General features: G+C 35.2%; 5 protein-coding genes across 6 annotated transcripts; 2 read left to right on the forward strand and 3 right to left on the reverse strand.

The window, feature by feature from the left end:
* The first annotated feature begins 13842 nt into the window (after window positions 1–13842).
* Window positions 13843–24114, forward strand: LOC113702096 (conserved oligomeric Golgi complex subunit 2-like). Of its 2 annotated transcripts, XM_027223082.2 has the most exons (12): window positions 13855–14419; window positions 18226–18432; window positions 19594–19924; window positions 20547–20708; window positions 20788–20887; window positions 21071–21286; window positions 21378–21486; window positions 22045–22245; window positions 22442–22546; window positions 23156–23281; window positions 23397–23531; window positions 23664–24114. In XM_027223082.2, exons 1-12 carry the CDS (start codon window positions 13934–13936, stop codon window positions 23775–23777), a joined length of 2292 nt encoding a protein of 763 aa, XP_027078883.2. In that variant the 5' UTR covers window positions 13855–13933; the 3' UTR covers window positions 23778–24114. The 2 variants fall into 2 exon arrangements, with proteins under 2 accessions (XP_027078884.2, XP_027078883.2); XM_027223083.2 differs by lacking the exons at window positions 23397–23531; window positions 23664–24114 and having other exon boundaries at window positions 13843–14419; window positions 23071–23270.
* Window positions 24115–28079: 3965 nt separating this feature from the next.
* LOC113702330 (probable receptor-like protein kinase At5g24010) lies at window positions 28080–30978 on the reverse strand. Its single transcript, XM_027223483.2, has one exon. The coding sequence runs from the start codon at window positions 30944–30946 to the stop codon at window positions 28259–28261; it is 2688 nt and encodes an 895-aa protein (XP_027079284.2). The 5' UTR covers window positions 30947–30978; the 3' UTR covers window positions 28080–28258.
* A 5825-nt stretch (window positions 30979–36803) lies between these two features.
* On the reverse strand, window positions 36804–38120 carry LOC113701441 (receptor-like protein kinase THESEUS 1). Its single transcript, XM_027222100.2, has one exon. The coding sequence runs from the start codon at window positions 37848–37850 to the stop codon at window positions 36930–36932; it is 921 nt and encodes a 306-aa protein (XP_027077901.2). The 5' UTR covers window positions 37851–38120; the 3' UTR covers window positions 36804–36929.
* Window positions 38121–44028: 5908 nt separating this feature from the next.
* On the forward strand, window positions 44029–44811 carry LOC113700668 (uncharacterized). Its single transcript, XM_027221132.2, has one exon. It carries the CDS (start codon window positions 44029–44031, stop codon window positions 44809–44811), a length of 783 nt encoding a protein of 260 aa, XP_027076933.2.
* An 8635-nt stretch (window positions 44812–53446) lies between these two features.
* On the reverse strand, window positions 53447–54781 carry LOC113700669 (probable receptor-like protein kinase At5g24010). Its single transcript, XM_027221133.1, has 2 exons — window positions 54515–54781; window positions 53447–54466 (listed from the first exon to the last, which is right to left on the reverse strand). Exons 1-2 carry the CDS (start codon window positions 54779–54781, stop codon window positions 53447–53449), a joined length of 1287 nt encoding a protein of 428 aa, XP_027076934.1.
* Window positions 54782–70037: the final 15256 nt, after the last annotated feature.

Here is a 70037-nt window from a genome sequence, read left to right on the forward strand (position 1 = left end):
AATGTTAGCTATTTTTGAGACATATACATGTGCTTATTTCATAGAAGCATAGTAGAAATTTAAAATTTTTAGCAGCTATATATTCTACTATTGACTAGTTAACTTGTGAAGAATGGCTAGACTATCACATCATCTTAAAAAATAGCATTAAATATTTGATTGTGAAGTTTGTAGAAGTGGTCAAATTTTGCCAATATAATTAAACACATTTCTTTTTTTTTTTTACTAAAAATCAAATGGAATTTAATGACTTTTGTTGTATACTTGTTCTCTTTCAAGTTTTCTTAAATTAATGATACATTTAGTTGTAAATCCTCATGATTTTTCACTCTGCCTTCTAAGCATTTGTGTTTTTTGCACAAGCTATTGCTTTTGGTTAGATACTATGATTGTAGTAAGTAAGAAGACTGTTGTGCCTATAAAATTTGGCATTGGATGATTGTGGCGATCAAGAAACTAAATCCTAAGGATAAGTAAGATTTTGAAAAAAAATCTAGGTATTACACCCTAAATTATGTGCTGCTATTTTGGCATTGTTTTTAATTGCCTTTTTGGGAATTCCAAAATAGATATGGTTGTATAAGTCATATAAAAAATATTAAATTCTCATGAAACATGATGCATGAATTAGTACATTAGAATCTAAAGTATTTTTTAATTGTGGCTTAAAATTTAGAGATGGTGGTTTAATTTGTTTTTCAGCTAAAGAAAATAAAGATTAGTTCATATGGAAGTTGCCTTAAATATCATCTAATTTGAATGGTTGAATATTTTGTCTTGTGAAATATGAAGTTAATTTCTTCTTTTTATTGGTTGGTCACCTAAGGGCCCTTGCACTATTGAAAAATAATTATCCCTATTTTAGATTCATTCAACTTTGGGAATAGTAATACTTATCTTAATTAAATCAATGAATGCTTACGTATATCTACCATGAAGTCAATTTGTATGTGCATTATTTTCTTGGATATCTATTTTGTCTAATGTTTATATTTCTTGGACAAATTGATCTTTCTTACATATTATAACAATAAATATTTGCTTTGCATCTATTTCTCATGTAATAGTTTAAAGATCATTAACTAAAACTTGATTTTATAAATTATATACATGTTTTACAAACCAAATTATAGTCACTATGGGAACATGTTCACTTAATATTGATGAACCTCACATTTAGGAAATCAATTTATAAGTTTATACTTCTATTACTATATAATATAATAATGTTTCTTCCCTTTTATATAATGCCTAATATACCCTTACTTATTTAATTCATCGATCTAATCTATTCCACAAACTCTTACATGATCTGATTTCAATGTGACACATCTCCTACTTCAATTGGTTGCCTTTTTATTAGTTCTTTTGTTAAATTGGTTGCAAATTAGATGTCTAAATGCTGCATAATATATATGACTGTCTAGTAATCAATTTTATATTTTCTTAAATGCTTTAAAGCTGAAAATTTTTAATTAGACCTTGCACCCAAAGTAGAAAACGAAGCAATTAGCGAGAAAAAAAAAGAGAAAATTTCAAAAAAATTTTAAGAACACAACTTTCTTCACTTTTAGATGAATGCTAGAAAACAAAACTTCTATAAGTTGGGAGGAAGCAAAAGGAAATAGAAAAAAATCAGTTGGAGATGGAGCAAGTCAATAGATGCATTAATAGCAATGTAAAGAGTTATAAACATTTTTTTATTAAGTGAAGAGTAACAAACATTTTTTTCAGTAAATTTTGATTCTTTATGGTAAGTCTATTTTATTATTTACGTTCTTCATTATTTTCTCATAATAATGGATTGTAAAGATTGTATGAATTACAAATATTTTAACAATGTTAGCAAAACAGATTCTAAACAATCGAATAGAATACCAAATATTGAGGATCCTAACTTGTATGTAGAGTTGTTACTTTTATATCCCACATTCTAACTTCAGAGAATATGGTAACGCAGCATATAGTTGGACAAGAAGTGCATGCTTATTATGTTGAAGCTAGAATGCCTCTTTTCTTTGTAGAAAGTATACACAATGATAATTAGTTTTCTTTCCTAATTAGTATTGCTATAACTTTCTAAGGAAAAAAAGACTTCTAACCAGATGTCAAACTCAAAAAAGCTTTACTATAATATCATTGTATTTGTGTGTATACTGCACTGCTTTTTAGTGGCATTAAATGCTGTCACTTCCTTATTTGCATCCCCATATTCGCTTTTTTCAATCTTTTTACCCAATTCTTTGGCCATTTTTATTAAGGAAATTCTTAAATTAACGACACCAACTACAAAAATTATGTATTGTCAATCTTGCCAACCAAAGCTACGAGTAAGCAAGTATTGACTATGGAAATCTCTTGCAATGATGATCTCTGGTATATGGAAATCACAAAAAATAAAATAAGGTACCTTTAGTTCTTTTACACAGTCAACCGGTCACATAGCACCACTTTTAGAAATTGTAGTTTATACAAATTTTTAATCTCCTCTTACATATACACACATACACACAAAACGTACTACTTCAAATGCTACTTTGGAGTTGCACAAATTTCTATTTTCCTCATACCAAATTGAAACAAAGAATAAAATCTATCCTTCCAATTGGAAAATCAACTCTATATGGATCCAAAGATGTCTTTTTCTAATTGGGGTATGTTTGACAATACAAATAATATATGGTTATGATTTACCTTTGTTTTTATAGAATGGTGCCAACTAATTTGGAAAAAAAAAGAAGTGATTTCATAAATTTTATGAGTTTGGCATAAATTGCTTCTATTGTTTTGGTGAATAATTGTGCCACAAATTACATTCACTTATTTGTCCAATTTTTCAGTATAAATTGGTCCTATTGCAATTCAATTATTGCTCATATACAATTCTACCTTTATATATATATATAAAATTCTACCTTTTGTCTTGATTACTTCCAAATTTATTTCAAATTTCGAATTTACGTAACTTGTCATCTAACTTCCAATGTGTTTGTATTCTTATGGCTTTTGATTCACTCCCTAACTTGTCATTTAACTCTAAGGAAAAAAATGAGTTGGTTAATTTACAGAGCAATATTTGCAAATTTTTTCACAATAGTAGCAGGTTGCAGTGCTAGTTCCATTAAACTTGGTACTTCTCAGAATAATTTATACCAATCCACTTTTAGGAATCTGCTTGCCTTATTTTGAACTTTTGTGAAAGTGATTCTAAGGGGTTCAAAGAGTCAAGAGTGGTGCACATCCACAACCGTTACCCCAACTGTTGTACAGATGTGACAATGTGGGAGTAAAGATAAATTGCAAATATTATGAAATTTTATAAATGAGAAATATTACCAATAAAAATGCATGAGGAGTATCAGTATTAGTAGCTCTTGCATTAGAACTTTCTACATTCCATAATGATGATCAAGCTCCAAATGTGCTAACTCAATTAAGTTGTCATGTTACCCATATGTAACAATGAATGCATAATGAATTTGAAATTTGTGATTAGTATGTGAAACAAAGTGAGACTGAAGATGAAGAAATAGTGAATTATTTTACTTACAATCTAAGTAACATTGCTTGGTCAATAAAATGGTTCGATCTTGATTATTAAATATGGTTTATATTAAGAAAGATGAATCATTAAAAGATATTAGTTATAAGTTCATATTTAGTGTTCATTGACAATAAGTCATTTTGTTGGATTTACATTTCTTTGTTGTCACTTCGCCTTGAATTGCAAGAATTGTTAAAGCTATATTGATTCTGTTTGTAGTGATTGCACCTTCTATTTCTTGGAACTAATCTAACAGAGTTATTAGCACTGATTTTTTCTAAACATGGTCAAATTTATATTTCAAAAAAATGAAAAATTATCACAATCAAATTACAAGAAAGCATCTAAAAAGAAAATTATTCTCTTTTTTCTTGTCGATGTTTTAGGAGCATCCCTCTATTTTGCTACCTCTTTTTCTTCCTTTATTTCATCATCAAGCGATTAAAGTCAACTGTCAAGCCTATCCCTAATATTGTAATAGACTAAATAGTTACTATTTGAAATAATTAAAAATTTAGTTAAAATCAGAACAAACTAAAAAATACTAAAATATACAGAACCCCTTCATGAATGCCACTTATAATACCAAATTACTTAAAACGTGTAACACATGAAAAAGACTTTTACTAATGGCAAATATTTTTTTATTTTTGCTTTACTTTTATGGTATGCATTCATTATGTATCAAAGGATATACGTTTGAACTTTTTAAAAAGTATAAAAAATTCCATAAAAAACTTTAAGATAAATTGTGAAGCAGCATAAACTTCTTTTCAGTAGTAATTGTCTATAGATTATTAATGAGCTAGCAAATAGATTCTCAAAGATGGATATAAGTCAAAACCAATATAGGTAAAGTTACAAACAATAAGCAAAATCAAACACTCTATGAAAGGAAAAATAATTCATGAAAACTTTAATATATTGTCTGTGTATAAAACAAATAGATAATAACCTGAAAGTAAAGGAGAAATATAAAACATCCAAACATGCAAAAAGTAAGTATCTACCAAGTAATATAGAAAAGTTAATGATTTCATAGCACTGATATTATAAAATATATATATAGCCTAATAAAACATGATTTTTTTCTAAAGTAGTCAAATAATAAAAATTAGAAGCAATCCATTTTAAATAAATGAACCCAAATTGTAGTTATAACAAAAAATTAAACATTTAGAATACAAAAAATATAATTTTACTTGCAATTACAGGAGTAGAGATGGGAGAAAAAAGGAATTTTAACATATTGATCGTAAGATTTTAGAACCCTGTCCTCCGAAGAAATGAAAAAATTGATCTTTAATCTCTTGTTGTCACCTCTAACTGTCACAAGAACAACTTGCATTAGAGGAAATAGAACAAGATAGATAAAATTAGAATTGTAGAGTCTAATTTTAAAATTTCAAAACAAAACAAACTACTGACATAAGATACAAATGAAAAAATGTTTATTGATATATAAAAAAAGTTCTTTTTACCTTCAAAAAACTATCTGCAAGGTCAAAATTTTATGGAAGTAAAATCAAATACAAAAAACAAGAAACAACAAGAAGATTAACAAATGATAGAACTTTTAAATGATGTCATAAAAGAGAAATCATAGTTACTTTCCACAAAAACAATCACAAATAACTTTTAATTTCATGGATATAGAATAAATTGCATAAATGATTAAAAAAGAACTTTAAATATGCAGAAGAGATCATAATTTCAAGTCCTTTCGTTCCAAAGACCAAAATAACAAGTGAATTATGAGATTGAGGCATAAAGAAAAGAATCTCTCCTTCTGAAGGTCATGATCAACAATAAAGGCATTCCAGATTTGGCAAAAATTTTTTTGTTATTCCAATGTTATATATCCTGTTTCCACTCGTGAGGTCTATAGATGATGTCTTGGATTCATGTAATTTCGAATCATCAAACTACATAAGTTTCTACCAAACAAATAACTTATAATACTGACAAATACAGAACAAATAGAAGTCGAATATTGAAAAATATTTAAGCATACATCTACATACCATGCTATAGTTGAAGTTGGAGAAAATTTTTGATAGAAAGTATCTAATGCCATCAGATCATGCGAGAAAAATCGATTGATTGATGATGTGATTAAATGCAAATCTAACTGGTTATTATCATACCCTGCAATATAAAAATAGTACATGAGAGCATGTATATTTTTGAAAGGCAAAGGTGAAGTAGGGGACAAAATAAGCTTCCTTATGAAATAGATGATCTATAAGGGATCATTGGAAGGTGAAATGTCCAGCACGTTCTAACAAGCTTTTAATCAAATCTAAAAGTAATTATGTCATATACGAAACTTCCTCTATTTCTTAAAAATATCATATCATTTCTATCAATATAGTTATCTGAGCAAAAAGTCTTCCATTCTACTTCGAAACAATGATCCCTGATTTTTAAATTCCACCAAACTAAGTCATGTTAAACAAAAATAGTCTGCCAATGGTTAAAATAGTTGGAATTAAATCTATCAGCAGGTATTTCTTGAAAATAAAGTGGACAGATTAAATAAAGTTTAAAGTAAAAGAAAAATTGATCAATAGTTTAACAAGTTACCTGTTTTTTAGTGTTTGTGTAGAATAATACATAACACCATTATTGTCCACTTGATATTCTATAGCTTTTGGTTGGTTCTATGAGCAAAATGTAAAGATTGAGGATATTGGATTAAATAAAAGCGCAGATATTATCTGATAATGCTATTAGGTAAAAGGAAAAAATTATCTGCTTTGGCAAAAGCTGACGAAGAGATGCGCGTGATACTTTGTAACAATTGCTGAATCGATTCAAGTGAATATAAAGACGGCTCTGTAGACACCAAATTTTTAAATCTTTTTATCCTAATTTTTATTTTGTTTTAGTAATAATTCTTATCTATTTTTATTTATTTTTATTTCATGATTTTAGTTCTTAAACTTTTAACATTTTGTATAGCATTTCAGTATTTGTAGATTATCATTATCTATTATCTATTATTTTAGTTTTATTTTGCATTCATTTTCGTCCTTTAAGACTTTTTAGCATAAAATTTGGCAAAAAGAGAGTTATCCATGAAAATAAGTTTCATTTCTTTTTATTGTTTATTAATCGAAAAAAAAGGGGAAAAATCATTAATCAAGCACGAGAAAAATCTTGGTTTTTGTTTTATCTTTCGTTACTGGTTTTTGTGCATTTTTATTTAAGTTTAAATTGTCTTTTTATTGTTGTTTAATTTTTTTTGTTAAAAAAAAAAAGGAAAAAGAGCCGCACATGCATGCGGCATGAAAATACTTTCACGGGGGAGCTTGTTTCTGGTTGGCTTGGCTCCCAATGGATCGGAGGGCTCTAGGATGCCCAGAAAACCTCCACTCTCATCCTCACCTTTGAGGTGAGGGTTTGAGAGTGGGGTGTTTGATATAAATAGAAAAGGAAACACAGCTTTTGAAGGGAGAGGAAGAATTGACGGCGAAAAAGAAAAACAAGAGGGAGACTGAAAGGAAAAAGGGCAAGAAAGCTACGGAGAGGTTTGGGAGAGCAAGGAGTGACGGCTAAAAGACTGGGTTTTTCGGGCAGAAAGAACAAGGAAACCGAGAACAAAAACTGGGAAAAAGAAAGGAGGCAGCCGAGAGAAGAAAAGAGGAATTGAGAGCTGGGCAGAGGGGGTGATGGCTAGGAAAACAAGGAAACGGAGAATTCCAGTGGCGGCGAAAAAAAAGAAACCTACGGGCAAGGAAAAAGGGAGGAGGAGCTCGAGGAAAAGGCTAGGTGGAAGAATCTCACCGTCACCTGCGGCTGTTCTCCGAGCGAGATCACTGCTCAACGGTATCAGAAAGCTCACTGGTAAATAAGTAATTTCACTCCATTAGAGCCCCGACTCGAGAGAGGTACACCCTACCCTTTATTTTTGACTTTATTTGGCCTATGTGCGTATATGTGTCTTATGTGTGCAATTGCATGACTTTAAGTGTTTCATTTTATTTTCACTTTATTTATCTCTTTAGTTCTTTAATTTCGCTTTAATTTTAGTTCAATTTTTGATCATTTTAAAAGGCTCTTGAATGCCAAATTGTAATAGTTAGGTATTTCTTGCAACTATTTATTTTTCATTTCCCCCGTTAGATTGTAGTAGGCTTCCCCCTGAAAATGTAATAGTTAGGGACTTAATTGCCTTATGTGTTTTGCATGCTTAAGTGCTATGTGTTTAATCGCTTTCCCTAGGTTTTGGCATCTAGATAAGCATGCTTATGTGCTATGTGTTATGTGAAAATACGTGCCTTGCATGTCTACTTGCTTTTATTTATATTTGCTTATATAGATGAATGTACGTCACCGTGGCTAGTCCAATGCTAGTCATGGTCTTCCCCCTCGAACTCTCGCAAGTCCAATGCTTGTGAAAAAGCGTTAGTGAAGGGCTAGTCCAATGCTAGACCCATTAGGGCCGTCCCCGCGCTAGCAGATACTTGCATGCCTTCATTACATCTTCATTCATTCTTTCCTTTTAGTTTTACATTTTGCATGACCCTTCACTCCCTTTCCCTTACATATTTAGGATTACATTTTCATTTAGATTAGCTCATTTGCTTGTATAGGTTAGGGAGTCACTCTTTTGGTAAGCGGGATGGACGAGTTTGGCTATACATAGCCTTAGCACGCTCATTCTTTTTCTAACCAAAAGGAAAATTAAGTCACGAACATTAGTCCCCCGTACCCGTCTTGCTTGCATTCCTCTAGGGTTCATGCATTTCATTTATCCACTATCACATGCATTTTTACTTCATATTCTATCCCTTTTTCCACATTTTCACTTCACACAACTTTTATTTTGCACGTTTTCACTCCGCCACTTACACTTTATATACTATCACGTGCACACATGCACTTTCATACTATCACTTTACTCACCTTACTTTTGCACACTTCCATTTACACACTATTATTTTTTTATTATTATTACTACTTTTTCACTTCACGCAAACTCACATTTTCACATTGCGTACATTCATTTCACTCATTTTTCGTCATTAGCATTATTCGTGACCTCTCCAAAGAGTCATTATTGGGCATCACTATTAATGTGATTGGCACCACTCAAGTTTTGAAGAGAAATTTTGCCCCCCGATGTCCCCCTAGGTCTAGGTTTTGCATTCATATAGTGCATCCAAATGCGATAAATTCTTTGGTTAAAAAATAAGAAAATCCTTGACTAAATCACGCAACTAGCCTTGGCTAGGTTGAAGGGGTGCTTTAGATTTTTATCCTTGCCTTCCCCTTCGTCAAATGTGACTCCCGAACCTTTCCTTTGATTTTCGTGGACTAGGAGTCGTTTAAAAGGGGTTTTTCTACTTTTTTCCTTTGAAAACTCATTTTAGGTGACTTGGTACACCTTAACTCAATATCAAGTGGCGACTTCGATTTTTGTTCAAAAAATCATTTTTAAACTATTATTTTGGGTCAAATCGTCGCATTTTCAAGTCCCATTTAGACCCATATTTTTCTTCATTTTCTTTGTAAATCAAGAATTCACTTTTTAAACCATTTATTTTTCTTGTAAAAAATGGGGCGCGACAGGCTCATCCATGGATTGAAGAACCATAGGATAAGCTTCAAGGAAGCTCCTCTTTGGATAGTATACCATCTTCCTTGTGCTATCTTTTACAGTAGTGGCCACATGAATTCTACCATGATTAAATGTGCAAAAATAAAATCATATCTTGGTGTTTAGTTAAACTGATTCCCGTTTTTTGAAAGGATATTTTTTTTGGTCTATTCATTTCTGTCTTCAAATATTTATGAAAGAAAGAGACATGGTATTAGATAAAATAACAAGCAAAAAAGAAGAAAAACTATTGCTGTACATTGATGGGTAAAACTATTTCTACCGTCAGTGACATCAGATATGTGAACGAGCTCAGATGCAATAGCAATGGTTGAACCAGTAGTAGCAACAATTGATACCAAATAAAAGACCAAAAGAAATACACAAACATAAAAGATCAGCCACAAAATCACAAGATAATAAGAAAAAAGGCACAGCTAGAAAGAGAAAGAATAAGAAGACCAAAGTTACAAACTACAATCAAAAGCGAAGAAGCTAACAATAATTACACCCATCCAAATAAGTACTATGAGATAAAAGATAAGGCAAAACAATGATGGTAGATACAGCCCAAAACAAGATCCGAGAATCAATTTTTAATTAACACCTCTTCACAAATTCAAGAGACCAATATAAGAAATGAAACATTAAAATAATGACATTAGATGATCAACATAAGAAAGCTCGAAATTAATCACTTAAAAAATGAAAATGAGACACCAAAACTTTCTCAAGTATGAAAAAAATTGAAATGATGACTGCCATAGCTCACATAAAACTCAATAAACAAAATAATAAAACTGATGCTATTAGATATCTAACCTTAATGTAGCAAAGTGCAGATGATGACAAACAGTAAAATAAAATAATAGTAAGAAAAGAAAAGGCAGCATCTATTTTATAAATATAGACAAAATATCTATAAACACAACATATAGAATGAAAAACATCTAAAGATATGCTAACAAGCTCCGATAATAGCAACACCTAGAGTAGTAGCAGTAGTCATTCCTACCAAATAAAAAAATAGAGATTCAATTGTTGGAAACTAGCAATCAAGGTGATCTTTTCAAAGAAAAAAACAAGACATAGACAGGCTACTGCTAAGAAAGATGGAAAAGACAGTTCAAATAAAAACTCTCCAGTATAAAAGCTTAAAACTAAGCACATCAATAAAAATATGAAAATCAGCCTACAAAACTTCCCAAGATGATTGCAAAAGAGGGAAAAAAGCGCACCCCTATTGTAGATTCCGAAAGTGAATACACAAGTTGAGTATGAAAAATTGATAAAAAAAAGCCTACACTATAAATGATAAAAAACAACATCGACAGAGATCAATATGTAAGAGAGCATATAAAAGAAGAAAAGAAAGGAAAAGTCACAGGAAAAAATCCGACCAAAGTTAATATCTGCAAGAAGGTGAACAACTGGGAGGAAAACCCTAAAAAAGAAACCACAATCATGAAGTGGAAAACCAAAAAAAAAAAAAGAAATAGGAATGACCAATAAAAAAGGAGGGCACCAAAAGTCAAGAAAAGAGGTGAAAAAGTCTAAATAGGTCAAAAGAAATTTTATCTCTAATATAAATATCAAAACACCAACAGGCCGAACTAAGCATGGAGGCCATAAATCCAGCAAACAAAATCAACCAGGTAATATGCCTTACTCCAATGGAGAAAGATTCTTGAGAACCCTTTAGACGAAAAACAAGTAATACGTCTTACCTCTGATTGTTAGGCAGAGAAAAAATATTAGGCAAAGCATGGAGGCCATAAATTCAGAGATCAAAATCCATTGGGTAATATGTCTTACTCCAATGAGGTAAGATTCTTGTCACCCTTTCGGATAAAGAACCACAGAGACAGCAAATGAAGAAGGAAAAAAAGAAAAAGCATATAGTGTCTTGGTAAAAATGAATAGGCGGTAGGTGGAGAAGGGAGGAGGGAATTTTCGTGTGAGGAGAACAAAAGAAAGTTCGAATATCATGCAAGAGTCACGTGACGACGACAAAAACTTATGAACAGTACCCTCTTTGATGCTTAGTCTTATACTAGGTTTTGGGTCTCGCACCCAGTGCAGGGTGGCCTGTGTTAGAGCCCGTGGTCAATGTTGGGTGCAATTTTCATGGTTGGATGCTGCATTGCAAATTTGTAACGGATTGTTTAAGATATATATGATTATTTGATTTATTTAAATGTAATGTGAACAAAACCATGGGTAAATTCTTTCTACATTGGAGTTTTTAAATATGGTGACTGTGTATCTAGCTTTTGTTTTTGGTAAAAAAACGATGGTATGTCCGGTTCTCAAGTCGTGCTCTTTGACAAATATGTCATAGTTGGTTGTGATGTATTTTCCTGTTATTGTTGTTGCGATCATTTTGTAGCCAGATGTGAGTTGCAGAATGAGTGTTCATTTTTCGTTTATTCCTTCTTTGAGATGTTTGGGTATCTTCTGTACAATTGTATTGATGGAGTTAATAGGATAAATATGTATGTATGAAATTATTTATGGAGGTGGATGTGCAAGAATTAGATAGGTAATATAAAATTTACCAGTTGGTATTTGTCTGCGTCTGAATAGATATGATAGAAAGCAATATTTTTTGTAAGAGTTTGCCTGAACCTTGGATCTAGTGAGGTGAAGTAGGTTTGTTGGGATGTTGCATTATGGATATGGGTTGCAAGTGGATAGAGAGACATATACTATTAGTAAATGTCTGATATGTTTAATGGATGAATGAATGTTCGAAAATATAGTATGTGTACCTAGGTTTTGTGGTGTTTCATTTGTAAAGGATGTTGTCAATGGTAGTGTCCATGCAAACGATATTGGAATTGATGGTTATTGAATATTATTGTTTCAAAAACATTGAAATCATTGTATTTGAAAAAAAATTAAATGTTTATTTTGGATCTGATTGTCGTTGATATATGCATTCCAGTCAAGTGTAGAGATTGTCCTTCCATGCATATTTTTCATTGTTGTGAGCCATGGTTTAAACAAATTATGTTGTGTAGGTTATCTTTAATTATACTAAATAATGATATTGGAATTTTCTGTAAATGTGAACAGAAAAGCACAATACTAAACATATATAGTAAATAGCTGAAAGCCCAGGAAAATCACATATATCCACTCAAATTACAGGCGAAACCGGACCACCAGCGGACTGTAGCAAAATAGCAGAAAAGCACAACACCAAACATATACAGTAAATAGCTGAAAACCCAAGAAAACCACAAATACCCACGCAAATTACAGGCAAAAACGGACCACCAGTAGACTGTAGCAAAGCCCCCTTCTCTCTTTTGTATAGTTATAGATGTTGAAACCTATAAATGGCATGACGAATACTAACATATAGATTGAAAAGGCTTACATATAATGAGAATTAAAACCTAAGATCTTTTATTTTTAGGACTTCAATTTTAACTATTAGACTAAAATTTAATCGTTTGAATATATATTACATGCATGAAATTATTCCCAATAGAAAAAATAGGTCACTAGAAAATGGCATAAGCTATATGCTTTTTGCATGAAGAAGTAACAAATATTTTATGACAATTAACAATGTTGAGGAGTCTACAAGGATATATCTACATATAAAATAGTAGTACCATGATAACAAAATCTTTATATACATAAAATGTCCTATTATAAAAAGATTTGAGTGATTAACCACTCATATAATATTAATTACCTTTTTTTTTCATAAAAAAGAATAAGTACAAGGAATTGTAAAGGTCTTAAGTCTCAACTTTCACCTAAACTAATTCAACTTAATTTTATATGAGATGAAGTTAAAATTAATATTTGGATGTTTCTTAGCTTCTTGCATGATGAGGATTTGGTTCCTCTAATTATAATTGGAGAAAATAGAAGGTACTAATCTTTTAATCAAAGCATGTTTTAAAAAATGTACAAAGGAGTGCTTTACCGTGCATTTTAAATTTTCAAATAAAAAAAATTATGCATTACTTTCCACGTGTCATTAATCATTGAATAGGAGATGCTTAGTCTTTCAAAGGAATGCATGCTTTCAAATTCTACAAGAAAATGTTTACATTGCAACAAATAATGCATGACATATTTTTTGTTGAAATCTATGTTTCGTATGTACTCCTACTCTTTTGTTAGTAACTTTGGTAATCAGATTAATTTAGAATTGCAAAATACAATTTACATAGCTTTCAGGATGAAGAATGGAGGGATTTTAACCCATTGTGATCTACACAGATTATATAGATCTATTTGGGCAGTTGCTTTTCTGTATAATGCAAGTTAACGTTTATGACCCAAAAGAAAAAAGAAGCATGCTTTCAAATAGTTTGATGAGATTGTCACGAATAATATTTATTATTCTATTGAGATATACTAAAAATGGAAAATTTATGCCTAACTTTTAAATTTTAAATTTGCTCCCCTACTCCAAATTCTTTTTAAATATTAGTTTAGAGACTAAATTAGCTAAGATAAAAGTTTAGACCCTAGATTTATTCTGGTAAAAACTTGAAACTCAAGATACTCCTTCACAAAAAAAAAAAAAAAAAAAAAAAACTCGAGATGCTAGTATTGGGACAAGATTAACTAAAATAAAAGTTGAGAGACCAAATTTGCTCTAGCAAAAAGGTTGAAGGACTAAATTAGTGATTTTCTCATTTTTCGTCCAACCTTCAATCTTCACTCCTGTGTGTTTATAACGATAACGAAAACTCCCCCGGGTCACAAGAAGGAAAATACAGGGAAGAAAAAAAGAAGGAAGAAAACGAATTGCAATGCCAGATCTACGATCTCCGCAAGCGCCACCAGCGCCGCCACCTCTTCCACCGCCGCGATCCGCCGCAGACTTGTTCGGAGATCCAGTGGATTCCTATCCGCCATGGCTAAACCCAACGGCATTCGTAGACCAAGAGTTCGACCCGGAATCCTACATCTCCGACCTCCGAACCTTCGTCCCCTTCGAGACCTTGCGATCGGAGCTCCAATCGCACTTGAGTTCCCTGCAGCGAGAGCTCGTCGACTTAATTAACCGCGATTACTCGGATTTCGTCAGTCTCAGTACCAAGTTGATCGACATCGATGCCAGTGTTGTTCGTATGCGAGCCCCACTGCTCGATATTAAAGAGAAGATCTTGGCTTTCCGAGGTGCCGTTGATGCTTCTCTCAGCGCTCTTAAAAGCCGGCTCAAGCAGCGTGCTGATGCCAATCTGACTAGAGAAGTTCTCGAGCTCTTGCTTGATACCTTCCATGTGGTTTCCAAGGTAAAATGCGTATCATTATTTCTTTTGGTTTCTTTCTTCCTACTCCTTGGAGTGAATTATGATGCATCTGATGTTACTCTTGCTTTTTATTCTACATGCTGATTTTGTAGAAATTGTGAACTTTCTGGATATTGTTTTGATTTTATTTTCTTTTGTTTGATATTTTTTTAGGATATTTGCATATTGGTTAAATCGGATTCAATGGCAACTGGGATAACGCTAAGCTATTTCTGAACTATATCTGGAGATAATTGTAGGTGTGCTTATTATTATTGGTTAGTAATGGTGTTTGGGCAGTGAGATGAAGTTGAAATGTTCATTTGGAGAATTTAGAAAGATCTAGTAATTTGAGGAGAGCAAAGAAGAAAAGCCTTCAGGGAAATTCTTCAATAGTCAAAATTGATAGAACGTGACGTAATACTAGAATTTGATGTTAAGCTATGTTGTGATCCAAAGACAGCAGGTATATATCCTGAAAGTTCTTTACCGTATGAAGTACTTCATACTTCCTTAGGTTAGCTTTGATATTTGGTGACAAGATTAATATGCTGAGCATATGGGGGAAATTGACGTAGCAATGACATTAACATGTAGGAAGAATGTTTGAAATTAGAGGTTCATTCAGTGGAAATTTTTCTTTGATATTTGGTGACAAGATTAATATGCTGAGCATATGGGGGAAATTGACGTAGCAATGACATTAACATGTAGGAAGAATGTTTGAAATTAGAGGTTCATTCAGTGGAAATTTTTCTTTGTTTGCTTTCAGGTGTCGTGCGTAGTAGATTAGTCAAATTCATGGAGACAGAGAAAGTGAGTAGAATTCTCTTTAGAATAGGCAGGAACTGATTAAAACTATTCTCATTCTTGGTAATATTGAATAGAGTTGATTGAGCTTCAAATTGAGAGGTCCTGAGAGAAATGCATGCTGCTGGTATCTAAGAATTGAAGTTGGAAGCAGGATAGTTGGTAGAATGTGTGTAAAACATTGCTTAGTGTAGGATAGGCTGGGATAAAGCATGTAAACTTATCCAAAAGTTTATACCCTTTGCTCGTGTATAGAAGTATAAGGCAATAAGATTAGAATTCAAGTCCTCTTTGATTGGTAATACTTGCATACTTATATGGCAGCATGTATATTAGTTGCTTTATTGTATGGCTCCTTTATCTTTTATAATCTGCTTGGTTTTTACTTATTTGGTTTCCCTTTGAGGCAGTTACTATTTATCTGCTATCTGAACTTAATGTTTTTGAGACAACGATATACTTACTCCACTCTGTAAATATATATAAGATAGAAGCTCAAGGTTAGACTTAATTCCTGCTTCATGCTATGTAGCAAAATGTTTTGAAGAATAAATTACAAGGAACATTTTTCGTCTATTATCTTCAATTCTCCAATCTTTGTGTTCAGGGAATTTAAAACCGTGTTTTATTGTTTCTTGAAAAGAATCTGCAGAGAACAGAAATTCTACCAGTTAACTGTTCTTTATTTTAAACAGAAGGCACATTACTCTGATATGGTTTGTTTGTGAAGTTGGAATTAGGATCCCTTTGACAAATATTATGAATTAAAGGACGACTTTGGGTTCGATAGACTTAATGAAACTGTTGACATTTTGGCATTGTGGATTGTTATTTGCAGCTTACCTGTTGAATGTGGCCTAGTGTTTTTTCTATGAAACAATCTGTTACAGTTTTTTCTGTTAATTGGAAGCTGCAAACAAGGTCACACAAACATGTTTTGGTAGAGAGTATGCAAGAATTTAGGTGTTTGATTCTAGAGTTGCAAAAGACTTAATATAATCTAGAGAAAAATGTAGATTAATGATAATATAAGTTGATTGTTGTTATCAGGTATTGGAGAGTGTTTATTGAAGTACATTAATTTTGTTGGTGTCCTAAGTTGACAAGGAATAAAGCTCTCCTTGTGGGATCACTTGACTGATCATTGTCTCACTCCAAGCTGTAGAAGATTGGACATGCAAAGAAATAGTGAACTGATGTAGAGCATTAACCTAGGCAGGAGCCTTTGCATAATTAAAAAAATGAAGATTTCATTGCAGGCGAAAGAAATATTCTATACTTGTTAAGGAGCTTATTTGGAATTGATTAAGTGTGGTTACCTTTATTTTGGAATTGAGCAGCTAGGGCTTGGGTGGATATGAACTTCGTTTTCTTTTTTACCCCTCTTGGTAAGTTTGTGGGGATGAAAGCAATTGGTTAAGAGTGGTGAATGGGTCTCTATGAGCGCATAAAAAGGAGCCTAGATGGTGATGATGATAAGGATCATGTTTGTGACATGAATTTGCACCCAGGATGATGAGTAAATTTTATGCAAATTATAAAATCTATTCTCCCTGAAAGTGTAAACAATTGGAACGATAAACACAAGTTGCATTGTTAGCTAATAATTGACAAGCATCTTTCCCTTCTCTCCACAATTCCCCCAACAAAATGACAATAATTAACTATAAGGTTGCCGCTAGATTAGTAGCTTGTGGGATGGATGGCTACTATATATATAATGCAGGTGGTCAGGAACTTGATTTTCAATGCCTCTTCTCCCTCCAAAGATTAAAAGGAAACATATTTATCATAAAGTTGTCTGAGTGAAAACTACCAGAATGATTCTTCATTTGTATATGACCATCATATACAATGTTTAGGTAGCTCTAGTTTTCAAGAGCTTGCCTTATGGGTAGCAACTCTATAGTACAGGTGGTCAGGAGTTCTATTTCTGATGCATTTCCTACCCTCCAAGATGATAAAAAGGAAGACAAGTTTATCATATTAGTGTTTACTTTAAAATTGGAGTGTCATTCTCTTGTTTATATGTGGGCATTCATAGTTAGTCTTGAGGTTTTATCTCTAAATGCTGGTTTAACGTATACATTGTGATGTCAATTATCTACTTAACCTAGGTACAAATTTCAATAACTACCCTGGACCCTAAGTATGAGTTTTTATAGGTTCCCTTTCTTATTAATCATGTTGCTAAAAGAATAAGTAATTTCATTTTTGTATGTAAACAGGATTTTCTTGTTTCTGTTGTGGGTTGTAAATTTCTTGTTATTAGAATAAAGTTGAAATTTTCACTATTACACTTCTGCTGCACTTGAAATTTTGTGTGTCATTCAATTTCACCAGCACATTATATCTAAAGCCTGATAGAGAACTGGTGATATAATGGCCTAACCATACGTAGTCTTTTTTTCCCCTGTTTCAGAAATTCAATTAAAGATCATCTAAGGTCTAATGGTTTGATGAAAGATGCAGTTGCTGATGCTGTATGTGATAATTGACATAGGTGTGATATTTTAGATTTTGTTACCTATCTCTTCCGCTTAACTTTGTCCATAGGTTTTGTTGTCTCTATGGCTAAGTGAACTTGCTCTTCCTTCTATTGTTGTCTCTCTCTCTCTCTCTCTCTCTCTCTCTATGTGTCCTGTCGCCACATTCAAATCCTTATCCTGACTAAAAAGTATATGTTTCTTTTCTGTTGTCAACATTAGACAGAGGTAAAATATTTGAGGACCTAGCACATTGTTTTCTGGAATACTTCTCAATAAGTGGGCTCTTCTATTTAGTTCAATGTTTAATGTCCAAGTTTATCTGATTCGACATCCTTCATATCTGTGCTCATCATGGAAAAGATATTGAAAACTTGTGGGCTGCTTCTTACTTATTCCAATCATTTAGGATGCTTATTTCATCCATGTTCCTCTCTCCCCGCTCCCTCTTATCTCCTGCCCAGTATGTAAGACTGATTATTGAAGTGTTTATCTTGTTTTTACTGAATGCAGGTTGAGAAATTGATAAAGGAGCTCCCAAGTATACCTGTTGATTGGTCTAATGGGTATGTCAATTCTGCTTCAAAGGATCATTTAAGCAATGGGATCTCCTTCCAACATACTGAAAATAGCACAAGTCTTAGAGAGACTCAAAGCATGCTGCTAGAACGCATTGCTAGTGAGATGAATAGGCTTAAGTTCTACATAACTCATGCACAGGTCTTTTTTGCTGGCCCTCATGTTAATCTTTTATATTCTTTTAATTACAAAAAGTTTCGTTTGCTTTTGCTTCACCCTTATTCGATTATCAGGTTTTGTATTAAGGAAACAAATTAATGCCTATGATAGCCAGATAATGTCCTTTATCGCTGTTATATTTTGTCAGTGATGCCACTAGTTGTTCTTCTGTAAAATCTAGGCTTCATATTTTACAAATTGGAGCAATAGTCATGTAGGAGTACGAAAAAGCAGATATATTGTGGCAAACTTGGCTAACTTACGGTTGGACTATTAATTATATATTTATTCAATCAGTCACTGTTTTTGAATTGATGAATTGGACAAGTTCCCATTGTTTGAACTTTCTTTTTTCTAGTCATACTCCAAGTAAGAGGGTTAGCGTCTTGTTTACATAAACTCTTTACCTCTCTTTGGCCACTTTCTCTCCTTTCTTTTTTTATTTGGAAGCTTAATTTTATGAGAATGTTCTTATCATTTTAGAAGCATGCTCTTGCTATAGCTAAATTTGATGTGAAGCCAGGATGAAACTGCTTTTCTACAATGTTTATGGTGGTCATAATATTAAAATGATTGCTTTGCATTATCTTGTATTACTTTCTTTAGGTTGGATTTAATGTGCTTTTTAATTCACATGTCTTGGAAATTCCAGAAGTGCTCTGGAGCACTGTAATTGAAGATCTTGTATCAAAATGTTCTGGTTTGTGATTGTTCATGTATAGATAAAATGATTTGTCTGGTTCATTGTTTGCTAGTTTGTTCTTTTATTGTTTTCTTTATGCTTTTATTGTTTCCTTTATTGTTTTCTTTAGAGGGCGCTGGTGGTGGATATTAAAATCTTTTGGTGCATCTATTAACGGAAAATTTTCAGCTTAAAAACATTTTTTAGCAGCATAACAAAAATCCTGTTTTTATGTGCTGACTGTTGCCAGCATTGTGGCTGGGATTGTTTTGATCACCAATGGATGTCATTTAGATCTTTTACCTAGCTTTTCATTTTATGTATTTTTCTTTTTTATCATAAAATCTTGGCTGTTTCCTTAAAAAACCAGTCAAAAAAGTAATATTTAATTGCTAAAACTTAAGTTATTTGAGGTATAACCTTGCCACCTTACACTTTTTCTGTCTATGTTGGCAGTACAGAATATGCCTTTTATTGAAAACATGGAGAAGAGGATACAGAGTGCTAGCTTGTTAGTGGATACCAGCTTAGGACACTGTTTTGTCGATGCCCTTGAACATAGGGATGCAAATGCCATATACAATTGTTTGCGTGCATATGCAGCCATTGATAACACCAGAAATGCTGAGGAGATATTTCGATCCACGGTGGTTGCGCCATTTGTTGAGAAAATCTTTGATGATTCATCAGGGGCTGGTGGGGAATCTGCTGATGAACTTGTGGAGGACTACAAGATAATCAAGCAATACATTGAAGATGATTGTAAATTTTTGCTGGATATATCTACTAGAGGTACTATTGCGATAACTATTGACTTACGAGACGAAACTAACCCAATGCAATGTCCTATTATGGAAGGGGAAAATTAATACCTAAAGATGTTTTTCAGATATGGGTTATGTATGGTGGAGGGGAAAGGAGGATATATAATTAAAGTAAATATAGTTAACATCATTATCTTCACTTTTTTAGCCATGTTTTTAGTGATTGCAGCCTCCTATTCATCCAACTTAGGAGGGTATAAAAAGGTTGGCCAGAAGGATTTGTGTCATCTGATTTTACTTGCCTTCCTTTGAAGTATTGAAAATGAGGCTTTAAAATTTTTATTACTAACTCCACTCTTTCCCTTCTGCTTTTCACCCTATTGGAAATTGGGATAGGTTTATGCTATTAAACATAGAATATACATCCCAACCAAACAAAGTTTCACATTCTGCAATTTATCTGCAACCAAAGGACCAAAAAAGATTCTCGGGCTCAAAATTGCATAAGTTGCAGAATCTTTATCTTATTGGATGTACTCATGGTCTTTGTCTTATTTAGTGCTTTAAGGGTTACTAATATCTTTTTACGAGTATCCACGAGAAAGAAATATTTTTATGATTTTTAAGTTCTTTTTTTTATTGATATGCAGAAAATTCTGGTTTGCATGTTTTTAGTTTCGTGGCAAATTCTATACTTAAGGAGGTTCTCTCTGCAATCCAAAAAAGAAAGCCTGGAGCCTTTTCTCCGGGAAGGCCTAAAGAGTTTCTAAAGAACTACAAGTCAAGCTTGGATTTTTTGGCTCATTTAGAAGGTAGTAGTGCACTTATGAAAAATAAAATTTTGTTCTGAGCTACTAATAAAGTGTCAGCTTATGTATTTATGTGATGCAGGTTATTATCGCACTAGATCTGCAGTTGCTAAGTTTCGTGCTGAGGCCGTATATATTGAGTTCATGAAGCAATGGAATATTGGAGTCTACTTTACATTGAGGTACTCGGTGCAATTCTAACATGGTCATTTTCACTTGAAATTGGAGTTTATTTTGCTTGTCACATGAGCCATTAATGGGGAACGCTGAATTTTTGTTTGGATGGCTTGGGTTGGCTCCTGTGATATCTTTAAGAAAATGCCTAAGCAAAACAAATTGCAGCCAGTTTGACTCAATGGCTTTAGGTTTCAGGAAATTGCCGGAACTTTGGATTCTTCACTTGTTGTGGCTAGTCTTCTTCCTGTTGAAAGTTCATCCTCTGATTTGAAAAATTCTCAAGCATTATTATTAAAGCAAAGTATCACTCTGTTAGAGTGTTTAAGTTCCTGCTGGCAAGACGATGTTCTTGTAATTTCTTGTGCGGACAAGTTTCTTCGCTTAACTCTGCAACTTCTTTCCAGGTTAGCTTGTATGAGTTGACTTCTAAGGATATTTTTTGGATAAATGCAGTATGTCTAAATTTTTAAATACTTCAAATGCATAAAATTTCAGGTACTCCAACTGGTTATTGACTGGACTAGCTGCTCGTAAATCTAAAAGTACTGGGTCCAGTGCTGGTTCTGAATGGGCTATTTCTGCTGCCGCGGATGACTTCATTTATGTAAGTACCAATTGCTTTATTTGACTTCTGATACTGTTGGGTGGTAAAATCTTAAAGAAGTGAAAAACACAGAGATGGAGCAGAAACTTTGTGTTGAATTTTATTGTACTAGAAAACTCCTGTTTTTTGAATAACTGAACATGTCAATTTGGTTATGATAATTATCTTTCTTATGACTGGCAAGTCAATTATATTTTTAACTTCATCCCTTGCTTTGGACTAAATCCTTGTACCAATATAGCTTCACTAGGAATGGCAGACGCATACAATGGGTTCAAAGTTTTTATCTGTCTACATTGTTTTTGTTGTATAGTGGTCATCAGGTATTAAAATACCAAAAAGGAAGGTTTCTGTTAGTGTGGTTTTTCTATGCACTTCAGTATGTTTGAGTTACTTCCTTTCTCTTAACTTGTTTCTATGTTGTAAATCCTATTTTGGTTTATGTCATTATATTATTTAACGAGCGAAATTGCGTTCTTTGGCTAAAAGATTTCCTGACGTAAAAACCAGTTTTATTACAATCATAAAATTTTATAGTTTTGAGTGTTTGTTTTGCAGATAATTCATGATTTGCATTATCTAGTGAACGAGGTTTCTGGTAACTACCTTGGACATGTTCTTGGGCTTCTTAAGTCATGCTCCACAGAAGTACTTGATCTTGTAAAACAAAGCATTCTACAAGGTGGGAACTCCCTGAAAGATCTTCTGCCCCATATCATGAATTCAATAACTGACACACTGGTTGAGAAATCAGTGGAGGTAAGTTGTATGTCCTTAAAAATTTTGTTTACTTTGAGCTGGATGTGAAATGATGCTCATAAAATGTATCATGTCTGGACTTTTCACATGAAATATATGTACTATAGAAATCATTGGTTGGCTTGAAGAATGGGCTTATTTGGTTGTGGATGATTTTGTATAAATCACCGTTCATACATTTGCCGAAATGTTACAGGACTTGAGACAACTAAAGGGAATAACTGCCACATACAGGATGACTAACAAACCTCTTCCTACTAGGCATTCACCCTATGTCTCAGGTGTATTGCGTCCAATAAAGGTACTTCCCACAACTATTATTTTCTTATTCCTGTTCAAAAATGGGTTTTTCTCTGTAACTGGGACTATTCGTATGTTTCAATCTACCGTTTTAAATGATAACCTCTCATGGATAACATTGTGGTTTCTGAAAGCATGTGTAAAATGGTATTGTAGGAAGGAAGTATGATAAGTTATTGTACTAAATTTAATTTGCCCTTGTTCGAGTCTGCCAGATGTGCATCTGCTTAGGTTGTCCGAAAAGACAAGTAGCATGTGTTATGCATCCTTGCCATGATAGAAGTGCACTGGTATTTAGTTCTGTAGTGCTGAGAGTCTATGTTCTGATATCTCACATCCTGAATCATATTTTATTAACTTTGCTTATGTTACTCCTATTCCGTGATTCAGCTCATTCTATAAGATTTACAAGTTGTAACAAGTTTCTTTGGTGTCATATCTGTGTTTGCCTATGCTTCTCTTTCCTTGTGTCACCATATTATGCAGTAAACTCACAAGTACTAATATATTTTTCACCACCATTAGTTTTGCTGGCAAATATTGGAATATCTGCTGCTTAAGGCTCATGATACTTGATGATGAAATCACTCGTTGCTGTCACTTTTGACAGACTTTCTTAGAGGGGGAGAGAGCTACCGCATATCTAACAGAACATATCAAGAATGACCTCTTGCAACGCACTGCTTTTGAAATAACTGGCCATTATAATGAATTAGCTACCGACCTTGTTACTGTGGTAAGCATACAACTCTTCTACCTCTAAAGCTAATGTCTCTGATTTTTAAACATTCTACCCCATAGAATAAAGGACAAGAAATTGTTAGAGAGTTTATCTTGTAACTTTCTTGTAGGCCCGGAAAACAGAATCTTCCCTTCAGAAAATACGTTTAGGTGCACAGAGGCGAGCTGGAGCCAGCTCTGATGTGTCAGACCATAATGTGTCTGATACTGACAAGATCTGCATGCAACTATTCCTTGATATCCAGGTGACTGCCATCTCTCCTCAGCTCTTACATATTACCCGGCGTGCATTAAGCAATATAGTGTTGCACGTATGCTAGAAGTGGATTTGTTGTTATCAGTTAAAACAGTCACTTGACCAAGTCCTTTTTCTGCAGGAGTATGGACGGAACCTAGCTTCTCTTGGGGTTGAGGCGGCTAATATACCAGCATATCGATCATTGTGGCAGTGTGTGGCTCCTCCAGACAGGCAAAATTCAATAAGCTTCTAGTCCGGCTGTCAGTCATTTTTGGTTGTATAATTCAGAACAACACCACTCCTTTGAATGAGTAGTTTGTGAGCTCTGGTGATAGGTTACTATACTTCTGGAAAACAATCACATCGATCCAAGAGAGACAAAGAAATCACACAATTTTTGTTTGTTTCTTCAAAATTGTCCTTGCTGGTCTGATTTGTTAGCACTAGTTCCCTTGTAGCCTTACCTGCCATATTGTAACTAGTTGAGTCATCCGGCTTCAATATCTTGGTCTACACTGTCGTGCAAGCACTGTATTCTACATATACCTTTCAAAAAGTAATAACATCAGTTGAGGTCTACTGTTACTACATTTTTGGGTGGTGGCTGCCCTTCCCCGCCGTCCTCTCCTCCCGTCCGTGTTCACAGGGTTGCTGATAATTCTAAAGCTCTCATAGTTATAGTGAACCTGCCTTTTTAGGACTCGGGCTTCCATGGTTGCTATTCACAATTGCACACGAAAGTTTGAACACTAGTATAATCATCTTAGACACTTGAAAAATTAATGTGCAGAACTGTAGATATTAGGACAAGAATGTGCAGAAGTGCAACAAAGGTTAGCACTCACTAGATTGTGACCTTTCACCTTGAGCATGAGGAATTCTCACTCTTTTAAGTATGAGAATGCTCCTTTGTCCTCGTATGTCAAATCACGTTGTGGATGAACCTGCAATAAGTGGGATGGGAGGTTTTGTAGTTTGTCAGTGACAATTATCGGTCAGGTAAGTGGTCCAAATCAGGTCATAGTAACTTGACTCGATTTGGCCGGTGAATGTAAATCTCAAAAAGAAGAAAGAATTCTTTGTTTTAGATTTAAGTCACGTCAATTCATTTTTAAATTGGGCTGTGAATTGTTGTCTGCTAAATCAAAATTTAAAAAATGAAAATAATTATCGTTTTCAATATTGACGATCTAAATTTAGGTCGCACATCAAATTGCTTCAATTTGGACCGTGAATTGTTATCTGCAATCCGTGTTAGCAAAAATACGTATATTATGTAAAATTTTACTCGTAAGCACAATTATTTGATATATATTTACGTCTCCTCTCCTGTCTTGAATTGAAAGAGACGAATAAATACGCCCAATTTTGAGATGAAAAGTATAAAATGCCCCAATACTACCACATCGATGCGCATGGCTCCAAGAATCCCAAGTTGGAAAGAGTTGCAAATGTACTATGCTTCTTTATGACCTCCCCGGTAGCAAGGCAGATGGATTAGGGCTATACAAATGTGGGAAGAGGTCCAGACAATTCACGGTCAAGATTTGGCCAAAAAAAATTATACGGTCCAGATCTCATCTTGTACCTAGTTTTTAACAACATATGTGGGATCCACAAAATTTTGTTTTAGAATTACACGTTATTGAAAATAAATTACACCATGTACAAACAGAGTTATGATGTGTGTAAAATACACGTAACCTTTAGGAACGGTTGCTCCTGCAGCCCCTGGTACACAAATGTGGTGCTAAATAGCAAGTCGTAGTGTCAGAGCACTCCTTTGATCTTAGTTAAGTTTGTATACTTACTAGTCCTTTACATAGTCTCTTTAGCCTTCCGCTCCTTATAGTATGGGATAGATTAAGTTATACAAATATTATTGTAGAAAAAAAAAAAAATAGCAAGGCAGATGGATTAGGACTCCCACAACACCAAACGTTTTACTTACTATTTCCTACATCTTATGTCCACATTGAAATTGTTACTCTTATGCCTCTTACAATCTCGTCATATCATTGTTTGTTATTTATTGTTTATGTTTTCTTTTCTTATGAACAAATCTGTGATAAATTAGTAGTACTACTAGTAGTAGTAATAATAATAAGGTTTTTTTTTTGCAAAAATTGAATTTAATTCGAAAATATATCTAAATACATGATGGAGTAAATATCTATACAATATACTGGTTAGAGAAATCCATAATAAAAGTAATGTGACCATTTTGAGCTCAAATTAGCAATTTCTTATAAACATCATACTTGTGATAGGCTCACAAGTATGAGAAAATTCTTTAAGTATGAGAGTATGCCTCAACTTAAAGTTGACACTTGACACACACATTACAGATCCATACAATTGGCATCAAAATGAAAAGCTTTCAGCCTTTTAGTGAATCTTAACTTGCGGAGAAATTTTCTTAACAATTTAGTGAGGGAAAAAAAAGAAAAGAGAGAAAGAAGAAACAAATATTACACAAAAAAAAGAAGAAAAAAATGTTGTTTAAATTGTACGCATACAACAACGAAATAGGGGAAAGACAGGAAATGACTGATTTTATCGAAAATGGAAGAAGTAATTTTTGTTCTTAAATACTATGGAAGAGTGTTAAGAAGCAATAGCTCATGTGATTAATACAAAGCACAATCCATTATTTTAAGCTCCACAATATGGCTTTGACTTTGGACGATCACCTTCAAAGTTACGTTTTAATTTGTGGAGGCGATCAACTTGAATTTGAAGGGAAGACATTTTTGCTCAGTGCTTTTAATTGCTTAATTATTTATGTTACTTTATCCTCCCAAAAAGGAATCCAAGTAATTTGTATCATGTATGAATACACATTCACATGCAGACATAAAATTTGAACCTTGAATCTAACAGCGATAAATACTTTAAATGTCTTATCCTAAATCTGTTTTGGCAGCGGAAAAGACTTTAAGAACCCTTCCGTGACCACTGGACTGGCCCTAGTAAGTAGATAACATGTCTATTCATGCTTGGTAAGAAAGAAGAAAAATAAAAAAGTCGGTATGGTTATTGACTTCTGAGATGAATTATTCCCTGGGAATACAATCTTTAGTGGCTAAGATTAAAACCTTAGAACTCAGATATTGAGGTTCTAAATCCCCTGCCCCTTCCCCGTTTCTTACATTCTAATCTTCCCTGCTAGAAAAAAAAAAAAATTTTAAAAAGGAAAAAGAAAAGAGGAGAAAATTCATTACAACTGTTGGTTCAGCCACAGGCTCAGGAGATAAAAAAAATCTACTACATGATCAGAATTGGGGAAAGAAATACGTGCCTCTCTACCCAAGTTCGGCCAAGGGGTGAAAGGAAAGAAATTAGATTACTCCAGAGCTCTTAGGAGATCAGGCACAAAAAAATGTTGGAATTCATGACTATCACTACAGGGCAAATCACGAATGTACTTCCCCAGTGGCTACTTCTAAAGTCAATGGTGCTGGAAAAAAGATGAAGCATATTGCAACTAACTACTAGCAAACTTGAAGAAAACTCAATGATCTGACAATGACAGAATAGTGAAAGTGCATTATACAGCAGTGCTTTCAATCTTATTACCAACCGAAAATTCAGAGTCAGAATCATATAAGGTCCCACCCTGAAAAGCTATTTACCCGTTCTTTGGAAATTTACTCAGCCATGACAAGTCCAATCCTTATATAATGATCTCAGGTTCCATTGGCTTAGGCCATGCACAGAGATGCTGCACCAATTCTGCAGCTTCAATACCAACAGCTGATCACACTTGTTATCAAGCCGTGAGCTGGAAGGAACAGGACACACAAACATGAGAAGCATATGGGCGATGCTGATTCTATTAGTCACTCTTCAATGCACATTTCTTCCATGTCATATTGACTCTAGAATTCTTCTTTCCACTCATGCAGCAGAGAATGAGATTGCGAGCCCTGAAGTTCCCTGGAAATCTGATCCATGGGAGAGCATAAGAAGCCACTTTAGCAGGAGATTCAGAATGCGTTCCCTAGCTTCTGGCCCAAATGGAAGGGGCACCGGGCACGAGTGAAATTTGTTTCTACGTGGGGTTTGCCAATGAAAGTTGATTTCCATTTCCTTTTCAATGTTCGAAAAGAGTCCAACACTGAACTGCTGCATGTTATGCGCGTTCCATTCTATGGATCAAGAAAATTCTTATCAAGTAACAGCCCTACTCAGCAAGCAATTGCTGACGAGTCTTTTATCTTTTTCACGTTGCAATACCTATTATCAGAACTAGTTATTTCAGAATCATTCTGATTTTTTTTTTTGGTTGTAACCATGTAATAGCAGAAGTATTCTTTTAGTTTATCTCCATAGGAAGTTTTTCCTCGATCTTTTTCGTGTATTTATTTTAGCCTCTGAAAGGTCCTTCAGACTTGGTCGGATTCAAGTTTCTAGCTTTCTAGTCAAAGCTGTTAAAGAGATAGCAACACCAATGTGAGGAATCTCATTCCCTTCCTAAAAATTGCTAAACTTAATAAGTTTTTGGTAGTAGCTCAGGTCAGCTTGCATTCCTTAAAATTGAACAACTTACTAATGCACTACGGGAAAGATTCAAAACATTTCTCAAACAGGCAATGGATCTACACGGTTACAGCAAGGTAAGAAGAGCAATGCTGAGTAATTTTACAAGCTATTTATTGTTTTATTGACTACTTCTCTCGAGTGACTGCAATGGAACTTCAGTTCTAAAGCTAGAATGTAATCACTTGTACATCATCTAGCATCCTCCATCCTTAGCTGAGAGAACACCTCACTAGGATTTGTGCTACTTCTCTCAATATTAGCATCTGAGCCAATTTCATCTTCACTCGTGGCAATGCTGTGAGAAGGCAAGCGGCGAATTACTGGCAATGGCAAGTTGTAGGAAACATCCGTGTTGCTGCCCTCATGCGATTGTTCTGGAACTGCAGTGTGCTGAAGCTGCAATGCATACTCAAGATCCCACAACACATCAGCCATATTAGGCCTATCAACTCCACAGTCTTTTAAACACTTCTCAACAGTTTCCCCATATCTGCTCAATGAATTCGAGTTAATCTTACCAACAAGTAAAGGGTCAATGATTTTGTGAAGTTCTCCTTCCATTAGACAAGACATTCCCCAGTCAGCCAGGTTTACTTGCTGCCTGGGAAGCAAGTTGTCAATGGCTGGCCTTGCACAAAGCACTTCAAGAAGTACAACTCCAAAAGAGTACACATCAGATTTTTGAGTTAATTGAAGGCATCTAAAGTACTCAGGGTCAAGATAACCAAAGCTGCCTTTCACCTCTGTACTGACATGGCTTTGATCAAGAGGACCTAATCTTGAAATACCAAAATCGGCAACTTTAGCCACATAATGCTCATCTAGCAGAATATTTGTTGACTTCACATCCCTGTGAATAATTGAACCGCCTAGACCAGTATGAAGGTAGTGTAAACCTTTTGCTGCATCAATGCACAATTGAAGCCTTCTATTCCAAGATAATCCAGATACTGAAGTTGATTTCCCAGATTCTTCCTTAGGAGTGTACAGATGGTCTCTCAGAGTCCCCTTCTCCATGAACTCAAAAACTAGTACCATCTCTGATCTTTCATAGCAGTATCCAATCAAAGAAACCAGATGGCGGTGGCGAATTTTGGACAAGACCATTATCTCAGTTTGGAATTCTGGAAGCCCCTGCGTTCGGCCTGGTTCACTTCTTTTAACAGCAACTTTTGTTCCATCCCTCAGAGTACCTCTGTAGACTTTGCCAAAACCCCCTTCACCGACAATCAGTTTCTCATCAAAGTTCTTTGTGGCGTACAGAATTTCACCAAAAGGCATCTTCAGGCCAAGATTTAAATCCGGAAGAGGGGAACCATTGGTATTTCTGTCCGTGCTCTTGCTATATGAACTTCCTGCATTCAGATCCATTAATTGCCAGTCAAGAGCATCGACAGGTTTTCCTTTCCTCAACTTCAAACTAAACCAGGACAACACCACTGCAATGATGATGAGAACCACACCTCCAGCAACTGAACCAATAATAACGGGCAAATGCTTGTTTCCTGATCCACTTCCATTTGAAATTGGACCTGGCACGTTAACCAACTGCATAATCTCTACCCCATTAAGAAAGGCTGTTTGATTACTAGAATCTTTCCGTGGGCCAATACTTACATTCATAAAACCAGAATCATCTGAATCCACCACAAAATCATTGTAAAAAGGAACTGCCGTCATGGTTGCGGTAGTTGAATCTTGTGGATCAATTTTTTGGCTGAAGTTACTATAAATATAGAGATTGAATTTCAATGTGTCGCTACCAGCTCGACTAATTACGTCACAAAAATGCACCCGGACTAGAAATTTGGCATTTCCATTTACATTGAATCGCCAAGAAACATTAAAATTTGTTTTCGGGAGAGTGACACCTTCCTGACTAGGAGCGATGTTCAGCTCTTTGGCAGTGTTATAAACAGGGTCAGGAGCATCAAACCTTGTTGCAAATCCGGACTGGTAATTAGGCGGTGCACTACGAAATGGAGTGTTCATGGCTGCATTCCGTAAGACCAAATAATCATCATCAGGTATCCAATTTCTCCCCAAAGTATCATTGTCCGGTGTTACAGTCAGTCCACCAACGTTAATCCTATGAACTACTTGTAAAGCATTGGACAACAAACCATTGTAAACTCCTTTGCTTCCAGCAGGAGTTATGTAAGAAGGAGAAGGAGAATCCTGAATGAAGTTATCAGGAGCAAGGAATGCTTCTATAGCATTAACAAAGGCAAAAGAAGATGACCCGGAAGGCGTGAAGTAAATTTGGAACTTCCCCACATCGATACGGATCAAGAACTCTTTAATCACAGGTGACTTACTGGTGCTACTATTTTGGACGCTGAAGTTGGATAGGAGTGAAAACTTGGAAGTTGACACGTCGAATCTGGCAGTAGCAAGATTATCTGGAGAAGTGAAAGCATAGAAGTGAAAACGTACCACGTAAATGCCATTCTGGACAAGGTCAAGATCATATGAAGATTTTTGTCTGAAAATTCTTGCAGTTTGATAGAGTGGAGAAGATGCTGAATCCGATGATTGGTCTTCTTTGCTGTGGCTTGCGGACAAGGTGAACGAATCGGGATTGACGTCGCCGACGAAGTTCCGCCCGTAGACGGTTGTGCTGCCACTTGAGCCACAGTTGATGAAGTAGCGATCAGGTACGGTGTAAGCGGAGGTGTTGATTCCGTTGAACAACAAAAGATAGCAGCACAAATTGAAGAGGACGTAACCTGTGTTTGGAGGATGAAGGATTTCCATTGAGTTTTGGTGGAAATTGATGAGTTTCATCAAGATGGTTTCTTGAGTCAGTACTGTGAAGTCCACGGAATGGGAAGCCTTATAGTCTTTAGCTAACTTTTTCTCATGTGGGTACGACATGGAAGAGGACAACACACACGCCTGAAGCTACATTAAATTTCAGGGATAATTTCAGACCTCCCTTCAAATTTGAAAAATTATAGAAGCCTCCCCCAAAAAGTATGTTTTAGTAACAAATGGTGACGTAAGCACAAAAAAGTCTAATGAATATCCCGTACTGCCCCAATTTGATTTAACAAACAAATTAAATGACAAAATAAATCAAATATCAACATTACTTATTAAGTAAAAAATTTTAAGGCAGCTCTTCCTTGCACCAAATTTAGGTCATGTTTCAAGGCATTATTTTTAATGTTTGGACTTCTTTTTCCTTTTTTTTTGCTAATAAATTATGAAGAAATTGTTTTTAATAAATGCATCCCTACTAATCAGTTATTTATAAAACTAAGTAGAAAATCCATTTAAATGACCTAAGAATTGAATACAATGTATTACTAATTGAGATGGGGTTAAAGCTTTTGGATAAAGAAATATTTCCGAGATGTGGTTTTCTTTTTCCTTTACACCCACTTTTCACTTAAGATTTGTAAAATTGTTAAAACTATTATAGACTTTTTATAACACCAACGAAGACCAGTGTAATTTTTTAAATCTCAAGTCAAGAAAAGTCGCTAAATTGTTAGAAACCTCAAGAGAGATTTATGAAACTATTTCTAAAATTGTAAGGATCCGGAGCCCTTCCACATTTGAGTTCTGTCCAATTGGATAAACTAACACAATTTTTATATAAACTGATATATTATTGGTGTAATCGTGAGGTTTACATCAACTTCGTTATTATGAAAAAAATTGTAGTATCAATTTATAAATTCTAACAATTCACACAACTAGCTAGACACGATGGGAACGGGGAGGCCCTATGTCCTATCAAACTTGTGGCGGAAGGTGAGCGAAAGAAACACGACTTTGACTGCAGCCGGCGGGTTGACTTCAAGTCGTCGGATGAGTACATATTAGAGTGCGGATTCCATTTCCCAGTAGAGATTAATAGTTGACGGAATGCAGCGCCCACAAGTATGAATTTTTATTTTTATTTTTATTTTTTTTAGGGCAGTGTTGTTTAAGCAAAAATCAGGACTATCAGTTACAAATTATATCCTTTATTCTGTCTCAAATTAAGAAATCTTTTGTGACTGAGAAAAAGTTTTGTAGGCTTTAGGATTCTTGTGTCCTAGCTCCCTATGTTGATGCTTTTTTCTGTTGAAAAGTTTCAAAAGTGTTTTTATTTTTTTCTTTTTGATGGGTGGAAAAGTCAGGAAATAATTACTGAATTGCATTTTTCTGAATTTTTTGTAGAAAAATTTCACAAGTATGGAAGTATCTTTAGCTAGGTGCAAGGAGTTCAACTACAAAGATAAAAAGTAAGAAGGGAAAAGAAATTTCAATTGCAAATTAAAAAATAACTGACAATAATCATCGCAAGATAAAAGCTTGTAAAGGTATCGAAGGAGAATTGGACCACTCTTCAATTGTCTGTTGGCACGTTCAGGCAAGTTGGAGCAAAAAAAAAAAAAAAACCCGATGAAATTGCATTTTTTTTAATCCTCTCACCCGCTCCAACATCCTTCTTTTTAGGGGTGCAAACGAATCGAGTCGAGTTGAGTTTTGACATAATCGAGTCGAGTCTTAATTTAATTTTATTAAACTCGACCTCGAATTGGACAAACTACCAATTTAAAGCTCGAACTCGAAAAATAAATAATAATTTTTTTTATTTTTAAAAAAATAAATATTAGAAATATATAATTTTAATAGTAAAATAAAAATAAAAATATATATATATACTTGAGTTCACAAACCAACTCGTGAACTAACGAGCTTGATATTTTTAAACTTAAACTCGAGCTTGATTTGATCAGTTTGAGCTCGACTTGAGCACTCATGAGCCACTCGCGAGCAGTTCGATTTGTTTGCAACCCTACTTCTTATTTCTGACTATCACACACAAAATTTGAACTCCGAACTCGATGAAATTGCTTGAGTGAAAGCACAATTTAAAAAAAAAAAAAAGAAAAAATCTTTCAAGTGAAGCACATCCATTGCAAATTTGCACATGTGCGACTCAAAATCATTGGCAAATGATAGTGTAGTTGGGCCAAGTCTTAAACCTATTTATATGCTGTCACCATCCCACTGTATTTGTTGATAGTTACTCCGTCACTAAGTTGTTTCACTGCTCAAAATGGTAGAAGTGACCCGTTTGAATTATTATCTTTTAAAATTTTTATAAAAAAATATATTATAATAATTTGATATATATAAAATAAAAAATTAATTAATAAATGTGTTCATATAAAATATAAAAGTTATTTTGGAAAAAAAAAAGATTTTTCAAACATAAGCTTGGGTTAAAAACACCAAACTCTTGGTGACTGCGTAGTGCTTCGTGTGCCTGTGTGGCATACTGTAACTAACAATACATTCTACATAAGTCACTAATTGAAAGCAGGTGCGTTTGATAAAATTAAATTCTGAAAATTAAAATATAAAATTTAGATTGATTAATTTATTGAATTGTTAAGTACTAAATTTGATATATTTAAATGTATATCAAATTAAGTGATGAATGAATAACTTATCACTTATTTTTAGGAGAAAATTTTGCCTAAAAAATTCGGTTTCATTAAATTTATTCAGATGTTTAATTTTTTGTTATCAAACTAGTCTAAATATTTTAATATTTGAATCTATTAAGCAAGTGCTGAATTGAACTAGGGATAATTTCAAAAATTGCTCCTGAGATTTTTGACAATTTCACTAGCCTCCCCTGAAGTTTATAAAATTACACAAACCTCCTCTGAGGTTAAGGTTTTGATAACAAAATTAGTCCAATTTAAAAAAGTAACATTAAAAAAGTACTTTAAGGAGAGAGATGAAACTTTTATTCTATAAATACCCTTTATGCATGTACATAAGTCGTATTAGTAAAAAAATAAAAATAATTAAAAGTTAGAAACAATTAATACACATATTTAACCACTAAAAAAGTTCACATTTAATAAATTAGACAACACAGATAAGTAACAAAACTACACTCATGATTACAAGATTTAGCAAAATAGACTGGTCATCTCTTTTAATAATGATTCTTGTAATTTTGAACAGAAAAATTTTCGAATTTTGCCTTTTTCCCCTCCTTTCAGTTTTCTTTGAAATTCTTAAAGTTGTGACAATTGTAAAGTAATTTTATGGAAATAAAGGAGGCAATTGTAAAGTAATTTCATGGAAATAAGGGAGAAAGAAGAGAAAAGAAAAAGACAAAATTTGAAAATTTTTCAGTTCAAAATCACAAGAATCATAGCAAACATTAAATTAAAAGATATGACTAGTCTGTTTTATTAAATATTGTAATCATTAGTGTAGTTTTATTACTTATTTGTGTTGTCTCATTTATTAGGAGAGAAAAGACAGACAAAATTTTAAAATTTTTCTGTTCAAAATCATAAGAATCATAGCAAACATTAAGTTAAAAGAAATGACTAGTTTGTTTTACTGAATTTTGTAATCATTAGTGTAGTTTTATTAGTTATCTGTGTTATCTAATTTATTGAATGTGAACTTTTTGAGTGGTTAAATGTGTGTATTAATTGTTTCTAACTTTTAATTATTTTTATTCTTTTACTAATACAACTTATATACAAGCATGAGGGGTATTTATATAATAAAAGTTTCATCTTTCTCTTTAAAGTACTTTTTTAATGTTACTTTTTTAATTGGACTAACTTTATTATCAAAACCTTAATCACAAATCAGGGGCGGATTAAAGGTGGGGGCACGGGCTCCCACTGCCCCCCTTAAATTTCTATAATACTTATATAATTTTGATATAATTTTAAGTGTGACCCCAGAGTTTTCTTAGAAAAGATGTGAAAAAATTACGTAATTTTTTAAGTTAGTTCATAAACTAAAATTCTAAAAAGAAATGTGGGGCACAAATTCCATTTGAAATAAGATTAAAAAAAAAGCCTTTTCATTTCAACAAGCAAGTACCAATCATATCATTCATTTTCTTTGGATCCTACTCCCCAATTTCCCTTCCTTCCTTTGGTCCCCCATTTTTTCCCCACAGTCGAGAGTCACTATCTTCCACAACCAAGCAGCTAGTTACTCTTTCTTTTGATCAATTCATCTAATCATATCATTTACTTTCTTTGTCCCCACTTCCCAATTTTCCTTCCCTCCACTGATTCCCCATTTTTCCCCCACAATCGAGAGCCATTCTTACTTCCACAGCCAAGTTAGTTATTAAAATATAAAAACTCGCAATGAGCAATTGTAAATAGTTTAGTTTGTTTTTGAAATAAAATTATTATTACATTAATAATTTTGAATTTGTCTTTTTATATTTTTCATGGAATATATGCATCATTTGTACTTGTTGGTGAATTTTTTTTTCGCTTAAAAAATTAGAAAAAGAGTAGATAAAAAATTTTAGTGTTGATTTTGCCCCATTAAGAATTTTTTCTGGCTCCGCCGCTGTCACAAATGTACTTCCCCAGTGGCGACTTCTAAAGTGAATGGTGCTGGAAAAAAGATAAAGCATATTGCAACTAACTACTAGCAAACTTGAAGAAAACTCAATGATCTGACAATGACAGAATAGTGAAAGTGCATTATACAGTAGTGCTTTCAATCTTATTACCAACCGAAAATTCAGACTCAGAATCATATGAGGTCCCACCCCGAAAAGCTATTTACCCGTTCTTTGGAAATTTACTCAGCCATGACAAGTCCAATCCTTATATAATGATCCCAGGTTCGATTGGCTTAGGCCAAGCACAGAGATGCTGCACCAATTCTGCAGCTTCAATACCAACAGCTGATCACACTTGTTATCAAGCCGTGAGCTGGAGGGAATAGGACACACAAACATGAGAAGCATATGGGCGATGCTGATTCTATTAGTCACTCTTCAATGTACATTTCTCCCATGTCATATTGACTCTAGAATTCTTCTTTCCACTCATGCAGCAGAGAATGAGATTGCAAGCCCTGAAGTTCCCTGGAAATCTGATCCATGGGAGAGCATAAGAAGCCACTTTGGCAGGAGATTCAGAATGCGTTACCTAGCTTCTGGCCCAAATGGAAGGGGCACCGGGCACGAGTGAAATTTGTTTCTACTTGGAGTTTGCCAATGAAAGTTGATTTCCATTTCCTTTTCAGTGTTCGAATAGAGTCCAACAATGAACTGCTGCATGTTATGCGCATTCCATTTTATGTATCAAGAAAATTCTTATCAAGTAACTGCCCTACTCAGCAAGCAATTGCTGACGAGTCTTTTATCTTTTTCACGTTGCAATAGCTATTATCAGAACTAGCTATTTCAGAATCATTCTGATTTTTTTTTTGGTTACAACCATGTAATAGCAGAAGTATTCTTTTAGTTTATCTCCATAGGAAGTTTTTCCTTGATCTTTTCCGTGTATTTATTTTAGCCTCTGAAAGGTCCTTCAGACTTGGTCGGATTCAAGTTTCTAGCTTTCTAGTCAAAGCTGTAAAAGAGGTAGCAACACCGATATGAGGAATCTCATTCCCTTCCTAAAAATTGCTAAACTTAATAAGTTTTTGGTAGTAGCTCAGCTTGCATTCCTTAAAAATTGAACAACTTGCTAATGCACTACGGGAAAGATTCAAAACATTTCTCAAACAGCAGTTGGTATCCTCTGTACTACTACTCGGTGCCAAATTCAGTGCCAATCTCACTTATCACGTGATGATAGAAGAAATTTTAATAAATAGCACATGACAAATTAAATAAACAAGACACTTGACATAAATATAGAAGTGACACTGAATTGCCACTGAAAAAGTGACACTGAGGATCCCGTGTGCTCAAACAGGCAATGGATCTACACGGTTACAGCAAGGTAAGAAGAGCAATGCTGAGTAATTTTACAAGCTATTTATTGTTTTATTAACTACTTCTCTTGAGAGACTGCAATGGAACTTCAGTTCTGAAAGCTAGAATGTAATCACTTGTACATCATCTAGCATCCTCCATCCTTAGCTGAGAGAACACCTCACTAGGATTTGTGCTACTTCTCTCAATATTAGCATCTGAGCCAATTTCATCTTCACTACTCATGGCAATGCTGTGAGAAGGCAAGCGGCGAATTCCTGGCAATGGCAAGTTGTTGGAAACATCCGTGTTGCTGCCCTCATGCGATTGTTCTGGAACTGCAGTGTGCTGAAGCTGCAATGCATACTCAAGATCCCACAACACATCAGCCATATTAGGCCTATCAACTCCACATTCTTTTAAACACTTCTCAACAGTTTCCCCATATCTGCTCAATGAATTCGAGTTGATCTTACCAACAAGAAAAGGGTCAATGATTTTGTGAAGTTCTCCTTCCATTAGACAAGACATTCCCCAGTCAGCCAGGTTTACTTGCTGCCTGGGAAGCGAGTTGTCAATGGCTGGCCTTGCACAAAGCACTTCAAGAAGTACAACCCCAAAACAGTGCACATCAGATTTTTTAGTTAATTGAAGGCATCTAAAGTACTCAGGGTCAAGATAACCAAAGCTGCCTTTCACCTCTGTACTGACATGGCTTTGTTCAAGAGGACCTAATCTTGAAATACCAAAATCGGCAACTTTAGCCACATAATGCACATCTAGCAGAATATTTGTTGACTTCACATCCCTGTGAATAATTGAACCACCTAGACCAGTATGAAGGTAGTGTAGACCTTTTGCTGCATCAATGCACAATTGAAGCCTTCTATTCCAAGATAATCCAGATACTGAAGTTGATTTCCCAGATTCTTCCTTAGGAGTGTACAGATGGTCTCTCAGAGTCCCCTTCTCCATGAACTCAAAAACTAGTGCCATCTCTGATCTTTCATAGCAGTATCCAATCAAAGAAACCAGATGGCGGTGGCGAATTTTGGACAAGACCATTATCTCAGTTTGGAATTCTGGAAGCCCCTGCGTTCGTCCTGGTTCACTTCTTTTAACAGCAACTTTTGTTCCATCCCTCAGAGTACCTTTGTAGACTTTGCCAAAACCCCTTCACCGACAATCAGTTTCTCATCAAAGTTCTTTGTGGCGTACAGAATTTCACCAAAAGGCATCTTCAGGCCAAGATTTAAATTCGGAAGAAGGGAACCATCGGTATTTCTGTCCGTGCTCTTGCTATATGAACTTCCTGCATTCAGATCCATTAATTACCAATCAAGAGCATCGACCGGTTTTCCTTTCCTCAACTTCAAACTAAACCAGAACATGATACGAAATTTGACGTTACAAGAACCTATCTTGAAGAACCAAGTTGATCAGACAGCGGAAGGATCTATCTTGACCAGGTTATGGAACAATAACTACCTTGCTAGGCCTAAAGAGAACTCGTCTCTAGAAACCTAGTAGATTGGTTATTGGTGTGGAACAATAACTACCTTACTAGACCTAAAGAGAATCCGTCGCTAGAAATCTAGTGGATTGGTTATTAGCTTGAAAGAACAAGATGATGTGATCATTTTGCCTTGAACACCACAAGTATCCACGCTAAATACTTGATACTGTTCAAGAAGAAACTCAAGTTCCATCGAGGAACTCCATAAAAGGAGACAACTCTCTTTTTACTAATTTATCTTCAATATCATATTTGAATAGTTAAATAAAGTTGGCTATTTATAGCCTTACAAGACTCAAAACCTTAATCTAAATTGGAAACAATACAAGTTTCCTTATTTGACTTGACACAACTTCCTAAATAAATTTGGAAACAATTAACTACTTTCCTAAAACTCTAATTCAATTAGAATAGGAAACTAACTGACCCAATTGGCTTAACTATGGTCAACATGACCTTAGCCTTTATTTCCTTTAATAACTCAAGACTAACTAACAAATATTGCTGGAAACTTACTTAAATAAATAACAAGAAATAAGCATGACAAATCTTCAATGATTCTTGAATTCGATTGCACCATCAACCATCAATCGAATTTTCTTGAATTTGAAGGGAATCCAAATTTTCATGTTCTCATCATTCCCCTCCTCTTTAAAGACGATTTGTCCTCAAATCGAGTGCTTGCTTACAAAGGAGTAACTCGGAAAATGTCTTGATAAATGCAATCCAAGAAGCATGTCGCCAACTCAACTTGATTATGAACACGAACCATTGGACATGCTCCATTTGTCAAGAATATCTTCACCCAATTGTATTTGGCTAGAATTTGGAAGTCAACCAATATTTGAAAATCAATCAAGATTTGGCAATCAATCAAGATATCAATCAAGATTTGGAAATCAATTAAGATTTAGAAATCAATCAAGATATCAATCAAGATTTGAAAATTAATCAAGATTTGGAAACCATTCAAGGCAAGACTGCCTTTTTTTTTTTCCTTCTTTCTTCCTTTTTTGTTTTTCTAACTTGCCAATTCAAGAAAATAAGGTAGTCGCACTTCAAGATTCAAGAGGATGATTTTTAGGGTTTTCAAAATATCAAGATTTTTTTTTCAAGAACCCACTATGCAATCCAAGAACTTCAAAAAATTACCAAACCAACTACAAGAAACAAACACAAGGTAAAAATAATAATTTTTTTTCTGATGAACAGTACTGCTATAGTCATGAACAGTACCGGTGAAAAGTACTGCCGTGAACAGTTTCAATTTTTTTTTTTTTTTTTGCTTTTGACGACTCAACACAAGGTTACGACTTCATTTGGAAGAAATTTAATGGGAGTTAAACTATTGAAAAACCTGTTTTTGATAGGGTGTAATTTTTTCATTTATTTTATTATTTATTTTTCCTATTACCTGACCTGATGTGGATTAATTGCTGGATTCTACTCATTTTTAGTATTTTGTATTTATTTTAGGGAGTAGAACAAAAATATAATAACAGGTGCCAATTTGACAGAAAAGGAGTTCAAATGATAGAACTTGTCCCAGGGGCATTTTTGGAAAAGAAGATGTCACGCCCATTTTGGTAATTTCTGCAAAGGAATGACGGACGAAGGGCTTCTTCTCCCTGGTGTGCCGCCACAATTAAAAAGAAGAGCAATTAGTATAGGAACAAAAGGGGGTAGCAGAGAGTTGGACTATGGTTTTTGCTTTCCTTTTTCCTTTAGCTTTGACTTTTCTTCCTTAGCTTGTGGTAGTGGGATTCATCTACGGATGTCAGGAGCAAAATTGGAAAAACCTTGACTTTTCTTCATCTGAACTATTGGCAATTGCTTTTGCTTTTCGTATATCATCCGAAGTGAAACAGAGGCCTACTTCTTGTAACTTTGCTATCTTTTCTTGATTGAAATGAATTCGCTCATTTTCCAATTGATGGCCGCTGCTTCCTTTACAATTTCCTGTGGGTTTTGTTCATCAAACATGTACTAATTTTTTCACTCTAGTCAAGGGACAACGGAGGCTTTGGTTCGCCTAAAATTGTGAGATCGATTTAATTTAATCTTTTTTTTTATTTATTGGTATTCGCACATTTCTTGATTGCTATGCTTATGATTATTTAATTAATTGATTGTCGTGGATCCAGATAATTAATTGATTTGGTAATCTTTTGTCAATTAGGGTATTAAATTCGTAATTGTTTAATTGTCTTGAAATAGTGACAGGTGCCGAACCTGTACAATAATAAATACCTACTCGAGAAAAATACAGATTTTGTATATAGCGGTGAGTAGGGTCGAATCCACAGGGACTGGGGATAATTCGTTTCTTTTAGAGTTCAAAGTATGGGGGGTTTTGGATTAAATGCTAACTAAATAAATTAACTGCAGAAAATAATTGATTAAGAGAAATAATTAAGGGAAAACTCTAGCCAAGGGTACACTTCAGAAATGGTTCATGTACTGATCATCGATTCACAGATAATTCCATATTTATTAATAGATTAGTTATAGTTGTCATGCACGCGATAAACAACCAACCCTTCCTTAATTTATCGATAGTCAAGGTACGACCGTTAACTATTTATCTAACCCGGAAATAACCCTAGGTACGACCGTAGGATTTAATTTCTAGATTGCATTAATAATTAGAAAGGCCCAATCCTAACTAACAAACACGCTACGAGAGTTTGTTTAAATTAGATCATATGTTCCCCTGACATAAACTCAATTACGCCAGTTGCCACTGAGATAGGGATAACGAACAATTACGGATTCAATTACCCCTAATTAGCAAAATAGCCTATATGAATAATTAAATATTACGCACTAATCAATCATCCACACGAGTTATAACGGTTAAAAGCAGGAAACATATGAATACCAATAAATGAAAGAAGCAATTAAAATAAATTAGATCTCACAGTAATTGTTGAACCAAATCTTCAGTTGTCCCCTAAACTAGAATTGAGAAACTAGTTCTCCATTAATGGAGAACCAGCCGTGCGAAAATAAAACAATCGGAGCTTTCTAATGTTTTCAGATGGAAAAAAGAAACTAAAGCTGCGCTCCCAATTACACGTGAATCTGGCCCTTTTATATCTTTAGTAGCCGCCGCCCTCGAGAAAGCTAACATCTGACGCTCAAAAGCAAAAGCTAAGCTAATGACTAAATGCCCTCTCGTAAATCTGGCTTTTTTTTCTCCTTTATAGCGCCGCCAGGAGCCAAGAAAACGTTTGACCCAATTAATGAAACCAAAGCTAATCTTTTGGAGTTTTAATCCCACGCTTCTCGCGGTTCACGTGGACCCAACCTTCTAATTGCCTATTTTTGCTGCTACCAAGCCCGCGGGTCCGGCCAAGAAGGCTGGAGTTAGGCGTGGGCACACCTACTCATCAAGAAGTTCTCTGAAATTTGATTTTAAGCACTTTTCATTCTTTCTCCTGAAATAAGCACAAAATACCAAATATAAGTAGAATCCGACGATTAAAATAATATTTGGCTAAAATCAGGGGGAGAATAATTATAAATTTAACAACAAATTATGACCTATCAAATAGTGACAACTGGCACGGTTAGATTCGTGCCAAGGGGATACGCGGGCTAATATGAAATAACCCTGGTAGTGCGTTATTTGGTTAGAATAGACCTCCTCTAATACGTAAGGCAATTGGAAAATTAAATCTTACGGGCGTACCTAGAATTATTTTCTAATTAGAGCAGTGATTAACGAGCGTACCTTAATCATCGACACAGTAAGGAGGAGTTGACTGCCATCGCTTGTTTGGTAGTTATAACCTATTTATTGATAAATAATTGGAATTACCTTTGCATCGATGATCAATTAGGTGAACCATTGCTGAAGTTATTTCTTGGCTAAATCTTTAATTAATATTACCTTGATTTTAGTGAATTGCCATTTGACTTTTAGTTGCCTACTTTATTTTATTTTTAATTATTTTCTTGTTTTAATTGATTTAGACCTTTAATTATTGTTACTCTGAATTCAGTGAATTGTTGTTTAATTTCTGGTTAGTTATTTATTTTTTTATTTACATTTATTTGATTGTCGTCATTCCTACAAAATCACCCCCTATGTTACTTTGAATTTCTTAAAAAACAAATATGCCCAATCCCTGAGTATACGACCCTACTTGCCCTGTTTACAAATTCATAATTATTTGTGAAAAAAAATCATCCCATTCGAGTATATCGGATTTAGCAAACTCTTCGGGAACAGGGTGAATCAAGTAACCCATTGCACACCTAGAGTCCCTGTTCCAGTACTTGAAATTGGGTTTTGATCATTTTAACTGACAATTAGGTTTAATTTTATTATTGTATAGGTTTCGACACCCTGTTAATTTTTGACGCCGTTGCCGGGGACTGGCGTTATTTTTCTAGTATTTTTCTAATGTATGCCTTGGTCTTCTTGTACAGGTGATTTGATTTTTGACCCTGAAGTAGAGAAGATCGCTCGCAGAACGAGAAAGAAAACCAGACAGCTCAGAGAGAAGCAGTTCAGTGTTGCATTTCAGAGACCTGAGCTAGAAGTTGAACCAACAGATTCGTTTGGTGACACTTCGAGTGACTCTGACCAGGAGGAAGGAGCCATGGCTAATGCACGAACATTAACGGAGTTGGCTGCTCCTGATTTAAATCAGCAGCCTTTATGCATTACCTTCCCCACCTTAAATGATAACACTCCATTTGAACTAAAATCTGGTCTGATTCATCTTTTACCCTTTTTTCATGATTTACCAGGTGAAAAATCGTATAAGTATCTGCAAGAGTTTGATATCGTGTGCAATAGTATGAAATCCCTGGGCATTATAGAAAAGCAGATAAAAATGAGGGCATTCTCCTTTTCCTTGAAGGATTCTGCAAAGGACTGGCTGTACTACCTGCCACCAGGTAGCATTACCACGTGGGACCAATTAAAGAAAAAAATTTTAGATAAATATTTTCCTACGTTCAGGGTTGCAAGTCTAAGGAAAGAAATTTGCGAGATCAAGCAGTACCCAGGGGAGTCACTCTATAAGTATTGGGAGCGGTTCAAGAAGTTGTGCATCAAGTGCCCCCAGCACCAGATAAGTGAGCAGTTGCTCATACAGTATTTTTATGAGGGGTTCCTTTTCAGGGACATGAGTATAATTGATGCTGCAAGTGGAGGGGCATTGGTGAACAAAACCCCTCGGGAAGCATGGGAGTTAATTGAGGGAATGACAGAGAATTCACAGCAATTCGGTACGAGAGAGGATGTCCCAATACATAAGGTGAATGAGGTAGAGACATCCTCTATCCAGCAGCAGCTAACTGAGTTGACTTCTTTTGTTAGGCAATTGGCTGTAGGAAATGCATCTCAGGCCAAGGTGTGTGGGATTTGCACTGGTATGGGTCACTCTATGGACATGTGTCCAATGATGCAAGAGGAGGGTACAGAGCAAGTGAACATGGCAGGCCACGCGCCTGCGCCAAGGAGGCCCTATGACCCCTATTCAAGTACCTATAACCCAGGTTGGAGGGACCACCCTAACCTCAGTTATGGAGGGAATAGGCAGACTAATTTCGTGCCAAATAAGCAATCAGGGTACCAACAGCAGTACCAACCCCGACCACCTCCCCCCCCCGAGCTCTGGTCCATCTTTGGAGGAGATGATCAAGCAACTACTTGCTAATCAACAAAAGGCGGACTCCGAAAGGCAGGACATAAGAAATCAGATGAATCAAATGACCAAAGCAATCAACCGTTTGGAGTCTCAAGTAAATGGAAGATTGCCATCCCAACCTGAACTGAACTTGAAGAACGTAAGTGCAATGACTGTAAGGAGCGGGAAGGAAATTCAGGGGCCCGAACTTGTGACTCCAAAGGATAAGGACAAAGAGAAAATTGAGAAAGAACTACAGGCAGAGAATACAAGCACCAAAAATTCAGTGGTACTCCTTGACCCGATCATAGACGTTAAAACTAATCCCCCTCCATTTCCTTACAGGTTGGAGAAACCGAAACAGCAGGACAAAGAGAAAGAGATCCTGGAGGTGTTCCGCAAGGTAGAGATCAACATTCCCTTACTAGACGCCATCAAGCAAGTGCCGAAGTATGTAAAATTTCTGAGGGACCTATGTGTCAATCGAAGGAGGCTGAGGGGAGATGAAAGAGTTATTATTGGGGAGAATGTGTCAGCAGTACTCCAAAGAAAGTTCCCACCAAAGTGTGGGGATCCAGGTAGGTTTACTGTCCCATGTAAGATAGGTAATACTCTGATTAGGAATACCTTGCTGGACTTAGGAGTATCGATCAACGTAATGCCTAAATCTATGTATGCTTCTCTGAACCTCGGTCCATTAAAAGAAACCGAACTAATAATTCATTTAGCTGACCGAACGAATGCATACCCTGATGGGTTGGTAGAGGATGTGCTGGTTAAAGTTAATGAATTGATATTCCCGGCTGACTTTTATGTACTTGACATGGATGATGATCATTCCCCTGACCCTCACCTTTGCTACTAGGTAAACCCTTTTTTAGCACAGTACAGACAAAAATTGACGTTAATAAGGGTACATTGTCCATGAAATTTGATGGAGAACTAGTCCACTTTAATATTTTTGATACAATGGAACATCTTGTTAACTTTCACCCTGTGTTTGCTATTCATGCTATTAATCCCTCTGTGCAAGAATTTTCTGAGTTTGCTTGTAGGGATAAATTCAAATTTACTGAGAACAAGTATAAGGGGATGAAAGCACTGTATGAGGTGAAAAGGAGTAGAAAATTAAGAAAGAAGGCTGCACTCAAAGGCTATTTGGATCCTGGAGGAGGGCCACAGATTTTCAGAAAAATTGAGTTACACCCAGATTGAAAAATGGTGTCCAATGTCTAACTAAAAACGTTAAAGAAAGGTGCTCATTGGGAGGCAACCCAATTATTTCTTTTAATTATTTGTTTTGATTTCGTGTAATAGTTTAAATATGTTTTCCATGAATTTGACTGATTTCGGGTTTCAATTTTCATTTTTGATGAGTTGTAGGTGTTCTTCTGTCATGACGGGCTCGCGTCATGACGTATGGAGAGCTCACGGTCAGAATTGTCCGAAGGGATTCTTGCCCTCATAACGCGCCCGCGTCATGACACATGGAGAGTTCACGATCAGAATCGTCAGAAGGGGTTCTTACCCTCTTGACGTGCCCGCGCCAAGTAACAAGGAAAGTTTCTCATTCCGTGCCTTCTTGACGTGCCCTCGTCACGTTCGCGGGAAAGATAAGTATTCAAAAAAAACTCAAGAACGATTATTGATTTCCTGTTAATCTCTATTTTTGAATTCCAAAAATAAATTTTGTCAATGATAATAAAAAAAAAGATGATATATGTAAAAAAAAAAAATTCAAAAAAAAAAATTTCATGTAAGTAACAAGAAGAAAAAAAAAGAGTCTTTCCGTAAAAACAAAAGAAATTTTTTTTCTAAAATGAAAAAAAAAAAGAAAAAAACACAATACTATTTTCTTTTTTTTTTCCTTTCTTTCCTTTTCTTTTTCTTTCTTTCCTTTCTTTCTTCTTCCTTCTTTCTCTTTTCTTTCTTCTATCTCGCTGCCCCTGTCCGCCCTTTCTTTCTTTTCCTCTATGCCCGCCGCCGATTCCGCCAGTCACGCCCGCCCCAAGGCTATCATCGCCACACGCCGCCGTCGTTTCCTCCACCTAGCCACGCGAAGCAGCCGCAAGTCGACGCTGCTGGAGTCCGCAAGTCGACGTTGCTGGAGTCCGCGAGCTGCCGCTGCTCACTCCGCGCCTCGCTTTCTCTACCACAGCAGATCCCTTGCCCGCCGCTATCCGCAGCATCATGCGCTGCCGCTGCCCACAGCCGCGCGCCTCTCTCTAGCTTGTCCGCCGACCACCAGACCCACTCCATAGTCCCCACCAACCCTCTCAGCCACGCCGCTCGCTCCTGCTCCACCTTTGACCGCCGCTGTCCTCATTGATACCACCGCTTTCCCCTACTCGCGATCTCCTCCGTCCATAGCAACACACGCGCCATCGCCACTCACGCGACGCTCCACACCAGTCGCCCAGCCCACCGCGGGCAAGAGTCGCACGACGCTGCCCCTGTGTCAGTCACCACCAGTTCCACCTTCTTTGCCTATCGACCGGTGGAGGTATTTGTAACTCGGTTCTCAAATTGTTGGCGGTGATTAGTTGTTATTTTGGTTTATCCGTGATTTGGTATGGGTCGTGTGTGATTTATCTTCCATTATTCGCTGCACCAGTGGTACTGGTGGAGTAACTAAACCTCAATTTGGTACCTCTATTTGGTTGGTTGCGTTCTTATTGTCCAATATCTACCCTGTTTTCATTGAAATTGCTAATTTTGAGTTAAGACTTTAACTGGCCAACTGGAGCCATTTATTGAGATTTTGGGTAAACTGAAATACTGCACTTGTTTGTTCAATTGGGAGGTTTCTATGCCATTTACATTGCTTATTCCAGTTGGGTGCATCTGATTGAATTGCTGGGAAATATTCTGACCATTGCTTTCAATTGCTAAGTTTGTTGAGGTTTCTTTTGAGATTCTGGTTGAGTTATTTCTGAAGTTGCCTGATGAATTGGGAGACATTATTAGCAATTGATCTGCTCTGATATTGCTCTGTTGGTGGCACGTTCTCTTTCTTGTGATTAGATTAACGCTTGGGGCTATTGCTTTACTACTCTGCTATAGCAACTTCATTGATTTTGGACTACGTTTTCCACCAGTAGTACTGGTTGGAGTATTTTTCCTTGCATGTGTCAGTTCTATTTGGTTGAATACCTAATTGACTGCTGGGCATGTGTGACTGAGTTGTTCTTGTGCAATTGGAGATATTTGGAGAGATTTTGGGTGGGCAAGTTGTGTCGCTCTCTATTGATATTTGGGAGACACCAGTGGCTATTAAATTGTTATTGTTTTGAATTTGTTGTTTACATTATTTTTGGGCAATTCTTGTCTCTTGTTGATTGAAATGACATTTGGAGAAAATGGTGAGGCCCAAGCCCTCATCTTCTGCGCCTCCCCCATCAATGGCCTCTGATGTTAAGTCACACCACTTGCGGGCTCAGATTTACCACGTAGTTGAGAGAGTGATGAACATCACCCGCCAAGTGGCAAGGATGTCTTAGAACTTGACCGCGTACTTCCACTACATCGGCTTCCCTCCACCATTCTTGCCTACCCTTACCTACTCGAGAGGGAAGTTTCGTTGTTCTCTTTGCTTTAATTGACAGGTTTCCTCCATTGAGGACAATGTAGGATTTAGGTGTGGGGGGGAACATATGGGGGTGCTAGCGTTTCTAATTTTTAGATGTTTTTCCTTTATTATTATTAATTTTTTTTTCTTTAGTTTGTTATTTGGCCATCTTTCGTGCATTTTCTTTCTTTCTTTTTAGTGATTAGCTCACATGTGCATGCCAAAGTTTGATATTGGATTGTTGCATCTATTTCTACTTTTGCCAAGTTTTAATAATAAGAATGTATCAAGTTAATGTGGTTGAATTCAAGAACATCTCTTTGGTGAATATCGATGATTGTTTTACTTTTATAATTTTTGGTTAACTTTTCTAGGCATAGGGAATAATTGTTGGCATTTTCATGTGAATTGATCCGGTTATTAACCTTAGTTCTCCATGTTTGAAAATGAGGCTAGCGGCTGCAAATTTTCTTTTAATTTTTGTGTTATTTTGAAATTGTGATGTTATTTGGCTGTGAATAAAAGTTAACTGTACTCCGCTAGTCTTTACTACCAAGTAACTGGGGGTCTTCACCAAAAGTGTCGATTTTCGCGTCAAAAAGTAGTAATTGCTATGAGTACGTGGTCACATGGCGATAGAAGCTGAGTAACCGGGCTCTTTCATCTAACAAATGTCAAAGTTCGCGTCAAAAGGCTCCGATGGCTAGCGACTAAGTCTCTTGCGCTATTGAAAAAAGCAAAAAAAAAAAAAAGAGAAGAAAATATCAAAAAATAGAAAAATGTGATAAAAAAAAGTGAATGTTGTGTTAGTGTATAATAAAAGTCAGCTTGCCGATTTATGGATTTAATGTTGAGATTTTGGTTATTAATTGGACCATTTGTTGATAAATATTGTGTGTCATTCCTTTTTCTTAGATTAGTTAATCTGAAATTAGAGGAGTTTGTGGTTTAGAAGCTAACCGGAATGTTGTTTCTTGGACTTGACCATTGATGCTTGATTACTATTTTTCTTGGTATCTTGGCAATTTGTTGGATAGAGCAATAGCCACTATCAAATATTGGTGTTTGTTTGTTATTCTCATACTTGAGAACAAGCATGGTTTAGGTGTGGGAGGAATTGATAGGTTGCAAGTTTATCATTTATTTTATTATTAATTTTTCCTATTTCCTGACATAATGTGAATTAATTATTAGATTCTACTCACTTTTCGTAATTTACATTTATTTCAGGGAGCAGAATGAAAATGCCACAACCAATGCCAATTTGACAGTCATCGGGAAAGAGTTCAAATAGCAGGCAATCAAGGGCATTTTTGGAACAAGGAGATACAAGTCCTTTTTGATAATTCGCAGAAGACAGCATTAAAAAGAGGAACGAAGGGCTGAAGTCAGGGGGTCTTCGGCCTCTCCGGAAGGAGAGCCGTCGCACAGGTGACAGGCAATAGCAGAGGCCACTTAGTTAGGAAGTTAGAAGTGCAGAGGCAGGGCACTTTTCGTCTGTTAGCTTAGGCTAGCCGTTGACTTTTCAATGGTATTCCTTTTCTTACTTTTTGGTTCTCTTCTCCCGTGGATGAAAAGGAAAAAAAGATTGGAAAAGCTTTTGACTTGTTTTCCCTTTTAGCTTTTGAGTAGTTTTCCCTCCGTATGTTAGAGAGGGCAAAAACAATCAATTGCCTCCGGCAGTTTGCTTTCCTTGTTAAACAGAACGAATTGAACTTGCGCACTTTCCCATTGATGGCCGCAGCTTTTGCTTTAATTCCCTATAGATTTTGTTCATCAATTATGAACTAAATTTCCTCACTCTCGTCAAGGAACAACGGATGCTTTGGGTCACCTAAAATTGTGAGATCGATTTAATTTAATCCTTTTCTTTTATTTATTGGTATTCGCATATTCTTTGGTTGCAGTGCTTATGATTATTTAATTAATTGATTGTCTTGGATCCGGATAATTGGTTAATTTGATAATCTATTGTCAATTGGGACATTAAATCCGTAATTGTTTAATTGCTCTAAAATAGTGACAACTGGCATGATTGGGTTTGTGTCAAGAAAATACGCGGGCTAATCTAAAATAATCCTGATAGTGCGTTATTTGGTTAGAATAGGGCTCCTCTAATACGTAAGACAATTGAAAAATTAAATCTTATGGGCATACCTAAGATTATTTCTCAATTAGAGCAGTGATTAACGGGCGTACCTTAATCACCGACACAGTAAGAAGGGGTTGACTGCCATCGCTTGTTTGGTAGTTATAACCTATTTATTGATAAATAATTGGAATTGCCTTTGCTTCGATGATCAATTAGGTGCACCATTGCTGAAGTTATTTCTTGGCTAGAGCCTTAGTTATCATTCATTTGATTTTAGTAATTTGTTATTTAATTTTTAGTAGCTTCTTAGATTTTATTTGAATTTCTTTGATTGTCACCTTCTGCACAAAATACCCCATTTGTTACTGTGAATTTGAAAAGAAACAGTTACCCCCAATCCCTGTGGATTCGACCCTACTTACCACTATTTACAAATATTAACTTCAATTGAGCAGATTTTTATTATTGCACAGGCTGACAACCTGTCAATTTTTTGGGAACATATGAGGGTGCTAGCGTTTCTAGTTTTTAGATGTTTTTCCTTTATTATTATTAATTTTTTTCTTTAGTTTGTTATTTGGCCATCTTTTATGCATTTTCTTTCTTTCTTTCTTTCTTTCTAGGCATAGGGAATGATTGTTGGCATTTTCATGTGAATTGGTCCGGTTATTAACCTTAGTTCTCCATGTTTGAAAATGAGGCTAGCGGCTGCTAATTTTCTTTTGATTTTTGTGTTATTTTGAATTTTTGGTGTTATTTGGCTGTGAATAAGAGTTGACTGTACTCCGCTAGTCTTTACTACCGAATAACCGGGGGTCTTCACCAAAAGTGTCGATTTTCGCGTCAAAAAATAGTAATTGCTATGGGTACGTGGTCACGTGGCGATAGAAACTGAGTAACCGGGTTCTTTCATCTAACAAATGTCAGAGTTCGCGTCAAAAGGCTCCGATGGCTAGAGACTAAGTCTCTTGTGCTATTGAAAAATAAAAGAGAAAAAATAATAAATAAATAAATAACGAAAAAAAGAAGTGAAAGTTGTGTTAATGTGTGATAAAAGTCAGCTTGCCGATTTATGAATTTAATGTTGAGATTTTGGTTAATAGTTGGACCATTCGCTGATAAATGTTGTGTGCCATTTCTTTTTCTTAGATTAGTTAACCTAGAATTGAAGGAGTTTGTGGTTTAGAAGCTAACCGGAATGATGTTTCTTGGATCTTGATCACTGATACTTGATATATGTTTTTCTTGATATCTTGGCAATAAGATAGATGGAGCAATAGCCATTGTCGAATATTGGTGTTTATTTACTGTTCTTATGCTTGAGGACAAGCATGATTTAGGTGTGGGGGGAATTGATAGGCTGTAATTTTCTCATTTATTTTATTATTAATTTTCCTTATTACCTGACTTGATGTGGATTAATTGCTGGATTCTACTCATTTTTAGTATTTTGTATTTATTTCAGGGAGTAGAACGAAAATATAATAACAGGTGCCAATTTGATAGAAAAGGAGTCCAAATGATAGAGCTTGTCCCAGGGGCATTTTTGGAAAAGAAGATGTCACGCCCATTTTGGTAATTTCTGCAAAGGAATGACGGACGAAGGGCTTCTTCTCCCTGGTGTGCCGCCGCAATTAAAAAGAAGAGCAATTAGTATAGGAACAAAAGGGGGTAGCAGAGAGTTGGACTATGGTTTTTGCTTTCCTTTTTCCTTTAACTTTGACTTTTCTTCCTTAGCTTGTGGTAGTGGGATTCATCTACGGATGTCAGGAGCAAAATTGGAAAAACCTCGACTTTTCTTCATCTGAACTATTGGCAATTGCTTTTGCTTTTTCGTATATCATCCAAAGTGAAACAGAGGGCTACCTCTTGTAACTTTGCTATCTTTTTTTTGATTGAAACGAATTCGCTCATTTTTCAATTGATGGCCGCTGCTTCCTTTACAATTTCCTGTGGGTTTTGTTCATCAAACATGAACTAATTTTTCCACTCTAGTCAAGGGACAACGGAGGTTTTGGTTCGCCTAAAATTGTGAGATCGATTTAATTTAATCTTTTCTTTTTATTTATTGGTATTCGCATATTTCTTGATTGCTATGCTTATGGTTATTTAATTACTTGATTGTCTTGGATCCAGATAATTAATTGATTTGGTAATCTTTTGTCAATTAGGGCATTAAATCCGTAATTGTTTAATTGTTCTGAAATAGTGACAACTGGCACGATTAGATTCGTGCCAGGGGAATACGCGGGCTAATCTGAAATAACCCTGGTAGTACGTTATTTGGTTAGAATAGGGCTCCTCTAATACGTAAGACAATTGGGGAATTAAATCTTACGGGGGTACCTAAAATTATTTCCTAATTAGAGCAGTGATTAACGGGCGTACCTTAATCATCGACACAGAAAGGAGGGGTTGACTGTCATCGCTTGTTTGATAGTTATAACCTATTTATTGATAAATAATTGAAATTGCCTTTGCATCGATGATCAATTAGGTGAATCATTGCTGAAGTTATTTCTTGGCTAGATCTTTAATTAATATTACCTTGATTTTAGTGAATTGCCATTTGGCTTTTAGTTGCCTACTTTATTTTATTTTTAATTATTTTATTGTTTTAATTGATTTAGGCCTTTAATTATTGTTACTCTGAGTTCAGTGAATTGTTGTTTAATTTCTAGTTAGTTATTTATTTTTTTTATTTTTTTATTTACATTTATTTGATTGTCGTCGTTCCTACAAAATCACCCCCTGTGTTACTTTGAATTTCTTAAGAGACAAATATACCAAGTCCCTGAGGATACGACCCTACTTGCCCTGTTTACAAATTCATAATTATTTGTGAAAAAAACCATCATATTCGGGTATATCGGATCAAGCTAACTCTTAGGAAACAGAGTGAATCAAATAACTCATTGCACACCTAGAGTCCCTGTTTCAGTACTTGGAATTGGATTTTGGTCATTTTAACTGGCAATTAGGTTTAATTTTATTATTGTACAAGTTTCGACACCCTGTCAGTTTTCAAGAACGTAATCACACCAAAAAATTTTAATTTCGATCAATCACAGGGTAGGTTAGACTCAAGTGATAAAATCAAGAAAACAAAAATCAAAATTTATTTTTGTTTCTTTTAAATGAAAAGGCGGAAAGATCTATCTTGACCAGGTTATTGAACAATAATTACCTTGTTAGATCTAAAGAGAACTCGTCTCTAGAAACCTAGTGGATTGGTTATTGGTATGGAACAATAACTATCTTACTAGACCTAAAGAGAACCCGTCTCTATAAATCTAGTGGATTGGTTATTGGTTTGAAAGAATAAGATGATGTGATCATCTTGCCTTGAACACCACAAGTATCCAAGTTAAATATTTGATACTGTTCAAGAAGAAACTTAAGTTCCATCGAGGATCTACATAAAAGGAGACAACTCTCTTTTTACTAATTTATCTTCAATATCATTTATGAATAGTTAAATAAAATTGGTTATTTATAGCCTTACAAGACTCAAAACTCTAATTTAAATTGGAAACAATACAAGTTTTCTTATTTGATTTGACACAACTTCCTAAATAAATTTGGAAGCAATTAACTACTTTCCTAAAACTCTAATTCAATTATAATAGGAAACTAACTGACTCAATTGGCTTAACTATGGTCAGCCTTTATTTCCTTTAATAACTCAAGACTAACTAACAAGTATTGTTGGAAACTTATTTAAATAAATAACAAGAAATAAGCATGACAAATTTTCAATGATTCTTGAATCCGATTGCACAATCAACCATCAATCGAATTTTCTTGAATTTGAAGGGAATCTAAATCTTTATGTTCTCATCAGAACAATACCACTGTAATGATGATGAGAACCACACCTCCAGCAACTGAACTAATAATCGCGGGCAAATGCTTGTTTCCTGATCCACTTCCATCTGGAATTGGACCTGGAAAGTTAACCAACTGCATAATCTCTACCCCATTAAGAAAGGCTGTTTGATTCCTAGAATCTTGCCGTGGGCCAATACTTACATTCATAAAACCAGAATCATCTGAATGCACCACAAAATCAATGTAAAAAGGAACTGCCGTCATGGCTGCGGTAGTTGAATCTTGTGGATCAATTTTTTGGCTAAAGTTACTATAAATATAGAGATTGAATTTCAATTTCCCGCTACCAGCCTGACTAATTACGTCACAAAAATGCACCCGGACTAGAAATTTGGCATTTCCATTTACATTGAATCCCCAAGAAACATTAGAATTTGTTTTCGGGAGAGTGACACCTTGCTGACTAGGAGCGATGTTGAGCTCTTTGGCAGTGTTATAAACAGGGTCAGGAGCATCAAACTTTGTTGCAGATCCAGGCTGGTAATTAGGCGGTGCACTACGAAATGGAGTGTTAGTGGCTGCATCCCAGAAGACCAAATAATCATCATCAGGTATCCAATTTCTCCCCAAAGTATCAGTGTCCGGTGTTACAGTCAATCCACCAACGCTAATCCTATGAACTACTTGTAAAGCATTGGGCAACAAACCATTGTAAACTCCTTTGCTTCCAGCAGGAGTTATGTAAAAAGGAGAATCCTGAATGAAGTTATCAGGAGCAAGAAATGCTTCTATAGCATTAACAAAGGCAAAAGAAGATGACCCGGAAGGCGTGAAGTAAATTTGGAAATTCCCCACATCGATACGGATCAAGAACTCTTTAATCACAGGTGATTTACTGGTGCTACTATTTTGGACGCTGAAGTTGGATTGGAGTGAAAACTTGGAAGTTGACGCGTCGAATCTGACAGTAGCAAGATTATCTGGAGAAGTGAAAGCATAGAAGTGAAAACGTACCACGTAAATGCCATTCTAGACAAGGTCAAGATCATATGAAGATTTTTGTCTGAAAATTCTTGCAGTTTGATAGAGTGGAGAAGATGCTGAATCCGATGATTGGTCTTCTTTGGCTATGTTGCTGTGGCTTGTGGACAAGGTGAAAGAATCGGGATTGACGTCGCCGACGAAGTTCCGCCCGTAGACGGTTGTGCTGCCACTTGAGCCACAGTTGATGAAGTAGCGATCAGGTACGCTGTAAGCGGAGGTGTTGATTCCGTTGAACAACAAAAGATAGCAGCACAAATTGAAGAGGACATAAACTGTTTTTGGAGGATGAAGGATTTCCATTGAATTTTAGTGGAAATGGATGAGTTTCATCAAGATGGTTTCTTGAGTCAGTACTGTGAAGTCCACGGAATGGGAAGCCTTATAGTCTTTAGCTAACTTTTTCTCATGCGGGTACGAAATGGAAGAGGACAACACATCCGCCTGAAGCTGCATTAAATTTTAGGGATAATTTCAGACCTCCCTTCAAATTTGAAAAATTATAGAAGCCTCCCCCTAAAAAGTATGTTTTAATAACAAATGGTGACGTCAGCACAAAAAAGTACTGCCCCAATTTGATTTAACAAACAAATTAAATGCAAAAGAAATCAAATATCAGCATTACTTATTAAGTAAAAAAAATTTTGGCAACTCTTCTTTGCAGCAAAATTTAGGTAATGTTTCAAGGCATTATTTTTAATGTTTGGATTTCTTTTTCCTTTTTTTCTAATAAATTATGAAGAAATTGTTTTTAATAAATGCACCCCTACTAATCAGCTATTTATAAAACTAAGTAGAAAATCCATTTAAATGACCTAAGAATTGAATACAATGTATTACTAGCCGAGATGGAGTTAAAGCTTTTGGATAAAGAAATATTTCCGAGATGCGATTTTCTTTTTCCTTTACACCCACTTTTCACTTAAGATTTGTAAAACTGTCAAAACTATTATAGACTTTTTATAACACCAACGAAGATCAGTGTAATTTTTTAAATCTCAAGTCAAGAAAATTGGCTGAATTGTTAGAAATCTCAAGAGAAGTTTATGAAACTATTTCTAAAAATTTAAGGATCCGGAGCCCTTCCATATTTGAGTTCTGTCCAATTGGATAAAGAGTAAATCTTATATACACTGACGGTATATACACCATCACAATTGAATATACGACGACACATATATAAAATTTGAGTTTCAAATCAAATTCGGATTATGTGTCACGTATCTAACGGTGAAAGTGTATACACTATCAGTGTATAGAAGATTAATCCTTGGATAAACTAACACAATTTTTTTTATATAAACTGATATATTATTGATGTAATCGTGAGTTTTACATCAACTTCGTTATAATTCACGTTATATAAAAAAACTTGTAGTATCAATTTATAAATTCTTAACAATTCACACAACTAGCTAGACACGATGGGACCCCTATGTCCTATCAAACTTGTGGCGGAAGGTGAGTGAAAGAAACACGACTTTGACTGCGGCAGGCGGGTTGACTTCTAGTCGTCGGATGAGTACATATTAGAGTGCGGATTCCACTTCCCAGTAGAGATTAATAGTTGACGGAGTCCACCACTCACAAGCATGAATTCTTATTTTGATTTTTTTAGGGCAGTATTGTTTAAGCAAAAATCAGGAGTATCAGATACAATATCCTTTATTCTGTCTCAAATTAAGAAACCTTTTTTGAGTGAGAAAAAGGATTGTAGGCTTTAGGATTCTTGTGTGCTAGCTCCCTATGTTGATGCTTTTTTCTGTTGAAAAATTTCAAAAGTGTTTGTTTTTTTTTTCTTTTTGATGGGTGGAAAAGTCAGGAAATAATTACCGGATTGTATTTTTCTGAATTTTTTGTAGAAAAATTTCACAAGTATGGAAGTATCTTTAGCTAGGTGCAAGGAGTTCAACTACAAAGATAAAAAGTAAGAAGGGAAAAGAAATTTCAATTGCAAATTAAAAAAGGGTAAACAACAAAAAAGCCCCCTGTGGTTAAGCAATCATATATAAAAGCCCCCTGTGATTTCATATCATACCAGTCGATACCCCGTGATTTGAATTAACGTGAAAAGTGGACGGAAATCGTCAAATATTCGGCGTGTGTCTTAAACGAACTGCAAAGGCGCGTGCATATGCGAAAAACAGATTTCCACCACAAACTTTCACCTGATATGCCTACTTTGCCCTTCACTCTTTAATAATAAGAGACCAGCTTCCAAGTCTTCCGACTCTTCATGTTCGGCCAAAATTGAAGATTGAAGGCAGCATTCGAAGCCTGTGCAAGTAATCAATCAAGCAGAGCTTACAGGCTAGCAAAGGAATTGCAGGAAACAAAGCCTTAAGGTAAAAATGTAAACTGTATCTGTATATATTCGGTCTGCAAATTCTGAAGGAAAAGTGCAGAAAGTACCCCAAGATGTCTTCCTCAAGCTCTCGACCAACAAGCGGGGGAAATGGAGGCAGAGGTCTTCGATACCAGTACAAGGTATGTAATTGTCGAAGGAAGGCAAAGCTAAAGATTGTTGAGAATCAGGTAATAATTTAGTGTGCTTCCAAGTTCACCTAGCAATAATTTAGTTAGTTCGGGAAATGCCTTACTTATCAGGAAGGACACGTTTCTTACCAGATGCAGTTTCTTACGGAAATCAAGGAAACAAGGTTTGCTTTCACAAAGATATACATTACCTATGTCCATATCTTTCAGGTTATTTCCATAGTTTAGGATGGGATATGCTTTACAACCTAAATTGAGGGGCCATATAGTATTGGCAACCAAGACTGATGTAGCAACAGAAGAGACTGATTTGCCTGGAGCTGATAAAGATACTGGTGAAGTCTCTGAAAGTCCATTAGATGCTATTGAAACAAACGAAGATTCCTCTGCTAAATCAGATGGAAGCTCCATTACTGCTCGATCTAAGCGAACAAGACCCGTTAGGAAGAGTGACATGCCTCCTATCAGGACTGAGGATTTGATTCCTGGTGCAACTTATGTAACTTGTGATTTATTTGTTTGGCAGCTACACGTGAATTTTTTGGAGTAGCATGAGAATCATTAAAGGTTTCTTTATTTCTACTCTAACAATTAGATTGCATGGATCTTGCTTGCAATTAAATAGGGCAAGGTGAATTTGACCTCTTCCATATGATTATTTGCTCTTTCTTGGGTATGTAGTTGCCACTGACATGCACTATATTGGAAATACAATTTTATGTAGTGAAAGGGAAGATATTATACATCTTATGTTTTTCTTTCCCAGTTTGCAAAATGTGCGCACTACTTAAATAATTTCTTTGATTTTGCATGAAGGTTTTAGTACCTTGTCTCTGGTATTCTGCAATCTAAAATTGCATATTTCTGTTTGTTCTAAAACATTTTTGTGGAAATAGAGTTCGTGCTGCTTTCTGTTTCTTTTGTTTGACTCTGCTGTTTAGCCATCTGCATCAACTGAGCTTCTTAGTTATTTGGGGTAAGTCCAGACAGGGCCCTTGGGGGTATGGGTTGGGGTGGGTTTTGGGATAAGACAGACTTTATCTAAACTTGATTGGTTTTTGAAGTCTTTGTCTGCAATTTTCGCTTATATCAAAAGGGTATTTTCGTCTATTCACTCAGCTCCGTCTGTTTTGACGATTTCCGTCCACTTTTCAGGTTAATTCAAACCACGGGGTATCGACTGATATGATATGAAACCACGGGAGGCTTTTATGTATGATTGCTTAATCACAGGGGGCTTTTTTGTTGTTTACCCATTAAAAAATAACTGACAATAATCATCGCAAGAAAAAAAAGCTTGTAAAGGTATCGAAGGAGAATTGGACCACTCTTCAATTGTCAGTTGGCACGTTCAGGCAAGTTGGCGCAAAAAAAAAATTGATGAAATTGCATTTTTTTTTAAATCCTCTCACCCGCTCCAACATCCTTCTTATTAGGGTTGCAAACGAATCGAGTCGGGTTGAGTTTTGACCTAATCGAGTCAAGTCTTAACTTAGTTTTATCGAACTCGAATTGGACAAACTACCAATTTAAAGCTCGAACTCGAAAAAATAAAAATAATTTTTTTAAAAAAAATAAATAATAAAATATTAGAAATATATAATTATAATAGTAAAATAAAAATAAAAATATATATACTTGAGTTCATGAACCAACTCGTAAACTAATGAGTTTAATATTTTTAAACTTAAACTCGAGCTTGATTTGGTTAGTTTGAGCTCGACTTGAGCACTCATGAGCCACTCGCGAGCAGTTCGATTTGTTTGCAACCCTACTTCTTATTTCTGGCTATCACGCACAAAATTTGAACTCTGAACTCGATGAAATTGCTTGAGTGAAAGCACAATTTAAAAAAAGAAAGAAAAAATCTTTCAAGTGAAGCACAACAAATGAAATTTGCACATGTGCCACTCAAAATCATTGGCAAATGATAATGTAGTTGGGCCAAGTCGTAAACCTATTTATATGCTGTCACCATCCCACTTTATTTGTTGATAGTTACTCTGTCGCTAAGTTGTTTCACTGCTCAAAAAGGTAGAAGTGGCCCGTTTGAATTATTATCTTTTAAAATTTTTATTAAAATATATTATAATAATCTGATGTATCTAAAATAAAAAATTAATTAATAAATGCATTCATATAAAATATAAAAGTTATTTTAGAAAAAAAAAGATTTTTCAAACATAAGCTTGGGTTAAAAACACCAAACTCTTGGTGACTGCATAGTGCTTCGTGTGCCTGCATGGCATACTGTAGCTAACAATACATTCTACCTAACTCACTAATTGAGAGCAGGTGTGTTTGATAAAATTAAATTCTGAAAATTAAAATATAAAATCTAGATTAATTAATTTATTAAATTGTTAAGTACTAAATTTGATATGTTTAAATGTATATCACATTAAGTGATGAATGAATAACTTATCACTTATTTTTAGGAGGAAGTTTTGCCTAAAAAATTCGGTTTCATTAAATTTATTCAGATGTTTAATTTTTTGTTATCAAACTAGTCTAAATATTTTAATATTTGAATCTATTAAGCAAGTGCTGAATTGAACTCGGGATAATTTCAAAAATTGCCCCTGAGTTTGTTTGACAATTTCACTAGCCTTACACAAACCTCCTCTGAGGTTAAGGTTTTGATAACAAATTAGTCCAATTAAAAAAAAGGTAACATTAAAAAAGTACTTTAAGGAGAGAGATGTAACTTTTATTCTATCAATACCCCTTATGCATGTACATAAGTCGTATTAGTAAAAGAATAAAAATAATTACAAGTTAGAAACAATTAATACACACATTTAACCACTCAAAAAGTTCACATTTAATAGATTAGACAATACAGATAAGTAACAAAACTACACTAATGATTACAAGATTTAACAAAATAGACTAGTCATCGCTTTTAATAATGATTCTTGTAATTTTGAGCTGAAAAATTTTCGAATTTTACCTTTCTTTTCCCTCCTTTCAGTTTTCTTTGAAACTCTTAAAGTTGTGATAATTGTAAAGTAATTTTATGAAAATAAAGGAAATGATTGTAAAGTAATTTCATGGAAATAAGGGAGAAAGAAGAGAAAAAAAAGATAAAATTTGAAAATTTTTCTATTCAAAATCACAGGAATCATAGCAAACATTAAGTTAAAAGAGATGACTAGTTTGTTTTACTGAATTTTGTAATCATTAGTGTAGTTTTGTTACTTATCTGTATTGTCTAATTTATTAGGAGAGAAAAGAAAGACAAAATTTGAAAATTTTTCTGTTCAAAATCACAAGAATCATAGCAAACATTAAGTTAAAAGAGAAGACTAATTTGTTTTACTGAATTTTGTAATCATTAGTGTAGTTTTGTTACTTATTTGTGTTATCTAATTTATTAAATGTGAACTTTTTGAGTGGTTAAATATGTGTATTAATTGTTTCTAACTTTTAATTATTTTTATTCTTTTACTAATGCGACTTATATACATGCATAACGGGTATTTATAGAATAAAAGTTTCATCTCTCTCCTTAAAATACTTTTTTAATGTTAGTTTTTTTAATTGGACTGACTTTATTATCAAAACCTTAATCTCAAGAGTGGTTTGTGTAATTTTACAAACTTCAGGAGAGACTAGCGAAATTGTCAAGAATCTCAGGAGAGGTTTCTGAAATTATCCCATTGAACTATCAAACATGGCCTAAAATACAAATACAAAATCCTACCACGAGAAGGGATTCTTTCTTGGCTTTTTGAAGCTTCATATATTACATCCACAGATTTCCTTTCCCTTATTCTTAAACTTATTTAAGTACTAGTTGAATGGGCATCACATCTCGTGTGAGGCTGCACAGATTACGAGTTCGGTAAAGTTTTTTGACTTGCACAATTATATGTATTTTAGCAAACTCGTCAGTTTTAAATGGAAGAAACAAATAAAGCATAATGAACTTAATAATGTCATATTTGATTTCAAGATTCTGCAAGTTCTGGACATTGAAACTTTGTTGTCATAACTAATCAAACCTTAATGTAGTTGATGAGGTTTGGTGTGAAAATAAGGTAAATATGACATATGGCATAAGGTGCTTTAGTCCATAAAAAGTTGAAAAAACAAATGAAGACACGCTATTGCGACGTTTCAGAAGTCTTTAATTCATTCCGAGAATTTCCATGGCTTTTGCCACTTCCATTTGAACTGTAATAGTCATTGATGGCCTAACTCTCTCCAATTGAAGAATTAGCAATGCTTGAATGTTGATATCAGCCTGTACATTTCCTTTTGCTCATGATGATATCAGTAGGCACTACTGATGTCTTGTTTGCTCAAGGACTGCCACAAATAGAAAGGGCGACAAGCATAGATATATAACTCTACTAATGATCACGAGAATAGGACAGATAAAGAAGGAAAGCAGTGAAAAGCAGCAGATGAGTTGTGAATAGCTGAGCTGCATTTCAATCTTGTTAAAGCAAGGTAGAAGCTTCATCAAAAGGTCTTGAAAGATCAGATTTGTGGTTGACCAATATGTCACAATAGGTTTCTATACAAATACAGCAAACTGGCAGTCAAGAATTCAAACAACATCTACATATATATGTGTAGTGAAAAGTAAGTTAGACCTAGACAAGTACATACTTACAGGGCAGAGAGAGCCATCACCATCCTCCAACTACAAGTATTTGTACAAGTATTTTATGATTTTATGCATACAATCACAATGACAGGTTGTCGATGCATGTGCAATAATAATAATGAAAATCCTAGTTGTCAACAAAAGCAGTTTCGTGTCAATTCTAATACTGGAGTAGGGATTCTGGATGTGCAATGGGTTACTAGATTCACCCTAACTCCGAAGAGTTTGCTAAATCTGATATATCAGAATTTATTCACGAGAACTTGTTAATTTGTATATAGGGCAAGTAGGGTCGAATCCACAGGGATTGGGAGTAATTCGTTTCTACTAAAGTTCAAGTTATGGAGGGATTTTAGGGAAATTAACAATAAACTATGCTAATCGAATATTGCAATTAACTAAAAATTAAATAGCAGACTATAAAAACTCAAATAGTATTGGACAGCTCCAGTCAAGAAATAACTTCGACAATGGTTCACCTGATTGATTCTCGATGCAAAGGTAATTCCAATTATTAACTAATAAATATGTTATAACTGTCAAACAAGCGATGACAGTCAACTCCTCCTTACTGTGTCGATGATTGAGGTACGCCTGTCAATCACTACTTTAATTGAGATATAATCTCAGGTACGCCCGTGAGATTTAATTCCCCAATTGCTTTACGTATTAGAGTAGTTCTATTCTAACCAAATAACACACTACCAGGGTTATTTTAAATTAGCCTACGTATTCCCCTAATATGAATCTAATCATGCCAGTTACCACTATTTTAGAGCAATTGAACAATTACGGATTTAACGCTCCAATTGACATTAGGTTGCTAAATTAATTCAACATCCGGGCCCAGGATATTTAACTAACAAAAAAATCATAAGCACTATAAACATAGAGTATGCAAATACCAGCAAATAAAAGAAATAAATGAAATTAGTTCGATCTCACAATTTTTAGATGAGCCGAACCATCCGTTGTTCCTTGACTAGAAAAAGAGATTAGTTCATCTCCGTTGAGAAAAATCCACACAAAATTCTAGAATTAATTGTTGCATACATCGTCTCTCAATTGAGAGGAGCAATCCGATGGAATAAGTCACAAAAATAAGATTCAAAAGTCAAAATCCAAAGTAGTCAAGAATGTTTGCTACTTTTTTCCAATTCCTATCTATTCCCTACCTAATTGTCTATTCCTACATGGCTACTCCAATGAGTAATAGGAAAAGAGAGTCCTGATCTCAATTGACTTCTATCTTCTATTCAACCGAAGCCAAAAAAGTAGGAAGTCTCCTAATTGGCCCGTTTCCTGTTTTTGCTAAACTATTTTTTCCAATTCAAATCTAACAATCAACTAATAGAATATTTGCGGTCCCACGTTGTACTTCCAATTGGCAATTGGTGTCTCGCGCCTGTCCCGCATTTTCTGGACACGTTAAGATCTGACTTGACGCGCCTACTCCAAATAGCAATTGTAGTGGAGAATTTGCACCTTTTATCACATTTTATTCCAACTCCCTGCAATCAATACAAATTTCCAAAAGTGAGTAGAATCCGTCAATTAATGCACATTCAGTAAGATAATAGGAGGTAATTAATTATAAAATAGATGATAAAAGTGTGATTTATCAATTCCCCCCACACCTAAACCATGCTTGTTCTCAAGCATGAGAACAACAAATACACACCAATTCCTGATAATGGCTATCAATCCATCTACCTTATTGCCAAGATACCAAGAAAAACACCTATCAAGCATTAATGGTCAAAGTCCAAAAAACATCACTTCAGTTAGCTTCTAAACCGTAGACTCTCCCAATTTATGGCTAACTATTCTAAGAAAAATGAATGGTCGATCAACATTTATCAGTAAATGGTCCAATTATTAACCAAAATCTCAACATTAAATCCATAAATTGGCAAACTGACTTTAATCACATATTGACACAACTTTCACACCATTTTATCACGCTTTCCTTTTTTTCTTTGTTTTTTTTCTTTTCAATAGTAATAATAAACTTAGTCTCCAACTACTAGAGTCTTTTGACGCAAACTCCAACATTTGTCAGATGAAGGAATCAGGTTACTCAGCTCCTATCGCTACACGATCACGTATTCATAGGTATTACTATTTTTTGACACGAGAATCGACATTTTTGGTGAAAATTCCCGATTATTCAACAGTAATAACTAGCGGAGTACAACCAACTTTTATTCAAAGTCAGACAACAAAATAACTCAAAGTATCACATAAAATAGCAGCAACTAACCTCATTTTTTCAAATATGGAAAATTAAAGTTAATAACTGGACCAATTCACATGAAAATGCCAACCAGTTATTCCCTATGCCCAGAAAAGTTAACCAAAAAATTGTAAGAGTCACAAAAGCATCGATATTTACCAAAGAAATATTTTTTGAATCTAACCAAATTAGATTGATACACTTTTATTACTAAAACTTGACAATAGGCAGAATTAAAGTCAACAACCATTATCAATCCTTGGTAGTTCCAGAAGTGCTGATCACTAATAAAAGTAAAAAGAAAAGAAAAGAAAAACAGAACAAATAACAAGAAATAAGGAAAAATATCTAAAAACTAAAAATACTAGCTATACCACAGCTCCCCCCCACGCTTAAATCCGACATTGTTCTCAATGGAGGTAATAGAACAAATAAAGCAAAAAGGATAATGAAACTTCCCCGAATGCATGGTGGAGGGTCTCGATCGGCTATGGGATAGGTGGAAATGGCGGTCGAGTGAAGAGGGCGATGAGCGGCGGTGATGCTTTAGTGGTGTGCCTAGGATGTCTCAAAAGAGAGAGAGGGACGTGGCGGCCACAATGAGGGAGGCACGCGAGGGGAGCGGCGGACGGCGATGCGCGACGTGGAAGGCGGCGGCAGACTAGGTGGTGACAGGCGTGGTTCGCGAGAGAAAGAGAGTGAGTAAGGAAGTGGCGGCACGAGGAGATAGGCGGCGCTTCGTGGGTTTCGACCGAGAGAGAACCAGGGGAAATAGGGGAGAAAGAAAGGAAGAAAAGAGAAAGAAAAAAAAAGTTTTGATTTTTTTTAAAATTTTGAATTTAGATTTTAAAATTTGAAATTTAAAAATTAAATTTTAAGGTGAAACGAAAAAAGTGTAAAATTTCTTTTTACTTTAAAAATACATACATTTCCCTCGAACATGACATGGGCACGTCAATAAGGCAAGAACCCTTTTAATGAATGTCCGTTGAATTCAAAGTTACCACGTGTTCGGTTGATGCGAGAGCGTCGTGAGGGTGGAAATTCTTGTGATGAAAACTCTGAGGATTGTTGATTAACATGCGCCCTGGTGACACGGGCGCGTCGTGAGGGTGGAAACCCTTTTGATGAGGACTCTGAGTATTGACGGCGAGAACTCTTTTGATGAAGAGTCGTTGAATTAAAAGTTACCACGCGCCCGGTTGATGCAGGCGCGTCATGTCGGTCAGTCTGCTCCAAGATCAAAGGAAGAGCTTTCCAGGTGACTTGACGCGGGCACATCATGAGGGTGAAAACCCTTCTGATGGAGCATCTGGGAATTGCACGTTACCACGCGCCCTATTGACGCGAGTGCATTATGTCAGGGGGATACCTACTAATCATAAAAAAAATAAAAAATTAAACCAGAAATCTGGCAAACTCTATGAAATCATACTGAATCTATCAAATAAAACTGAACAAACAACAAAAAGAAATTGGATTGCCTCCCAATAAGCATCTTTTTTTAACGTCTTTGGCTAGACGTTAAGCACCACTTCTCAATCTTGATGTAATACAAATTTTTTTTGCAATCGATGGCATTCCTCCAAGATCCAAATAGTTATTGAGTGCAACTATCTTCTTCAATTTTCTACTCATTGTTACCTCACAAAATGCTTTCATTCCATGATACTTATTTGTAGCAAATTTGCATTTACCCCTATAATCAAACTCAGAAAATTTTTGCCTAGAAGGGTTAGTAGCATGAATGACAAATACAGAATGAAAGTTAATAGGATGTTTCATTGTATAAAAAATATTAAAGTAGACTATTTCTCTATTAAATTCCATTGTGAGAGTACCCTTACTGACATCAATCTTAGTTTGGGCAGTACTCAAGAAGGGTCTTGCTAATATAATAGGGCTAGATTTGAAGCACTTCTATCATCCATATAAAGCACGTAAAAATCAGTAGAAAAAATTAATTCATCTACTTGCACTAAAACATCCTCAATTACCCCATCCGGATAAAGCAAATATACGATCAGCCAATTGAATTATTATCCCCGTTTCTTTCAAAGGTCCTAAATTTAGGGAATCATAGATTAATTTGGGCATCACGTTAATAGAATCCCCTAAATCTAGCATGACATTTTTTATATTAGAATGTCCAATCTTACATAGAATAGTAAACATATCTGGATCCCCACATTGAGGTGGTAGTTTCCTTTGTAAAATCGCTGAAATGTTCTCACCTACCACAATTTGCTCATCCCTCCTCAACTTATTCTTGTTGGCGCACAAGTTTTTCAAGAATTTAGCATATTTCGGTACTTGTCTGATTGCGTCCAACAAAGGGATATTGATTGCCACCTTTCGAAACACCTCTAAATTCTCTTTTTCCTTAACTTGTTTCTTTGGTTTCTTTAACCAGTTCGGAAAAGGCGATGAGTTAGTTCTAACCTCAATGATTGGGTCAGGGAGTACCGCTGACTTTTTGCTGCCCTTACTCTCCTCCCTAAGTTCTTTCTTGATCTTTTCTTCATTCTTGTCCTTTGGAGTCACAAGTTCGAGTCCCTGAATTTCTTTTCCGTTCCTTAAGATCATTGCACTTACGTTCTTCGGGTTTAGTTCAGGTTGAAACGATAATTTTTCGTGAACTTGGGATTCCAGGCGGTTGATTGCTATTACCATCTGACTCATCTGACTTTGTATTGCTTGCATCTGTCTCATTTGATTCCTTATATTCATTAGGTCAGAATCCGTCTTTTGTTGATTAGCAATTAACTGCTTTATTATTTCTTCTAGAGACGGGCTAAAGCTTGTAGGAGGTGGTGGCTGCCGAGGTTCGTATTGCTGTTGATACCCTTACTGTCCATTTGGTGCAAAATTTGATTGTCTATTTCCTCCATAACTAAAGTTAGAGTGATCTCTCTAACTCGGATTGTACATGTTCGAATACGGATCATATGGCTTTCTTGGTGCGGCGCGTGACCAGCCATGTTTACTTGCTTCACACTTTTTTCTTAAATCATTGGGCACATCTCTGTAGAGTGACCCACAGCAGTGCAAATCCCACACACCTTGGCTTGTGAAGCATTTCTCACAACCAATTACCTAATAAATGATGTCAACTCAGTCAACTGTTGTTGGATAGAGAATGTCTCTATCTTATTCACTCTGTGCATCGAGACATCCTTTCTTTTATCGAATTGTTGCGAGTTCTCAGCCATCCCTTCAATCAACTCCCACGCTTCTCGAGAAGTCTTGTTCACCAGCGCCCCTCCACTTGCAGCATCAACAATACTCCTGTCTTTGAAAAGTAACCCCTCGTAAAAGTATTGGATGAACAATTGGTCACTTATTTTATGCTAAGGGCGTTTGATGCATAACTTTTTGAATCTTTTACAGTAATCATAGAGCGACTCTCCTGGGTGTTGCTTGATACCGCATATCTCTTTCCTTAGACTTGCAGCTCGGAAAGCTGAAAAATATTTTTTCAAGAATTTTTTTTTCAGTTGCTCCCAAGTGGTGATACTACCTGGAGGTAGGTAATACAATCAGTTTTTTGCTGCGTCCTTGAGAAAGAAGGGGAACGCCCTCATTTTTATTTATTTTTCCGTAATTCTCGGGGGTTTCATACTGTTACAAACAACATCGAACTCTTACAAGTGCTTATGAGACTCTTCACCTGACAAATCATGAAAAGATGGTAAAAAATGAATTAAACCAGATTTTAACTCAAACGGGATATTATCATTTAAACTCAAAAAAGTAATGCATAAGGGCTGCTGATTTAAATTAGGAGCAGCCAACTCCCTCAATGTCTGTGCATTAGTCATAGTGACTTCTTCTCGATCTAGGTCACTCGAAGTATCACCAAGCGAATTTGTTGATTCAACCTCTGGATCAAGTCTCTGAGATGCAGTACTAGATTACTCTTCTCTAAGTTATCTGGTCTCTTTCCTTGTTTTACGTGCAGTCTTCTTTACTTCAGGGTCAAAAATCAATTCGCCTGTACGAGAAGATCGAGGCATAAATTAGAAAAATATCAAAAAATTAATACGAAAATGAACTTAAAAAAAAAGAAATGAATTAACTAATGCCAGTTCCCGACAACGGCACCAAAAATTGACAGGTTGTTGATACTTATGCAATAATAATAATGAAAATCCTAATTGCCAACAAAAGTTGTTTCACATCAATTCTAGTAGTGGAGCAGGGACTCTGGATGTACAATGAGTTACTAGATTCACCATGGTTCCGAAGAGTTTACTAAATCCGATATACCAGAATTTATTCACGAGAACTTGTTAACTTTTATATAGGGCAAGTAAGGTCAAATTCATAGGGATTGGGAGTAATTCGATTCTACTAAAGTTCAAGTTATGGGGAAATTTTGGGGAAATTAATAATAAGCTATGCTAATTGAATATTACACTTAACTAAAAATTAAATAGTAGACTGTAAAAACTCAAATAGTATTGGACAACTCTAGTCAAGAAATAATTTCGGCAATGGTTCACCTGATTGATCCTCGATGCAAAAGTAATTCCAATTATTAACTAATAAATATATTATAACTGTCAAACAAGCGATGACAGTCAACTCCTCCTTACTATGTCGATGACTGAGGTACGCCGGTCAATCAATACTCTAATTGAGATATAATCTCAGGTACGCCTGTGAGATTTAATTTTTCAATTGTCTTACGTATTAGAGGAGCCCTATTCTAACCAAATAACATACTACCAGGGTTATTTTAGATTAGCCTGCATATTCTCCTGACACGAATCTAATCATGCCAATTGCCACTATTTTAGAGTAATTGAACAATTACGGATTCAATGCTCTAATTGACATTAGGTTGCTAAATTAATTCAACATCCGGACCTAGGATATTTAACTAACAAAATAACCATAAGCACTATAAACAGAGAGTATATAAATACTGGTAAATAAGAGAAATAAATGAAATTAGTTCGATCTCACAATTTTTAGATGAACCGAAACCTTCGTTGTTTCTTGACTAGAACCGTTGAGGGAAATTCACGCAAAATTCTAGAATTAATTGTTGCATACATCGTCTCTCAATTGAGAGGAGCAATCCGATGGAATAAGTCACAAGAATAAGATGCAAAAGTCAAAATCCAAAGTAGTCAAGAATGTCTGCTACTTTTTTCCAATTCCTATCTATTCCCTACCTAATTGTCTACTCCTATATGGCTACTCCAATGAGTAATAGGAAAAGAGAGTCCTAATCTCAATTGATTTTTGTCTCCTATTCAACCGAAGCCAAAAAAGTAGGAAGTCTCCTAATTGGCCCGTTTCCTGTTTTTGCTAAACTATCTTTTCCAATTCAAATCTAACAATCAGCTAATGGAATATTTGCGGTCCCACGTTGTACTTCCAATTGGCAATTGCAGTCTCGAGTCTGTCCCGCATTTTCTGGACACGTTAAGGTCTGACTTGAAGTGCCTACGCCAAATAGCAATTGTAGTAGAGAATATGTATCTTTTTACCACATTTTATTCCAACTCTCTGCAATCAATACAAATTTCCAAAAGTGAGTAGAATCCGCCAATTAATGCACATTCGGTAAAATAATAGGAGGGAATTAATTATAAAATAGACGACAAAAGTGCGACTTATCACACAACATTTTGGCACATATGTTTTTGTCATTTCAGGTGAAGATGTATGAATTTTAATCTTGGGAAGAAAATGATGTATTATGGATATATTAGGGACAAAATCCCTATTTTAAAATAAGGAACTTAAAATGTAAAAAACCTCATATATGAGAGACTAAAAATGTGATGAGAAGGTCTTGGTATAGTGACTAAAATTTAGTGTTCATGACTTAAAAGGTGTTAGTTTCAAATCTTCTTTCTCTTTCCCTACCTCTTAAATTCTACCCATCTATAAAATTTTTTTTTTTTTGAAGAAAAAAGACCAAATTACATCGCTCAAAGCTGGTATGAAGCTTAAATGTGAGGCCCTATTTTAACAATTTTCCTTTTGAAGCTACAAGATTCAAAATTTTAAAGTTGATGGAAATAATAGTTGCTTGTAACCCAAGGATTAAAACACAGTTCATATTTAGGCGTAAGCATATGGAAATGTTATTTAACATGTATGCAAGGCTGCAAGCTTACTTAGTACATCACCCATCCCACAAAGAGAGAGATTAAGAAAAATTGTGCAAAGGAACTTCCAATTTCCAAGGC

This window comes from Coffea arabica, chromosome 7e, assembly GCF_036785885.1.
Source record: "Coffea arabica cultivar ET-39 chromosome 7e, Coffea Arabica ET-39 HiFi, whole genome shotgun sequence".
In the NCBI taxonomy this organism is placed as follows: domain Eukaryota; kingdom Viridiplantae; phylum Streptophyta; class Magnoliopsida; order Gentianales; family Rubiaceae; genus Coffea; species Coffea arabica.

Coding starts and splice junctions, on each gene's coding strand:
- LOC113702096 (XM_027223082.2), top strand. CDS start 13,934: ATGCCAGATCTACGATCTCCGCAAGCGCCACCAGCGCCGCCACCTCTT. Junction 22,547..23,155: donor GTGTATTGCGTCCAATAAAG/GTACTTCCCACA, acceptor CACTTTTGACAG/ACTTTCTTAGAGGGGGAGAG. Junction 23,532..23,663: donor AACTATTCCTTGATATCCAG/GTGACTGCCATC, acceptor CTTTTTCTGCAG/GAGTATGGACGGAACCTAGC.
- LOC113702330 (XM_027223483.2), bottom strand. CDS start 30,946: ATGTCGTACCCACATGAGAAAAAGTTAGCTAAAGACTATAAGGCTTCC.
- LOC113701441 (XM_027222100.2), bottom strand. CDS start 37,850: ATGGTCTTGTCCAAAATTCGCCACCGCCATCTGGTTTCTTTGATTGGA.
- LOC113700668 (XM_027221132.2), top strand. CDS start 44,029: ATGACCAAAGCAATCAACCGTTTGGAGTCTCAAGTAAATGGAAGATTG.
- LOC113700669 (XM_027221133.1), bottom strand. CDS start 54,781: ATGGAAATCCTTCATCCTCCAAAAACAGTTTATGTCCTCTTCAATTTG. Junction 54,467..54,514: donor CTTCTCCACTCTATCAAACT/GCAAGAATTTTC, acceptor GACCTTGTCTAG/AATGGCATTTACGTGGTACG.